The sequence below is a fragment of the Psammomys obesus genome, unplaced genomic scaffold (genome assembly GCF_907164565.1).
Source record: "Psammomys obesus unplaced genomic scaffold, mPsaObe1.curated_primary_1811, whole genome shotgun sequence".
NCBI lineage: Eukaryota > Metazoa > Chordata > Mammalia > Rodentia > Muridae > Psammomys > Psammomys obesus.
The window spans coordinates 1,715,996-1,783,035 of record NW_026596152.1 but is presented as its reverse complement, the minus strand read 5'-3'; the positions used below and the strand labels follow the sequence as shown (position 1 = coordinate 1,783,035).

Here is a 67,040-nt window from a genome sequence, read left to right as displayed (position 1 = left end):
GCCAAGGCCCCAGGAGTGACGCCAAGGCCCCAGGAGTGACGCCAAGGCCCCAGGAGTTCGCCATTACTCCTGATGCGTAATGAAGCAGAGGCTTTCCGAGGTTGCAGGAGGCCAGCCTGGTCTACATAAGGAGGCCCAGCCCGGCCGGGGCAGGCAAGAAAGACAACAGGTGAGGACGGAAACGCGAGGTTGGCGCTCCCCGCTCAGCAGTGAACCCACTTCTGCAGTCACCGCCACAGTGCAAGCATGGCGGACGGAGTGCCACTCAGAACGGCACCGACGACGGACAAAGCTCGGGAACACAGCAGCCTCCACCGACGCCAGGAAAAAGCTCGAAAGAGCAAACCGGGGGACAGGGACGGGCGGCGGATGCGCGGTGGCCGCTGACTCCCCTGACTTCCTCAGCCTCTCACTGGAATAAGTAACGCAGCCATCACAGGAGCTGGAAACTGTTTCTGTGAAAAGTCCAGATACCATCTACGGAGGCTGGAGAGGCAGCTCCGTGGTTAAAAGCACTTACCTCTCCCGCGGAGGATCCAGGCTCGGGTTCCAGCACCCACTCAATGGCTCACAGTTGTCCCTAAGGGAATATACATATATATTTAGGCTTTTCAAGTCGTCTCTATAACTACCCAATTTAGCTAGCGTAGTCTGGAAGTCATTGCAGACAGCTGTTCCAATCCCTAAAGCTTCATTCATTATAGCCTGGGGCCATACTTGTCTCCCCCCTCCCCCCATTCTGAGAGTCTCTGGCAGCTCCCCGGCAGCTCCCAGTGGGATTAGGCTCTCCTGGCTCTCTCCAGTTTGATGGCCCTTTCCTGTCTCACTTCCTTATGTCTTTCTTAAGTGTGTCATGGGTTCACCTCTCCAGAACTTCTGGGGAACCCAACTAAAGGCTGTTGAGAACTAGTTTGTTGTTTTGTTTTAAGCAGAAACAGAGACATAAAGAGTCTGGGTAATTTACCCAGGGCATGAAGCTAGCGGGTAGTGAAGCCCACATTTGAGTCCAGAAGGTTCCATTGGAAAGCTCTAGATGAATTATAAGAAATGAGGCCTGAGCCAGGTACGGGTGGCCCACGCCTGTACTCCCAACACTCGGAGAGGCAGAGGCAGGCAGATCTCTTTGAGTCCGAAGCCAGCCTGGTCTACAAAGTGAATCCAAGACAGCCAGGCCTACACAGAGAAACCATGTCTCAAAAAACCAAAAAAAAAAAAAAAAAGAAAGGAAGGAAGGAAGAAGGAAGGAATCAAAAAAGAGGCCTGTGTAATTTTTCACCTAAGTTTGTTATTTGAGGTTCATCTGCAAAATGGGTAAGAGAGATGGCTCAGTGGTTAAAGTACTTGCTACTCCTGCAGAGGACCCAGGTTCAGCTCCCAGCACCCACATGGTCTGTAACCATCCATAACTCCAGTTCCACTGGCTCCGACCCCCACTTCCGAGTTCCATGAACACCATGTTTACATGTGGTGTGAATAGAAACACGTGGGCAAAACACCTAAAAGAATACACATAATAGGAGTGAGTCCAAAGAGAAAAGTGCATCTTTAAATTCTGCAAACATAAAAAGGTTCTCATCTAGAGCACAAAGGCAGACGCAGGCTGAATTTGCCTGTCCCTACAGTTTTCCTGTGATTCCCGAAACATCCTGACCAGGTTCTGTCAAGGGTCCTCCACATGGACATTTAGTTTCTCTAAACCCCGTTTCTCCTCCTGAAAGCAGGTCTGTCCTCTGTTTCTGTTTTTTGGTTGGTCGGTTCTGTTGTTTTTTGATACAGGGTTTCTCTGTGTAGCCCTGGCTGTCCTGGACTCTCTTTGTGGACCAGGCTGGCCTTAGACTCACAGAGATCCGCCTGTCTCTGCCTCCCGAGATCTCGGATCACCCTTTGTAGCAGACCCTGACTTTCAGTTTGGCTCCTCACACATCTAAGCGGCCTAAGCTGTTAACAGATCTCTTACTTCAAGGGTCCTAATCAGGAGCGGGTATTCTGACTGCAGAAATAAGAAAAGCCAGCCTCCAGCACTGCAAACCCACCTACCTCAGGGCCTGTAGGTAAGAGGCCATAGTCCCACCGTTTCAAGGGACACTCACGATGGCCTGCCTTTGAGTCCCACCACTTCCCAACAGCACTTCCCTGCGGAGCAGGCTTCCACAAAGACCCTGGGGAGACCCTCCGCATCCAAAGGGCAGCCCCGAGCCATCATTTCTGGGTTATCCATCCCTCCCCCTCATTCTAATGATACATGCTAAGAAGGAACACGTACTCCTCACTCGCACTTCTTTGGGGTATAGAAGAAAAGCCCTACCTCAGGCCAGGCCGCCCAGAGGGCTCAGCGGACAAAGGGAGCCCGCTGCAGTTCGACCGCTCAGACTGGCGTGGTAGAAGAAAAGAGCAGATCCTAAACGTTGTCCTCTGACCTTCCCCCGAGCACTGGGCTAAGTGCTTGCACACGTGCGTGCACACACGCACACTAATGATGCTGTTAGCAGTGGGGGCTGCGGAGAGGGCTCAGTGGTTCAGGGCATGCGCTGCACTTGCAGAGGGCCGGAGCGCCACTCCCAGAGCGGGGCGCTCACCGCTGCCTGTGCCTCCAGCACCTGCACTCACTGTGTGTGCGCACACACAGAACTAAAGTAACTTCTGTGATGTTAAAAACCTCGAACTCTGCTCCCCAGTATTTACTCATTTCTTCTTGAGAAGGAGCATACTGCTTTGACTACTGACTGAAGAGGCCTCGACAAACGAGGCAGTACCGTGGTAAGAAAACGCTCTTAGAGTCTCGTTCCTCACGCTCTGCATCATTGTTGTTCTGGGGTTTTCATCCCCTCCCCTCCTGCTGTCCTGGCTCCTGAGCGTAGACCAGTGGAGCAGATGCTGACTGGAATATTACACGGTCGGGTCAAAGGGAGATTATGCGGCAAACGAGGCATTCAGAACCTAACACTGACCAAAGGAAAGCCATGTACCTGCTCCTGACTCCACCATGTCCCTAGAAGAGGGCCTGGAACTACGCCATCAGGGCCCCTCTAACTAGCCCAGCGGGTTGGGGAGAAGGTGCTTGCTCAGAGTTCAGTTTTGATGGTCTGCTCACCTGACATGAAGTGGCCGTGCCCCCGATGTCCTATGCCACACGGTAAAGTCTTTCATGACAAAAGAAATCGGGGCAAGTTGTTTTCTTTTTATTTCAGTGTTATGAGAGCTTTGCCTCATGTGTGCGTACCATGTGTGTGTCTGATGCCTGCAGAGGCCAGAAGAGGGTGTCACATCCTCTAGAACTGGAGCCAACCATGTATAGGCCCTCAGAAGCAGACCTGGGTCCTCCAGAAGAGCAGCCAGCCCAGTGGAGCCATCTCTCGCAACTGGGGGAGGAGTTATTTAAAAGCCCATTCAGGGCCAGATGGTGGTGGCAGCTGCGCTAGCCTTCAATCCCAGCACTAGGGGGAGGGGAGGAGGGAGGAGGGAGAGGCAGTGGCAGCTGATTGCTGTGGGTTCGAGGCCAGCCTGGTCTACAGAGAGAGTTCCAGGACAGCCAAGGCTACACAGAGAATCCCTGTCTCAAAGAAAAATAAAATAAAATAAAGTAAAAGCTCATTTAGAGGCTAGAGAGATGGCGTGTCACTTGAGAGGATCAGGGAACAATTCCAAGCACCTGCATGGTGAGCCACCAGACGTGTGAGATGCACAGACACACGTAGGCAATTGATGGAATTAATTAATAATTATTTTTAATAAAATAGTCCATTTGGGGCTGGAGAGATGGCTCAGACGCTAAAGGCTAGGCTCACAACCCAAAATACAAAGTAGTCCATGTGATTGGAGGAAAGGAGCCACGTCTCACAAACATCTTCAGCAATGGAGAAACAGCACATCGGCAGAGTGTTTGCCTGGTGTACATACTCCCTGAGTTCAAGCCCAGCATCTCTTAAAAACCAATAATTAAAATCTTAGTTATATTGATATGTCTGCTGTGTCCTACACAGTGACTCCTGAAAGCTGAGCGTTAGCTGCAGAGCCGTGAACAAGGGAGCCTGTCACCCAAGTCAAGATGACACCTGTGCCCGATCCCAGGGAAGGGCCCAGGTGGGGCCTCCCAAGTCATGGCCAAGCTGTCCGAAACGGAGGCGCCATCTTCGCTGTCTTGTTTTACTGAGGACAAATACAGTGTAGGCAGCGAAATCCCTGAGCTTGTCTACGGCGACAGAGCCAAGAGAAGGAAGCCACGGTACACCCGTGCACTTGTGCCCTGTTCGAAATGCTTGGTTTAGTCTTAAATAAAAAGACAAGCTCAGAGATACAAACCTCATCCCTGCTCTCAGAAGCGTGAAGCAAGAGGTTTGAAGCCAGCATTTGCTACGTAGCAAGTCAGAGGCCACATATGGTGAGACGTCTCAAAAATAAAATAGTATAAAATGCAAAGGACGATCCAGAACGACGACCAGACTGAGCCAACCTGGGCAAGGCTGCTGCAGGACGCAAGCACACTTCAGTGAATATCCCACCCCAGACTGGTATCCTCCAACGTGGAGGTTCATCGAAGGGACCACGGATTCCGTACAGGAAGGGACAAAGTGGGGGAAGAGCTCCCAGTGAGGTAAATGGCCTATCTACTAACCGAAAGAGTGTAACATTACCAGAGGGTAGGTGAGTCAGTTAGGATTCTGTGTGGCTAAACCGGACCAGGAACTAAAGACAGCAAGTTAGTAGTCTAGTACTGAGCAGAGGAGACTCAAGCTTCCAGTGAGATTTGATCCTGTAACTCAAAAGGAGATAACAGGACCAGTTTTCTTTTGCTACTTCATTCCACCTGCCTGTGGGTTTATATTACCTCTTCAGGCTCCACACAGGACTCCCCTAGAAACCCCCACACCAGCCTCCCATGTTCTGTGAGGGAGGAGCTCCCAGTATCATCAGATTTCCCCAGTGGACCTTGTAAATTTTGAATACAGTCATCCTTTGGTATCCACAATGTCCCTTTAGATACTCAAACTCCCAAAATTGTCAAGTCTTTATGTAGAATTTCACAGTATATTGTTTTCATGGAACCTACAGGCTTTCCTCTCATATACTAGACCATATACTAGACCTCAGAAAGAGAACTTGGCATTTTTAGATCTAATTCAAATATTACGTCCAGAACCTTGAACAATGGGAACACTTCATGCAGACCAGTGACAGAGCATTGCTTAGAGAGCAGTGACAGGCAGGTCTAAATATGCTTAGTACAGATGGGATTTTTCTCTCTTAATCTTTTCACCCTGCAGTTGGTGGAATCCACAAATGCAGAACTCATGGCTTGGGGCCGTGCAGATACAGAGGGGTGTTATAATTTAAAGGTGACCCAGGAAATGGGAACATCCCTCCCCCAGAGCAGGAAGAGAGCCGAGGAAATGACAACAGCTTACTCCAAAGCATTACTCCTCTGAAATCGCATCCAGCCTCCATCGGAAGACTCCAAACTCTCCACAAAGCAGCTCCCTGGGATAAAGATGCAGCTCAGGAGCAGGGTCAATGCCCAGCGTGTCAGGCTTCTTGTGTGATTCCCAGCGTGGGGTGGCGGGGAGCTAACCAGTCATCATACTCAAGATAAGATTGACTGTGGTCTGTATTTTGTCCTTCAGTTCGTATTTGCTTAAGGATTCACAGGTAGGGGAAGCAGCATTTGCAAGCTCCAGAGGGAAGATCTATGAGCCCCACTCCCTCCCTGGCCCCAGTGCCTACCCAGTGGGTTAGCTCAGCCCAGCCATGACCAAGGCCATCCTCATCATGCAAGCAGCATGCAGTCAGACAGATTTTACATTTGGTATCTAAGCAAGATGGCAATAGTTTCCCAGAAGGGGGATTTCAACGCTTGTCTCATGTTGTGTATTTGTCTTACCCCACAGAGTTAAATTTTAGTAATTGGAAGATCTGAGCACAAACCGACTTATAGACATTACGTGATGCTATGTTTTGTCTTCTGCGTGGCCTTCTCAGAAAGTGAACTTGACACTTTTAGATCTAATTCAAAAGACAAGTGTTTTGAAGATGGCAGAAAAGTGGATTTAGTATCTCATGTAGACAAGGGCAGAAATGGGGATGGGAGATGGTACTGGCGACAAACACGGATGAGACTGATGTATAAATGGAGGCATAAAACAAAGCGGGGAAATCTGAGGCTGCTGGGTGGAAGATGCAGCCCGCGCTGGTCCAACTGTGAAGAAGCTGAGTAAGAGGGCTCTTCCAGACCCCAGGAAATAGCAGCACCAATGACAGGCATAAAGGCACCAAACCTGCCCTCTGCTAAAGAAGATATTTAAAAGGCCACTCCAGGTACAATCGAGGTCATTTACTTTACCAGAAACAGAGTTTCGGAGAGACTCTTACTTTTGCTCTTGGTCTCTAATCTGAGTAGAAGCTGCGCAGAATCAACGTGGCACTTCAGTGTTGCTTTTCTTGCTCAGTGGTTTCAAGGAAATTGAGCAGTTCAAGTGTGTGTGTGTGTGTGTGTTTCTTTTCTAAAATGCATTTTTTTTAACAATTCCCCCTTATTAAACCGTATTTTTACTGTTCTTTCAAGCCCTCAAGAGCCTCAGTATGATGCCACCAACATTTATTGAGGGTTCCCCATGTGGCTGGCACTTAGCTGAGGGAAGCTGTGGACATGCCAAGTGCCCCTCTGCCTTCTGTCCCCATTGTCTATGACTACGACTCCCATAGTCATCCTGGCAGTTTGTCTGGGCAGGTTGACACAGATGATAGGACAGTATTGCACAGTTGTGAAGACTAAGCCTTTTCCCAGGCCTGGGCTGCCACCCCAGCAATTGTCTGTTCTGCTGTCTTCACCCTCAACTCTCCAGCATCATGCAGGAGACAGGTTCTCCTCAGCAGAAGCTGTGGTTGAGGCCAGGCAACCTCACCAGCTCCCTCCTGAGTTTGGCCCTCCATTTCTGAGAGGACAGAAGCCCAGGGTGGTCCTGGCTGGCCTGGGGTCAGCTTGTTCTGCAGCCTGAGGCTGAGGCTGGCTGACACCATGATGACAATTCAAGCTGGGAGATAATGCAGAGCATTATAATGTTGACCTTCATGATAAAAGAAGGTCAACCTTCGGGACAGGAGTGTGTCCACAGGTGGCACAGAAGCTTGCATCCCAGGTGCTCAGTGCCTCCCTTGCCAGGCCACTGGCTGCTTCATAACATCACCCTTCAACTGTCATGGAACCCAGAGAGAGACAAGACATCCGGAACACACAGCCTCCATTCACAGCCCTAACCTCCAGGCAAGCTACACTCTGTACTCTTGTAGAACACAGGACAAATGTCTTCTTGGGAGAAAAATATAAGATGAAAAAAGAAATTAAGTTTTCAGTCACCGACAGGAGCAGCGCTCTTTCCCTCTTGTACACGCACACACACGCACACACACGCGCACACGCATGCCACACTCAGCGCTGCTGCCTTCCTATATACACATACACATGTCCTCTGAGATACACTCTGGATTCTTCTAGAAGGAAGCGCTTTGAAAAGACATAGGAAACAGCCCAGAAACAGAAGCATCAGATTAATTTGATACTTCCTGTACTCAAAGAATAGGATCAGTGGCTTCTGTGAAACCAAGTCGGGTGAGTACTGGTCTCCTGGGCCCAAATCCCCATCTTCTTTGGCTGGATGGGTCCCTGTCCATCCCTTTGGCTACAGGACCACTTCAATGATGCCACTTCTCAATGTATTGCCCTGGCTCCATCTTCCTTGGTTGTGAACTTCAGTGATGCTTAATGGCCAGCGCCTCAGCCTTGGCTGCTCTGTACTTAGCCTCTGTCTCCTTTGGCAACACAGTCAAGCCATCCTCATTCTTTCTTTCCTGTCGTGGCTCAGATGGCCTTGTTTCATGAGCTGCTCTGTCCGGAAGCTCTATCCCTATTGGTTGCCACTAGAGGTAGTGTTTCCACTGACAGCGAGCAGGTAGGTGGATCGATGGATGGGTGGACGGATGGACAGATGGATGGGCAGACTTTGCTTTCCCTTGCTGCTGCCAGTGTCCCAATCTGTGCCCCTCCCTGCATTAGGGCTGAGGGGTATCAGCAGTGCCTGAGGAGGGTCCCACAGCCTCGAGGAGCTTCTGATGCTGGCGAAGATGCTTTCTCCTTTCATGTTCTCCTGTGACTTCACACACCAGTTGGGCAGGGAAGGCTCCAGGAAGCCCCTTAAGCCAACCTGGGGGGAAAAAGGCTTTTGTGGAGCAGGGACAGAGGATAGGAGTCAGGGCTGGGTGGTAGGGGACACGCAGGTCTCAGGAATGGACCGGGGAGAGGCAGAGAAGCCCAGAGCACTCGTGCTGTTCCTGGGAAGGGCATCAGCATCTGGGAGGGGCGTGTCAATTCTGTGTTGGCCCCTGCAATGACTGCTCAGGTTACTCGAGCAGAACTGCAGAGCTTGAGAGCTGGCTCAGTGGTTAAGAGCACTTGGCATCCTTCCAAAGGACCCAGGTTCAAGTCCCATCACCCACACGGTTACCTACAACCATCTGTAACTCCAGTCCCAAGGGATCCAGTGCCCTCTTCTGACCTCAGCAGGCACCAGGCATACACATGGTGCACAGCCACACATGCTGGCAAGATACACTCATACACACAAAATAAGAAGAATGGTAAATCTTTAAAAAGTAAAGAAGAAAACTATCTCTGAAAAGAGAATTGTTGCAGGGGCCCTAAGCTCTGTTATCTCTGTGACCTGGCTGGTCCCATCCCCTTCTCTGGATCAGTCCAGGCACACTGGCCTCCTTACCGCTCCTTCCCTGCACAACAGGCACTAGGCCTACCAAACCCTAGAACTCCCACCTGCCTTACTCTTCTCCATTTTGTTTTGTTTTGTTTTTTTCATTGCACTCGTACTCCTTCCAACATACCATGTATAAATTACACTTTTTTATCCAATGTGGACTTGTTTTGTTGGACACAGTGTCTTGCTACCTAGTTCTGGCCGGTTCGGAATTCACTATGTAACCCAATCAAACAGCAACCCTCCTGCCTCAACCGATACTGAAAGTATGAATTCGGGCCACTACTGGAATTTCAGCCAGGCAGTGCTGGCGCTCACCTTTAATCCCAGCACTTGGGAGGCAGAGGCAGGTGGATCTCTGGGTTCAAGCTTAGCTTGGTCTACAGATCAAGTTCCAGGATAGCCAGAGCTACACAAAGAAACCCTATCTTGAGAAACAAAACAAACAACCAAAAAAAGAAGAGAGAAAGGGTTTCACTATGTAGCCCTGGCTGGCTTAAAACTCATTGTGTAGACCAGACCGGCCTTGAACTCACAAAGGTCTGATTGCCTGTGCCTCCCAAGTGGTAGAATCCGAGATCAGCATCAGCCTGGCTCATTTATCCTTTATTGTCTGCTTCCTGTGTTAGAAAATAGATTCCCGGGCCAGGGTGTGGCTCCTAGGTGCAGCACTTGCCTTCATGTGTAAGGCAAGGGCTTGAGGCCAGCACTGCCAGGGAACCAACCACACTCCAGCAGAGCCTGAGACGGTAAGTGCTTGGCTCATGCTGGTCAATAAGTATCTGCTGAATGGCTACCGGAGAGGCTCGCTCACCTTCAGGGTTCTTGTGCAGATGCTTGCGGGGGCCCTTCGACTCCAGACTTTGCCCCTCGGTCTTAGAAGGTGTAGATGGCTCTGAACATAGCTCCTGGGAACACTCTGGCGAAGCATGGGTAACATCCCAGTTGGACCCTCTTTCTTTTCAGCTGCCATCCCATCTTCCCCTTGAGCCTCCCACAGATGCTTACCACAGTCCTCGTAGATGGTGTCTGGGGAACAGGGAAGAGGACCTGGGGTGGGAAAGGCCCCCAGCCAGCGCTGCATGTCTGACCTAGAGGTGAATAGAGGATTCATGGTTGGCCCAAGAGCTAGTCCCCGGGGATGAAGCAGGGCATCAGAGGAGAGAGAACAGCAATAGAAAATACAGCGTGAGAGGTCAGGTGAGCGTCCTAAGGATGGCTCCCTTGTTTGCATGCTTTGACAAGGCTGCCCAGGCTCAAATTCATGGTCCCCCTTCCTATCCCAGTGTCCCCAGTGCTCGGATAACAGAGATATGCCACTATGCCCGGCAGTGCTGGGGACTGAACTCAGGGTCTCACTTTTTCTGCGCATGCCCTCTACCACTGAGCCACATCGCCAGCTCCCAAGAGTGTTTTCTAGAGCAGCAACTTACAGCGAGGCTGCCTGGAGTAGCCTGTGGGTGGGGCGGCCCTGGTGGTTGCTGAGAAGCGAGAGGCGGAATGTAGGAGGTCCAGATGGGTCCGGAACCTGCTGGGCCTGCACCAGGGAGCGATGGGCATAGTCCAGAACCTGCAGCCGCTGCCCACTGCCCAAGGAAGAGGGCAGTCAGAAGAGAGCTGGATGCCCCTTCCCCACCCCAGGCCAGGGTCCCTCCCCTCCCACGGAGGACCCACCTCTTGGGTTGAGTGATAAGCAGCAGGTCACTGAAGAGCAGCAGGCAGAGGGGGGTGAAGCGGGGGCGGGAGGTGAAGAGCACACCGCCCCGGCGACACCCCAGCTCTGTCAGCTCCCCCTGCAATTCCAGGCGCCTTGACCAGGAGACCAGGGGTAGCGCCTGGGAGGGAAAAGAGAAGGGTCTGGCCTCACAGCACGGTGAGGAGAGGCTGGGTGGAGAGGCTGGGGAAGGCTAACCTTGACTTTGTGGAAGCGCAGCCTCTGGGTGAGCCGGATCAGCTCCTCGGTCTGCTTCATGCGCCCCACCTCAGCACTGCAGCGCTCGATGATCTGGTGAGGAAGGTGGGCTCAGCCATCCCGGCGCCACCTGCTCCCTCCCAGCGCCCGCTCGCCTCTTCCCGCCTCAGCGTCCCTCCGCCCACCTTGCTCACAGCACTCAGGGCCTTCTGGGCGTTCTCCTGCCGACTGGACCCCTCCTCTGTCTGGCTTAGGATATTCTGGAGACAAAGAGGAAGGATGACTGGGTCCTCCGTGCCCCTGAGATTCTGAGGTGCTGTGGACCCGTTTAGGGTTCACGGGGCCATCCAGATAACCCCCAGCGAGGCCGTGAGACCTACCACTTAACAGCTGCCAGAGCCCGAGCAAGTCATGTTGTTGCTCAGAGCCTGTTTCCCCGTTTATAAGGTGGAGCTGACATCTGCTTAGCATGTTATAGCATTGTGAGGGTGCTGGGAGGTGATATAAAAGAACACTTAGCATAGTCCTTGGCACGCCATAAATGCTGGGAGGGGTCTTTAAACACACACACACACACACACACACACACACACACAATTACTAGCCTAACAATACAGCAGGGCAGTTAGAAACGCCTGGATTTCTATTTATTTTCTTTTTAGCGTGTATGTTTTTCTGAGAGCGTTTTTTTTTTTTGCTAAGCAGTCCTGTTGGCCTTGAACTCTGAATTCTTCTGGCCTGCCTCCGGAATGCTGGGAGTACAGACACAGACTACCAATGTAGAGGAATTTTAATTCAGAACATGGCTGCTCTGGCAAAAGATCACATCCAAAGACCTTCTAGGTCTGTGTGATCTGGCTGAAATATAGACATGCCTTTAATCCAGAAGAGAGAGGCCAGCAGATCTGAGTTCAAGGATAGCTTGGCATAGAGCAAGTTTCAGGTAAAGAAGAGCTTAGGTCCAGGCATGGTGGTGCAGGCCTTTAATCGCAAACAATGAAGGAAAGTTGGTTTGTAGAAGGAAGCCGCTATGTTTGAAAGTGATGCCTAACTGGGTGACAGAACAGTGATGAATCAGGGAAAGACTTGACAGACTAGGAAACGCCCAACTCTCAGGAGAAGAGAGAGGGAAGGGAAGCTACTTAAGGGATAATGAGAGAGAGAACAGAGTTTTGCAGGGACAGGAATAGAGAGGCAGGTTGCCGAGAATGAACACAGATGAAGACTGAATGAGCCTGAGAATGAGAAGGAGCCAGGAGGTCAGACCAGATTGCTACGGTTAGTTTGGGGCCAAGCAGAGCAACTCGGAGGCTGAGAGAAGAGCCAGATTGAATAAGTCAGCTGGGAGAGGAGTTTGAGTCAGAAGGGCTGATTTGAACCAGCCAGCCCAGAGCTTGGTAAGAACAAGAAAGGGTGAGCTTATTCAGCAGTGAGTCTCAGAACTGGACACATTCTAGGCCTAGATTGGACTGCAGAGGCTGGATGCTCCCAGGACGAGGCCCAGGTCAGCAGACGAGGCAGGAACCCTCCCAGACAACAACTGCTACAGGCGAATAAAAGCCCTTTTGCACCACCACGCCTGGCTCCATACGTTATTTTGCATGACCTAGGCCAAGTTATTCAAACTGCGCCTCAACCTCCTCCTTTACAGAGTTGTGTACAATGCCCTTGCACACTTGTCACTGGGGTTATGCAACCCCAGAACATTTAGAACTGGGCTGCGAGGGGCACGCTCAGCAGTGACGGAGTTGGTGTAGTATTATCGTGCTGTCTGCACGGAAGCCAGACCAAGCTGAGCACAAAGGAAGCTGGGCTGGACACTTGGTGGTAGAGCGCTTGTTCAGCAGGAGTGAGGTGTCAGTTTGATACTCTGACACACCAGGAGGACTAAATTTAAAAAATAAAAATAACAGCAGAACGCCTGTAGTCCCAGCACTCAGGGAGGCAGAGGCAGGCGGATCTCTGTGAGTTCGAGGCCAGCCTGGTGAACAAAGTGAGTCCAAGACAGCCAAGGCTACACAGAGAAACCCTGTCTCAAAAAAAAAAAAAAAAAAAAAAAAAAAGATCTGTATACACTCACCATCTCAACACTCAAGAAGCTGAGGCAGAAGACTGCAAGTTTAAGGCTGGCCTGAGCTTCAAAGTGAGTTCTAAACCACCATCAAACCCAGATAAAAAAAAAAAAAGGAAAAAAAAATAAAACAATAGCAGCAGCATCTAGTTGGAGATTCTAATACTAGGGCTGGAGAGATGGCTCAGCAGTTAAGAGCACTGTCCGCTCTCCCAAAGGACGTGGGGTCAATTCCTAGCACCCACATGGTAGCTCACAACTGTCTGCAATACCAATTCCCAGGGATCTGTCACTTTCACTTTAATGCAAATATAATTAATTTATTATTTTTTTAATTAAATTTTTACTTTGTATCCTAGCTATAGCCCCCGCCCTCACCTCAATCCCTCCCAATCCCACCCTCCCTCCCTCATCTCCTCCCTGCCCCTCTCTAAGTCCACTGAGAGGGGAGATCTTCCTCCCTTCCATCTGACCTTAGCCTATCAGGTCTCTTCAGGACTGGCTGCAATGTCCTTCTCTGTGGCCTGGTAAGGCTGCTCCTCCCTCCGGAGGAGGGGAGGAGGTCAAAGAGGCAGCCATTGAGTTCATGTCAGAGACAGTCATAAATTATTTTTTAAAAAGATTCTAACACTAGAATTCTATAGGTACACTATAAATCTGTGTATTTCCCGTGGCCCTCTGGAGTTCAAAAAAACACTGGAATATCTTAGGTTTGTATTTTCATTCCTCCCCCAAACCGCTGTTTGTCCCTTCGGAGATCTCAGCTTGTTCAGGGCTGAGTGGAAGGAGGTCTAGAAGGCTCTTTCTCTAAACCAGTCTGCCTCTGAGGGGTTCAGAAGATGCTGCCCTGGGGTCGCGGTGGGATAGGAAATGACGGTAACTAGACCAGAGGCCTTGGAGAGCGTCTCCGCCTCTCCGCGGCAGGGTTGGTGGGACGCGACTGAGCGGCTTCCGGTACCTGTAGCAGCATCCGGAGCCGGGTGATGCGCTGGAAGGGCAGCAGCAGGAAGGACGGCAGCGGGAGCCGCTCACACTTGGGGAGGCTCTGCAGCCTCCGCAGCTCCGCAGAGAAGCGCACGTTCGTATCCCTGCAGAGAAAGCCCAGATGCCTGCGGACTTCTGACGTGGGGTCCTGAGCCCGCCAGCCAGCCCTGGCCTCCCTCCAACTCTGGGGTACAGAAGCCCCATATCTGTAGTTTTGCTTTCAGAATTTCAGCTATCTGACACCTCCAAATGGAACGTTCCAGAAAGAAATAACTCACACACCTCAAGTGCTTTTCTGACCAGCTACAATAAGATCTCACCATGCCCCACCCTATCTCTTCCGGGACACCAATAATCAGTCCCTGTGCTTGATATGTTCATGTGTCTTCACTACCCACTAGGAGATGGCCTGTCTATCACCCTGCCTGTGTGGTATCACGGGACCGTGCCCAGGCAATTCTTATTTTACTCACTAATGTCCAGAAGGTGCACAGCACGATGCTGACCATTAACCACATTATATTACTCTAATTTTTTCTACTTTTTTACTAGTCATTTTTAACCTATTCCTGGGCCTAATTTACAAATTATTTTCACAGATATGTACACATAAGACCCAGGACCATCCACTGGTGTTCTTGGAACACATCCCCAGTGAAAAAGGAGAAAACCACAGTGCTCACATAAGGCGGCTGTAGGTCTCTTCCTGATACTGCTGGTTCCGGACATAATCCACATACACGGAGAAAGGCCCAACCGCATGGGTGTGCACCACGTCACACAGGTCAGTGATGTGTGGGGAAGAGCGGACTCGAGACAGTAATGTTCCCAGAAACCTGAAAGTGGAGAGGTAGCAGCTAAAAGTCGGGGTTTCCAGGGGAGTGCTGGAAACTGGCTGGGTCCACGGAAGAGGGACCTAGCCGGGTGGGGAGTGCAGCAGCTAGGCCCAGGTTCCTAGGAAGATGGGTCCCACTAACCGCTCACTGACAGCCTGGACTCGCTGCACATTGGAGAAAAGCGTGTGGTGGTCTCGAGGAGTGAGTGTGTCCCGGAGAGCCTGGCTCAGGACGAAGGTGTCAGTCAGCAGCCTCAGGGAGCGCAGGTAGGAGGCTTCTGACGTCACCACCTCGAACAGGCTCTAGACAGGAGAGCAGGGTCAGGGAAGACAGGCCTCACAGCCAGCCCAGCACTCATCTGTGCCTTCCCCTCGCCCCATTGCAGCCTTCTCGTTCGCCCAGGGCACCCACCTCCTGCAGGCGCCTCTCCTGGGGGCTCAAGCTCTCTAATAGCCCACTGGCTCGCACAGCCGGGAGCTCCTGCCACAGGGTGTTTCGAGGTCCAGGGAGCCTGGAGAAGGTGGGAGCTTCTCCGGGGTTAGCTGGAGAGGGACCCCCGTCCTCACCCACACCCCACAGCTCCTCGGACAGCACGGCCGCGCGGTAGGTCTGGTATAAAGGTTCTGGAAGGCAGACAAAGAGCATCAGGCAAGGCCAGGGCCGCAGCAGCCTCCCCTCCTGCCTGTCTCGGTGGAGACCTACCATCCTGCAGCGGCAGCTCCCACTGCTGCTCCTTCAGCCCCTCCAGCCCTTCCCCGGCACTGTGGAGAGAGGAAGCCGAGTGAGAGCCACTCTGGGGCACCCGGACAGCCCCGCAGGTCAAATTGCAGATGTTCCTGTTGGAGGCGAGGCCCTTGGCAAACCAGGCCCTGAGCATTCCTGCTGGATCAGCTAGTGAGCGGTAGATTCTTTCCAGCCCTTTGTCACAGCAGCATGGGTGAAACGCCAAGTAGTCAAACCTCACACCTGTGGCTCCCTGTCTCCCCTCTCCTGGCTGCCAGACATTCACAGAAGCTAAAAGCTGCTGCAGTAAATATTGTCTAAACAAACGGACATACCTAGATGATTACTTCTGATTAAAATTAAAAACAATCTAAGATGATTAGCAAGCCTGGGAAGCATAACAGACAACAATGGTTGCCAAATGCTTTCGCCAACAATCATTTTGACAGAGGGCTTGAAAACCGGCTCAGTGCTCACGAGCGTACACGACTCTTGCAGCAGACCAGAGTTCAACTGCCTGTAACTCAACCTATGGTGTGTGTGGGGGGGGTATGCACACCCACATAATCAAAAATAAATTTTAGTTGGGCATGGTGTCATATGCCTTTAATCCCAGCACTAGGGGGCACAGTGGGGAGGATCTTTGTGAGTTTGAGGCCAGCCTGGTCCAAAAAGGACTTCCAGGATTGTCACACAGGGAAACCTTGTCTGGAAAAACCAATCAATCAATCAATGAAAAATAAAAATAAATCTTAAAAATTGTTTTAACTGAAGCTCACAATGGTTTGTTGTTTTGAAAATGAACTGGCCTGGACTCCTGATTTTCCTGGGTCAGCGTGCTGAGTGCTGGGATTAGCGCCACTACGCCTAGCTTGAGGCCAGGGTTTCTGCAGCACTTGCCTCGCTAACCTGATGGGACACGGCACGCTCTATCCCTACTTCTCAGAGAAAGGCGCTGAGACCCAGGAAGATGTATTTAAGGTTGCATAACTAATAAGGAACAGAGGTCAGGTCAGAAAGCTGGGTTCCCTGTCTGTGGAGCCCTGGCTCCCCTCCCACCCCACAGCTGAAGAAGGTGGAATTCACTGGGCCCCGAAGGTTATCTGCCTTTAGGTCAGAGCATGGTGAGCTGAGGAGAGAAGGGAGAGCAGAGATGGAGTCCGGTACCTTTTCTCCAAGGTTGCAGGAAGAGCATTCTGGGGTGCGTCTTTATGTCTGTCCCCTGGAGAGAGAACCCAGCGTGAGCAGAACTAACCCCCAGGAGCCCCAGCGCCCAGGAAGACTGGCACCAAGACTACCACTCCCCTCTCCGGGAGAAAAACGAGGCGACCAGGGCAGGGTCGGCTTGAGCTGGCCTCTCAGGCCCCACCCCGTGCCCTCAAAGCCCAGAGATACCCTCTTCCACCCCTCCATGTCCTTAGCCCCCAGGCCTTGTACCTGCTTGGATTCCATCTTCCGGAGGCAGTTCCAGGTCTGGCTGTGGAGGCTCCCCAGAGGGGCTGGTATCCTGTCTCACTCGAGCTGGCTTGGGGGGCTTTAGGGGAGGTAGGAGTTTGCGCTCCGCCGTGGAGCGGTAGGATGTGAGGACCACGGGAGGGTGGCTGATGACCGAAGGGTTGATGCGGGAGCGGGAGGCCCGAAGAGGCGATGCCCGGCACGGGACCCTGAGCATGTCATCAGGGCCCCCCACAGGCACCCATCGGAGCTCCAGCCCGGGCTTTGCTACATGGCAGACACAGGGGCAGCATGCAGGGCAGGCCAGGGCAGCATCTGCGGCGGAAGCGGTTGCCTTAGGAGGAGGTCCTCGGGGCCTGGCCCATCCCATCTTCCCCACATCTGGTATCTACAGGTCTCCTCCACCCCGACAGCCCGAAACTCTGAGGGACACAGAAAACAGACCCCACAAACACAAACTCTACTCTTGTACACACTGGAAATGCCAGCCCTTCAGCATCTGCAATCTTCACAACAAAGAGCTGTGTTGAGGCCACAGTCCCGGCCACTGTGCTTACCGGGACTGCCGTTCTCCTGCGACCCAGTCCCCGAAAGGACGGCTTGGGGAGTCTCTCTCTCTCCGTTCACATCCGTGCTCCCTTGGGAGCAGCGCTCCAGAGAGTCTGAGGACTGGGCCTTGCCTTCAGGGCCCCATTCAAACTTGCCGGCCAGTCTGCGAACCGTGCCAGGGGCTGAGGCAGAGCCATCCTGGAGAGGCATGGGGGGCGAGGGCAGAGGTGTTCCGGGAGACCCCGAGGGCTTGGGTGGGGGCGCAGGGGAGCAGGGAGCTGGTTCTGGGGACGTGGAGCGCCTGGACACTGGGCTGGGGCTGGGCGTGCTGGAAGGTGAGTCGGGGGATGTCTGAGAGTCCAGGCTGGCTCTCGAGACTGAGGGGGGCAGAAGGGCAGGGGGCTTCAGGGAGGCCGTGGGCGGCTCCCAGAAGATGGAGGCGCACATGGGCGCGGAGGCGTCGTTGGAAACGTGAGGAAGCGCTTTCGGAGAGGAGCCATTGTGGGGAGGCCCGGGAGAGTGTGGAGCCCTATGGCGAGAAGGGGGCCGGGGGCGGATGATCCGAGGGGGCTTCAGGGTAGGGGGCGTTGCTGCAGGAAGAGACTGGGCTGACATCGTCTTCCGAGTGTTTCCAAGGAGTGAGGTGTTCTGAGGAAGTCATCCCCTGAGGAGGGCAGAGGGAGAAAGTGGCCCTCGGGGTCTCCCCTGGTGGGTGGACCGAGGCCATCTGGAGTCATGTATCTGGGTGGTTGAAGGCTGGTACGCTCGCTACCTCCCTTTCTGCACCCCTCACCCCTCCTCATTCTATCCCTGGACCCTCCTGAGCAGCTTTCCTTTTTTAAAACACGGTCTCTCATTAGGCGTCCCAGACTGGCCTCAAACTTCTGATCCTCCTGCCTCAGCCTCCGGAGAGCCGGGATTACACTCTGCAATGCCCAGCTTCTCCATCCTTTGACATTGGCTGCCACAGTCAGGCCAGGGAACACAGTAGGCTAAAGACAAGCAGTTGGGGAGGATGGGGAGGCAGGGGTGACAGAATCAGCAAGAGGCCAGGGGACTCAGCTTGCATGTGTAATCACTGTGAAGGCATCTGTGTGCGCTGTTATCTAGTGCTGGACAGGTGGGGCTTGGGAGGGCGCTGAAGTGTGCTGTGGAAGAGTGGGGTGAGCAGGGGCTGGTGTGTGGTGTGAGCACAGCGTTCCGAGGTCCCGAGCTGAGGGATGCATCACAGTTTCCCTGCTCTGCCTGCCCCTCCTCCCCCCTCCCATTTCCCAGTTCCTCTCTCCGGACTCTCCCTTTCCGGATTATTTTTAGTCTCCTTTTCCTGCCGTGAAGATTCCTGGAGCCTGTGACCCCAGGAGACCAGGAGGCCCCCAGCCTGGTTTCTTCTGCTCCCCATCCTCTTATTCCTGCCACACCTGGCTCTGGTCAAAGAGAGAGGCTCCAGAGGGACCCTGGGTCCGGTCTGGGTGCCAGGGAGGTGGCCACCGGCCCAGGCCGAAGCAGAGAACCAATGGCACTGGGCCACTGGGTCCGGTGTTTCTCTTCCTCTCGAGGACAAGGGGATGGGGACCAGAGCTGGGACACTAGCGGGCCCATAAATTCCCAATAGCAGTCAGAAGTCAGAGCCTTCCAGCTCCCAGGTTAGGGTCTTCAGAAAAGAGGGGTGTCGAAGACCCCTTGGACTGCAGCTCACTCAGTGGCCCCTACACACTGCCAGGAAGGCGACCCCTCAGGGAGGTTACCCAAGCCTGGCCTCCTGTTCCCCAGAGTCTGCCCCTTCAGGGAACCCACCCTGCCCCATCCCAGCCATCTGCACTTCCTTCCTTCCCCACTCCAGACTCAGGTGTTTTATGGGGGGCCCTCGACCATCGAGGGGGCCCCAAGCACTTACCCCTCAGTTCCTCCACTCCCAGTCACCTCCTAGGGCTGAGTGAGTAGGGGCAGGAAACAGGAATCCTATCCTCCTCCCAACCGGACACCCCCCCCAACCTCACCACGCTAAACATGCGCAGGCCGGGCCTAGAGGATGTGAGGGATCCGTCGTCCAGGGTGTTGGAGGTTAGAGAAGGCTGGGGCTCAGGTATGGAAGGCAGGCCTCTCTGCGTGTGCGCCTTCACCTGTGCTGCTGTGTGGCGTGACGGGGCTGGGGTGAGGATGGCAGGCTCCCTGGCAAGCCGGGCTGGCAGCACGGTACAGCACAGCCATCCTCCTGCCTCGCTCTTAACTTAGGGATGTCTGGCCATCATCCCTACCGTTTGCGCAACTGTCACCCCAATTCCCAACTATTGCCTTGGTGTGAGCCAACCACACTTGATACAGAGGGAACCTCTCTTCTCTCCCCTCCCAACTGCACTCCCTTCCCTACCCCCGCCCCCCACCCCCGCCCAGGGAGGTACCTTTATGGTTTGGGATAGTTTCTGTTTTCAGCCTATCTTCTTGTCCCCTTGGACAACTAGATGCTGCCCGACTCCTCCAACTCCAAATAACTGTTCCTGATTCTCTGGGGCGGGAACTGAGGGCCCAGATTTCCATCTCCGCAGAGGAAGCCAGTTCCTCCGCCCCACCCAGCCATTGTGTCAGGCCAGGGGTGGGAGTGTGGAGGGAGGTGGGGAAGGGGATCTTCCTACTACCCTGCCTTCCCAGTTTCTCTGGGTCCCAGCTCTGACTGGATAACTCCCTCCCGCAGTGATTGTCCCAGAAGTCAATGCCTGGAGAGAAGGGGGCATGGGTTGTCGGGTCTGCCTGCCACCAGACACCTTTAATTTGCTCTCTGATTGGGAAACTGAGTTCCAAGGGCTGGGAGTGTGTCGTAAGAACTGAATGTGGTGGCGTGAGCCACATCCCGGCCTGAGAGGGAGATTGGTGGGAGCTTCAGGGGCAGGTCCCTGTCAGACGTCACTCTGCAGGCCAGATACTGGGAGGAAACCCCAGCATGCTAGTATGGAAAGTCATTCCCAACCCTATTTGCTCTGTGTCAAAAGCCTAAAGTCTTTCTAGGGGACTGCACAATCTATTCCCTGGCTTCTCCCTTCAGGCCTGCTCCTGCCTTTGGATCTTTGAAGTCTTGATGCCTGGAAATCTTCCCAGTAAATCTCCGTGGGGCATTTCTTCACCTTCCCAGGCAGTCTGAAGAAACCCTCTCAAAGAGCTCTATCCTGGCTGCTTTAAAATTTCAATCCACTGGGCTACCTGGTGGAGCCTTGTCTAAGAAAGAAAGAAAGAAAGAAAGAAAGAAAGAAAGAAAGAAAGAAAGAAAGGGGAATCTAGCTGGGTGCAGTGGTGCACGCCTGTGATCCCAGCACTCTGGGAGGCAGAGGCAGGCGGATCTCTGTGAGCTCGAGGCCAACCTGGTCTACAAAGTGAGCCTAGGACAGCCAGGGCTACACAGAGAAACCCTGCCTCAAAAAGGAAGAAAAAGAAAGAAGTTGCGATCCGCTACCCCAGACTTCCTTTGTGTGTGCGTGTTTGTGTGTTTGCACATGTGTGAGTCTGCACGGGTTCACATGCACGTGTGTGCACGTGTGTGCAAAAGCCAGAGGTTGACACGGGTGTCTTCCTTGATTGTTCTCCACCTTTACATATATTAAAACAAGGTCTCCCTTGAAGGCAAAGCTTGCCAATGTAGCCAGCGAGGCTAGCCGGTTAGCCTGAGAGCCACACGACAGTGGGATAACCTGGCGTTCATGCTCATCTAAGCCCGGGGCGAGCACTTTACCCCTCAGCCAGCATTCCATTCTTCCGAAGCATACCTGAACCATCCCATGCAGCCCCTAACAATATCCTATCTTATATGTGTAGTAATTTTCTCTTTATATTAGAAAGTAACCCTGAAGACGGGCCTTTATCTGTTTTATTTAATAATGTAATGTATTCCAAAAGTTCTGAAACAGGATCAGGCATGCAACAGGTGCTCAACAGAAGCTCAGCTGTTGTTTGGTTTTTCCAGACAGGGTTTCCTGTGTAGTCCTGGCTGTCCTAGAACTCACCCTGTAGATTAGGCTGTCCTCGAACTCAGAGATCCACCTGCCTCTGCCTCCTGAGTGTCAGGATTAAAGGTGTACACTTTGTTTTTTGAGAGAAGGTTCTCTTTAGGTTGTCCAGTCCAGTCCTGAACTCCTGGGCTCACACAATCTTTCTATCCCAGCCTCCCAAATGTTGCGGTACCCACTACAGACCCTCACCCCTCTGCTGGCAGCTGCTTACCATTTGATGACCTTCACCAAGACCACCTGCCTCTTCCCACTGCATACTCTCTCTCTTATCCTTGTTCTTCACAGAGTATCTATAATCTGAATTGTTTACATTAGTTTCCCACCACACCCCACCCTAGAGCCAAGCGCCCAGCCAGCCCCCATCTCTAGGTCCCATTTGAGGCATTTAAGGAGAAGAAATATTTTCCCCTAAGAGTTTTGGAGACTCCAGCAAGAAAACTAGACACTTATGTAGACTGAAATGTTAGGGTTTTTTTTTTTTTCTGTTGTTGTTATCATTTGTTTGTGTATTTATTTGGGGGTGGTTTGGTTTTGTTGCTTACAAAAGTAGCGTTTTAAAGGTCTCAGCACCAGGAAGCTGAGGCTGCAGAACTGCCACCAGGTGGAGCCCAGTGTTTCAGAAGTCCTTCTGGCAGCCAAAATGAGTCCATCCAGGCAGAACTGTGGAACCCTATGCCTCTGAGGAGCACCACGGCTCTCTCGCCAGTGTCTACCGACCCGTTATGCTCTCTCTCCAGCCTTTCTCAATCCTGTAGAGAAACTTCAGAAACTTTACAATAATCAAGACAGCTCGACCGGGCTGGAGAGATGGCTCAGTGGGGAAGAGCACTTGCTGCTGCTGCAAGAGGATCCAGGTTCAGTTCCCGAATGCGGCATCCATACGGTGTCTCACAAACTCCCTGTAACTCCAGGTCTAGGAAATCCAACGCCTCTTTGGTCCCCCAGAGCCACTAGCCATGAATGTGGCGCAAATACATACGTGAAGCACTCATACACGTGAAGTATATAAAAATAAATAACAACAAAGATGAGGCTGGGCATGGTGGTGCATACCTTTAACCCAGGACTTAGGAGGCGGCAGTTTGATCTCTGTGAGTTTGAAGCCAAGCCAGCCTGGTCTGCACAGCAAGGGTTACACAGTGAGACCCTGTTGGGTTTTTGTTTTGTTTTGTTGTTGTTGAGGCATGGTTTCTCTGTGTAGCCCTAGATGTCCTGGAACTCACTCTGTAGACCAGGCTGGCCTCAAATTCAGAGATCTGCCTGCCACTGTCTCCCAAGTGCTGGAATTAAAGGCGTGCTCCACCACCATGCAGCTTGAGACCCTATCTTAAAAAGAAAAAAAAAAGGGGGGGGGAGCTACAGCTGGCATACAAAGTGAATAAACTGTAATTAATATAAAAATAAAAATTTAATAAAGAAAGACAAATTGATCTGAAAATCACAGAGTAGACGTTTTATGTCTGCAAATCAGCACGTGTAATTATATTATGTGAGGGAATGAAACACACATGCATTCTATTGGGCTAATTAGAGCCATGCATCTGATCTTATCTTTCCACCAGGACGGACTCTATCCCTGAGCCATGGGCCAAAATAATCTTTTTTCTCCCTTACACTATTGTTGTTCTTCCAGCAGATAAAAGCATCTGGCACACAGGCCTGGTGACCTTGGTTGGATCCCTGGAACTCACATGAAGAAACAACCGTACAAAGCTGCCCTCTGACCTCCGCATGCTTGATGTGGCATGTGTCTGCACTGCGCACACACACACACACACGCACACGCACACGCTCACACACGCATGCACACGCTCACTCACACACACACACACACGCTCACACACGTGCACACACGCATGCACACGCTCACTCACACACGCACACACACGCTCACTCACACACGCACACACGGAAATAATATTAATAATAACAGTATTAAAGTGTTTAAAAGATCAACATGATGCCTAGAGACCAGAGGTGGAATGTTATGCTTTAAAAGTGATGTATCTGGCCAGCCATGGTGGCACACGCCTTTAGTCCCAGCACTCAGGAGCCAGAGGCAGGCTGATCTCTGTGAGGCCAGAGATCATCTACATTGTAAGTTCCAGTGTGTGGAAGTTCTGGTGTCTTTAAAAACTCAGTTATGTCATGCAAACATGTTTTTGTTTTAATCCCAGGTGTGGGATGTGGGACTGATTCAGATGGTCCACAGCAGCAGACTGTGCCTCATGTGGGCTCTGAGAGGAGCTCTTTGCCAGCTGAGGACTCTGGAGAGGGGCCTCTGAGAAAGAAGGCAGGTGTGTCCCCCATCCCCGACCCCCTGCTGCTCCTGGTTGCTGCTGATACAAGAAGTTGGAAATCTCCTGAAACAAAGATTGGACTTGCCCGAAGGAACCCAACAACTCTAAACAGCAGGAAGTAACCAAAGAGAACTCTGGCCCCTCTCCCCACTAACCTTCCCTCTCTCCTACCTGGTATTGGGGTGTTGGAAGGGACTGGGTAGGAAAAAAGAGGTACAGATATAAGAAACCTGAATTAAAGTAGATGAAAAAGTATGCTAACATTCCAAGGCTCTGTAGAGACCCTGTCCAAAAAAAAAAAAAGGCATGTGTTCGGGTGTCAGGTTGAAGAGTGTGAACTTGTGGTCGTTGATCTTCACTGTCAACTTGAGTAGATTTGCAGTCACCCAGGAAACACACGTGAGGTTGTAGTGTGAGGGTGTTGCCCAGGGAGGTTAGATTTTTTGGGGGACCCGTGAGAGCTGGCGTCACCCTGCCGCTGGATTCTAGCCTAAAGTCTTTCAACGAAGAAAGCAGTTGATCATCACCCTCCCGTGCCTCTGCCTCCTGACTGGAAACAGGGGCCACCTTTGCCGGTCACCATGGAGCTTGTCTCTCGAGCCACAAGGCTGAAAGCACCTTTTCTCATTTGCTCCTTGCATTCGGTCGCAGAAAGGAGAAAAGTAACCAGCGCACCGACCGGCGCTGGAAGCACGCCTCTGGCGATGGCTTTCTATTACTTGTGGTGCTAGTGGCAGGGTCCGGTGCCTTGCACACTCTTGGCAGGTGTACCGCCTCGGATCTACACACCTGAGAGAGTCTCACTGTGTGGCCCCGGCCGTCCTTGAACAGCAGATAGTCCTGCCTCGGCTTCTGTAGTGCTAAGATTAAAGCTGGTACCGCCATGCCAGCTAGCAGCTTCTTCCAAGGCTAAGCATGGTGTGACCTGGCCAGATTACCTACCGTACAAGTGATGGGAATGCTGTCAGCTACTTTTCCCCTCCCTTCTGCAATGGGCTAGAAGGTATCTGTCATCAGGAGCTGCTGCAGTGGGTTCCTGCCTTCCACTCCCTGCCGTTCTCTACTTTATCTTCCAGGAGAAAGGAGGAAGCAGGGGTTGTCCCCGAGGAATCACTGCGTCCCTCTCCAAAGAAGAAAATTCCTACTGACACTGGGATTGGTATTTTTTCTAAGTCCCCATGGTAAGGCTACTGCTCTGTGACCATTATGGAGCCTCAACAGACATTCTAGAACTACAGCTTGAAGGTGTAGCTCACCAGATGAGCGCTTGCCGGAAGTGTGCAAGGCCATGCATTCCATCTCCAGTACTTACACAAAACGAAGGTTCCCCTCAAAATTAGGCTGGCACGAGCACACTGGGAACACTGCGCTGCACGTGTGGAGAGCAAGCCTTTCAGCCCAAGCACTCAGGTGGATCTCTGCGAGCCTGGAGCCAGCCTAGTCTACATGGTGAGTTCAAGACCAGCTAGCCCAACCAATATGAAAAGCAGTGTCTAGGGCCTGGGGTTGGTCTAGGGATGGTGCATGTGTGAGGCCCTGGGTTCTACCATAGCACGAAAACCACATCTCATGTCTCAGCAGTTTTATTCATAATCATGGAAAACTGGAAGCAACCGAGATATCTTTCCATTTTTAAACGGATAATAGACAAATTGTGCCACATCAATATATGGGGTAACTGATACAAAGACTTTTCAGATAAGGGTGGTAGTGCAGAAGCTGAGGCAGGAGGATCTCCAGCTCAAGGATAGCCTTGGCTACATAGGGATACTATCTCAAAACAGACAAACAAAAAGAAATGGTCTGTCTAACCAAAGAAGTTATGAAGTTGGGCATGATGGTACACACTTTTAATCCCAGCAATCAGGAGGCAAGAGAAGTGGATCTCTGTGAGTTCAATGCCAGCCTGCTCCACATAGCAGGTTCCAGAACAGCCAGAGGGATTCAGATTCTGTATCAATAATAATGATGATGATAACAATAATAATAAATGAAAATTAGGCACATATTTCTAAATCAAAGGTGCCTGTGTAGGCCAAGCATGGTAGTCTATACTTGTAATCCCAGCACCCAGATGGCAAAAGAATTGCAAGTTCTGGACCGGCTCTGGCTACATGAGGCTCTGTTTCAAAACAACACACAATAAAAATAATAAATAATAAGTGAGACACTGACACACACACAAGCTCCAAAAAACAATAATAGTAAATTAAGCAATAACATAAATATATAACTATATTAAAAAAATAAATATAAATTAATCAATAATAAATAGATTAAGCAATAAAATAAAATATGTTGAGCCTTAACTCAAAATGTAAAACAAGAATTATGAGTCCATAGGGATATCAGTAATATAAATTAATGCATAAGTAAGTAAATAAATTTATTGGTGGGGATAAATATTCCATACAGAAAATTTTCATGTACGTGTTCTATTTTCATGGCGGGGAGAAGCAGCTCTCTCTACCTTTTTGTTTTATTTTTATTTTACTCTATGTATTTATTTTGTTTTTTTTAAAAGGATTTGTCTTTAGCTGTGTGCCATGGTGCTCGCCTATAATCCCAACACTGAGGGAGGCAGAGGCAGGCAAATCTCTGTGCGTTCAAGGCCAGCCTGGTGAGTGAGTGCCAGGACAGCCAAGGCTACACAGAGAAACCCTGTCTCAAAAAACCAAACCAAACCAAACCAAAATAAGACAAAAGTGGCTCCTCTTGAAGAAGAGCCAGTGTTTTTACCTGCTGCCTTTAATTCCAGCAATTGGAAGGCAGAAGAAGGAAGAACTCTGAGTTTGAGGCCAGTCTGGTCTACAGGCCAGCCAGGGCTACACTGAGAGACCCTATCTATAAACAAACAAACAAGTAAATAACAATAAATTAAATCTTTTTTTTTTTTAAGGAGAGAAAAACAAGGAGAGTTTGAGAAGGTGTGACAGTTAAATGTAATTCAGTATTCTGTATGTGATCCTGGAACAGAAAAGGAGTCAAAGTAAAAACAGAAGAAACCTGAATAAAGTTTGGACTTCAGTCAAAAATAATGTTTCTATGTTGTTTCATGACTCATAGCATTATATGATAATAGTGAAAGATGGTGTAACAGGGAAAACTGCGTGTACCTGTGGCGTTACCCTGCCACCCAGCATGGCAGCTGTCCTGAAATCTCCACTACTCCACATGCTGAGGCAGGAGGATTTGAGTTTGCGGCCCCTGTATCCACAGCAAGATGGTCTCACACAAAGTATATGACCCAGATCTGACCACCAGGGCTTCCAGCTCACAGACTAGTGCGGTAGAATGAAAACAATAGGAACGTTTTTGAGGTAGTCCTAAGATGGGTATGTTTGAACAAAGGAGGATGAGGCTGCATACGTACGACTTGGAAAAGCCATCAGAAGATGCTCAAGGTACATCCTGACCGGGACATCACCAAAAAAAGGGGCAGGGACCTCCAGGAAGTGGGAAGAGTTCGGTCAACTCCCGACTTTCCAGTAAATTACTGAGATGTAACACCCGCCCATCCTCTCCTCTGCAGTTTGTCCCATTCTGTCTTTCCCATTTCACAAGGGGCTTCTGAAAAGACAAGTAACTTGCCCATGGCCATCAGATGGTAGGAAGGAAGATGCAAATGGCAACTCGGCGCTAAGCAAAGTCCCTGCCTTCTTCCTTCACGCTTTCTCTCTCCGCTCTTTTCCGGTTTCCTTTCCCAGGGGTTCCTTCAAACTAGTTTGCTCTCTGTAGCCTAAGCCTCGCCGGAGAGGAGATGGAGATCCTTGTCCCGGCCTCCCTAGGCCATTGTGAGGATCGGGAGCGTAATAAGATCAAGCTTCGCTCCCTGGCTGGCCTTCAGGACCCCCGCCCTCGGCGCCCACAGCCGCCACAGCCCGGTGCTAGACCGACACTTTGTTGGGCCTCAGGGGACCGGCGCCTTCCAGCAGGTGTGTCCCGCGCCCGCAGTTTCTGGGCGGTCCTGGCATCTCCACCGCGCTGGGCGTGGCTGCGGCCAGCCCCAGGCAGAGATGACCCGGCCGGAGGGCGACCGCGGGGAGCCCGCCGCCCACGGGGGGAGCTGTCCGCCCCTCCGCGCCCTGCATCCGGGTGCACCGGCTCCCGGGCGGCGATAAAAGCTGGGCGCCCCGGGCCCCCATGCCGAGCCGCTTCCAGGCCTAACCGCCGGGGCGAGCAGAGTTAACGCCGCCCGCTGCAGCCCAGGCCGAGGGCCGGGCCGCGGGGAGCGCCTCCCATTGGCCGCCGAGCCGGCTCCGCGCTGGTTGGCTGGGGCGCCCTGCTGCGGCTCCGGCGGAGTCCCCCATTGGCGCTGCGTTCCAGGGACCCGAGCGTGGCGGCCCGGCCTCGGCTGCCTACCTCGGGAAAGGTGCTCCAGCTCCCGCAGCTTGCCACGCTCATTCTTAGCCGGAACCCTAACTTCCTTCTCGTCCCTCCCCTTGCCGGCGCCGAGCTACCTCCCGGTCTCCCCTCTGATTCTTTTCCTCCTGTTGCTCTTCTTTTTCTTGCTTCTCCACCTACCATTTCCCAGCTCCGCGTTTTCCTACTCCCTGGTCCCCCTAGCCTGTCATCGCGGGCATCCCCACCTGCCAGCCTCCAACTTCTGCTCCTTCTGACTTAGATCCCTCGGTCGACAGGGCCTTCTCACCACACTACCACACACTCCTTACCTCTCTGCCACCATCTGACCCCCAGATTCCCTCTAACTTTAGCTTCACTTCTTGGCATTTGACCTTGGCACATTAGCTCTCTGAATTTCTACCTGTTGCAGCGTGGGCTTCAAGAAGGAGGGTGTTGCCCTGAGATCCATCCCTGTTTCTGAGGCTGTTGCTGCCCCTACCATGGACTTCTTGATGAGTGGTCTGGCAGCCTGCGGGGCCTGTGTGTTCACCAATCCCCTTGAGGTTGTGAAGACCAGAATGCAATTGCAGGGCGAACTGCAGGCCCCAGGCACCTACCAGCGTCACTACCGAAACGTCTTCCACGCCTTCTTCACCATTGGCAAGGTGGACGGCCTGGCTGCCCTGCAGAAGGGCCTGGCCCCTGCACTCCTGTACCAGTTCCTGATGAATGGCATCCGACTGGGCACCTACGGGCTGGTGGAGTCTAGGGGCTACCTGTGTACCGCTGATGGCTTCCACAGTCCCTACCGCAGCGCCGCAGCCGGGGCCATGGCTGGGGTCATGGGAGCCTATTTGGGAAGCCCCATCTACATGGTAAGAAGAGGGGTCTTGTCCGGGCCTTCAGGAAAGTCCCTTTGTGTAGGGTGGGAGCCCGGCCTTCACAAGGGCATTGGTGCCTGGGTGCCGCCCCCTGCAAGCAGGAAAGGGCTTGGGAAAGTTTCTGGCAAGGGTCAAGGCCTTTTCATCTGCCTCCTACATACCCATCCAACTGACTCGGTGTGTTGATGGGGGTTACCGACTGTGTCTGGAGACTTTGAGTGCGGGTGTCGTTTGTTTGTTGAGGCAGGGTCCTCTTGTGCTGTAGTGTCAAAACGTCCTCTGTAGCACAACCTGGCTTCAAACCCAAACTCTGCCTTCTTAGCGCTTTAGCTAACAGGTGTGGACGGTGTCTGCCTACCCCTGAGCTTTGGAATCAGACTTTCTGAAACTCAAATCCTGGCTTTGAAAATTATGAATTGTTGCCACATCTATAAAACAGGAACAATTACAGGCCTTTGTGTGATAGTTTGAGGATTGAAGGAGACAAATAAAATGTACATACGAAGTATTAGCAGGTCCTGGCAGGGGTAAGCACTTGACTTTCTTCAGCTTCCTTCCTTCCATTCCTTCTTTTTGGATGCAGGGTCTGGCTGTATAGCCCAGGCTAATCTGAAACTCACTGTGAACCCAAGATGGCTTCAAACTCTTGCTCCTCCTTGCCTCTGCCAGGGAGTGCTTTGGTTACACACATATGCCACCATGCCCAGTGAACGCCTAACTTTTATTGTCTTATTATTAACTTTGTGTAGCAGGATGGGTAACCTGAGTATAGGATCAGCAGAGTCCTGGGCAGCACAGAATTGCCATCTCTCAGTTAAGTCCTCCGAGTTATCAGATAAAGGTGAAGGGTTGGGAGCCTGAGACCCAGAGGTGGTAGGTGCCCTGCCCAAGGTCATACAGCTGTTCGTTGTGGGGACTGGGCCAGGCTTGGTGCAGCTGAGTGAGATGATCACAGGAGAGCCAGTGTGCTCTCTCCCCTAGTGTATGAGATTTGAGGACAAAGGCGTCTTCAAAAATCAGCTGAGCTGACACCCACATTGGGTCCGGGGAGCCAAAGGACACATTTTGGGTAGTCTGACAGGGAGACCGGTGCAGCTTTCGGCTGGAGATCAGATCCAGAATGGGAGCTGGCAGAAGAGGCCAGCCTGCATCCAGGTCTTGCCTAACATGGAGTCTTAGGAAACACTGAGATTCTTCAACCTCCACTCCCCACCCCCAACCCAAGGGAAGTAGGATGGGAGGGGGCAGGGTACAGTGCTGGGAGGTGTCCCCTGGGACTACAGCCAAGGGACACAGAGTCTCATGACTAATTTGTTAAGTGGGAACAACAGTAATTGCCAGATTAAAGGGATATATTTGTTGCTTAATACCCTAGAAGAAGTGTGAGGGGTTTGGGGGTTTGGGTCTTCATGGTGGGAGGATGGTCACTGGGGCTCAGGCTGTGACACTCTCTTGTCCCCAGGTGAAGACACACCTGCAGGCACAGGCAACCTCTGAAATTGCTGTAGGGCACCAGTATAAGCATCAGGTGAGGGTTCCCCAAACCCAACCATCTCCCCCATTTTCTCCCAACTTTCTGGCTGTACCTGGCAGCTCCAGCTCTAGCCACTGCTTTGCCCAACTCCACCAAGTTTCACCCGTCAAACCCCACACCCACCCGACCCTCACGTGTCCTTGCTCCTCAAATCGCCTACACCTGTTTCTCCTGCCTGATTCTCTTCACCTGGTGATGTCCTCGAGCCATAGCTCCAGCCTGAGCTCTGGTGTCAGGAGTCACTTGTGGTGGTCCAACTCTGGCTCTAAGCCGACACTGAATTTGCTGTCTGGACAACAGGTGCATGGTCCCTGACAGTGTTAGCAGGAGGCCATCCCTGAAGCATGGGTGACTGAACCCCAACCGCATGCTCTCCCCTCCCCCAGGGCATGTTTCAGGCACTAACCGAGATTGGCCAGAAACATGGTCTAGTGGGGTTGTGGCGTGGGGCCTTGGGTGGCCTGCCCAGAGTTGTCATCGGCTCCTCCACCCAGCTGTGCACCTTCTCATCCACCAAGGACCTCATGAGCCAGTGGGAGGTACTGCCGGGGAAGGTGTGGGACCATCCCTGAAATGGGAACAAGGGTGGGGAAAGGGAGGTCGGCCCTGAAAGGGATGGTGCCGAGGTTTAAAGTGAGGGAGTGGCAGGAGGACTTGGGGACCACTGACTCCAAAGGGTACTGCGCCCTCTGGACACTCCTCTAGAGTCATCACTGTTATCTCTGGTGGTCTGGAAGCCCCAGAATTGCCATTTGTGTTCCCAGGGCAGGCCTCTCTGCTTTAAGCTTGAGTGACTGTGTGGTTGATCCATTCTCTCTTTTTCTCACAGATCTTCCCTCCCCAGAGCTGGAAGGTGGCTCTGGCGGCCGCCATGGTGAGCGGTGTCGCAATAGTCCTGGCCATGACGCCCTTTGATGTGGCCAGCACAAGGCTTTATAACCAACCTACTGACACTCAAGGCAAGGTAAGGGGGCTCCTAGGGTTCTAGCCAGGGGTGAAGAGGCAGATCCTCACATCTGCCTGCAAAGGCGTCTGCTCCGGCCAGCTCTGACATGCTCATCCTGTGCTCTCCCTCCCTCCCTGACATGCTCCAGGGCCTCATGTACCGGGGGATCTTCGACGCTCTGCTGCAGACAGCTCGGACAGAGGGCTTTTTTGGCATGTACAAGGGTATAGGTGCCTCCTACTTTCGCCTCGGCCCGCACACTATCCTGTCCCTGTTCTTCTGGGACCAGCTGCGTTTCCTTTACAACACATATGCTAAGTAGCCGTTAGCCGTCGCTCTCCTGCACTCAGGTCTCTCTCTGGGCACCTCTGCCCCTACTACTCACCACCTTGGTGACTGGTGACCAGCTGACTTCCCAGCACCTTAGGGGCGCAGCCATGCCCACCTCTTTTCTGATCTTTCAGGGTCAGCAGTCATCCTGAGCAGCATTTACGTCCCCCTCCGTACTTCGCCCGTGTCAGGGTTCAGTCACTCCAAAGTATATTTCTACTGTCAATCTTGGGTCCCTTCTGTTCCTGTGCACAGCTTTAAACTCCCCTTCCCAGACCACAGGGAACTGGGAAGACCCAGGTGTCCGCTGAGATTCAAAGCCACAGAGATCATGTTGTCTATAAAGCGAGTTTATTTCTGCAGAGGAGGTGTCTTATGTTTACATCCAGGGAAGCAGCAGAAAGAAACTCCACCTCTCAGAACTAGGTCCCTGAGTCTTCAGCAGCAGGATGCTGTGTTTCAACCATCTTTACTGGGGGCCAAAGATGTTGGGATCATGAAGAGTCAAGCTAGTCACCAGCTGTTCAAAGTTATCCAGGCTCCAAGGTGGACATGACAGATTCTCGGGGCCAAGGGACCTGCTGTTAGTCCTTAGGGAAGGGGAAGAGAGGGAGAGAGAAAATGGTCCGAAGTCTGCAGGATTACACATCCCAAGTCCCCAGAAGACCAGGAGTCCCCGACCCCTAACGGAGACCCAGTGGCGAGCGTCCAGCCCTTCCCTTGTCCTTACGGGGGCTGATTGAAGGTTAGCAAGAGGTCAGTCTGGTACTGGGGCAGCCGAAGCAAGGCCTGATGCAGCCTGACATCCTTTGCCACCTGAAGGGGTCAGAACCAGTGTGCGTACCAGGAACTGGCCTTCCCCCACCCAGAGCCTCCCACTCGCCACGGCCCTCACCTGCTGGTTTTCTTTAGCTATCTGCTGCTTGCCAGAAAGGAACCAGGCATCTTGACAGCACCCCCTCAGGGATAAAGTCTCCAAACAGAGAGGCCCCACAGATAGCACGTGCAAGGCCCTAGCCCCCTGAACCCCGCCAACGTCCTCAAAATGGTACCTGGAGTTGGGGGGACAGGGGTAGGGAGGGGCATCGCTGAACGACCCATGCCCACCCTCGAGCCTGGCTCTCCCCCGGCCAGTTTGCTTTTGCCCTTGGAGTTTCCGTCCCGAATAACCGTCCAGCCGCAGGCCCCGCCCACTTCCTCGGCTCCCGGCCTCCCGTTGGCTCGCTGTCTCACCGCGCGGCCGCTTCGCCCCGCACGTGGGCTTGCAGCTCCAGAAGTTCCACGATCACACTCTGGTCGGTCACGGGATGGCAGAAAACTTCTTGGTTATCCGGGACCGGTCGGAGGTCGCTGGAGAGGGGCGGGGGCAACTCTAGTTGTCTCCGGTTTCTTCCCGCAACCCCACCCGAGCGGCCTCCGGGGCTTTCTCACCTCACATCAATGGCCCCAGGGGGGAGGATGGCGGAGAAGGCGCCTCCGAACAGTGGACAGTTTCTGGTGGGCTCCATAGATCTAGGACTTGAGCCTGGACATTAGCAGGGTTTTCAGGACACCTACATGGGTCTTCGAGCCATCTCTTGCCCTGGGATTCCGGAACGGCCGCCAGCTCCTCCCGGCCTAGTAAACTCACTAAGCTCTGGGACCTTTAAGATCTGGCCACGCCCCGCGGCGCGCTGGCCAATCGGCGCCCGCGCCTCGGGGGCGGGGCTGTTCCTAGCGCCCTGCTGTTTGGAGGGAGCCGGGTTGGGGAAAGGTTTGCAGTTCAACCCGGGCTTAAGATTTGTGGCGCTCGCGGTGGGTTAATCGCTCTTGCCCACTTCCTCCTTCGTTTTAAAGGAGTCGTGCCTTCTAAGAAGGTCTCTTGAGATGGGGGTCTCCTGAGTAAGGGGAGAATCCTCTGAGGCTATTCTGGGGCCCCTGGACCCCACTGGGCTGACAGCCAGAGCACTAATTTGCGGATCTCATGCTGGGAATTAGGAAAACAACCGGCCCAGGTGTGCGTCTGGGTTAGGCTTCCTGCCTCAAACCTTGACACCTAACCTGAGGATTATGGTTCTAGTCCCTTTCAAATCTTCCTCGTGGGGGTGGGGGGACGACAAGGGGAAGCTCTCTCCCAGTACACCTGGACCAAAGCACGGATTAAACTGTTTGTTTTTCCTTTACAGATTTTTAGAGTGTTCTTTAAGTATTTGTTCAACTTTATCCTCTCAGTTAGTTTGCCCATTCATCCTTGATCCCCAGCACCTGGCGTAATGTTAGAACATAATAGTCCTGGTGGTGTTCTGTTGCATTACTGAATAAATCTGCTAGTGCCAATGCCTGGAGCCACGAGGCCACCCATGACCTCATGGGACCTACTTCCCCGCTGAGAATTAGGCAAAGGGGTTCTCATCCTGGCCAGATGAGCCTTCATAGTTTACTGAAATGGAGCCAAGGCTTGCCTCTCTTGATGCCGGTGGTTGAATTCCATTTCCTCCGTGGGCCTGGCAATACAAAGGCACACGTTACCGAGGTGTCCGTGGAGCTTGTTTTGAGACCTACAGTTTGATTTACAGAGCTCCTGAGGGCATCCACGAGGCATTCCAGCCAGAACATACGTGTGGTAACTTGGAGGCGAGAGTGTGTACTCTAGGAAATGCAAACGATCGTGTGGGGAGGGCCAGTAGGTGGGTGTCAGGGAGTTGTGAAGATGGCCAAGTATGGAAGATCTTGTTTATTTGCCATCCTGGGAATTGCCCAGCGTTCTCTACCACTAGATTCATCTTCTCTGGCTCTCCCTCTCTGCCTCTCTCTCTTCCCTCTCTCCCTTTCTCCTCTCTGTAACTGTAATCTTCCCATCTTAGCCTCCTAAATTGCCCTGAGCATGTGCCAGCACACCCAGTTTGGATTCCTTATTTATTACCATAGGCATCTGGCTTTTCTCCGAGTTTTTCCTCATCTCTAAAGCACGGTTAGGAGTGAATTGTGTCCAGGTGTGGTGGCGCGTGCCTTCAAGGCCAGCCCTGATGAGGCAGAAGTAGTAATGTCTCTGTAGTTGGAGCCCAGCCTGTTCTGCATCGTTCCAGGCTAGCCGGGGTTATACAGTGAGACCCTTCATCACAAGAGCTGCCGAGGTGGCTCCGTGTTAAGAGACTGCTCTTCCAAAGGATCCGGGTTCAATTCCCAGCACCCATGTGGCAGCCCACACTTGTCTGTAACTTCAGGATGTAACATCCTCACACAGACATAAATGCAGCCTAATTACACCTGTAATCCCAGCAGGCAAAATCTCTGTGAATTCAAGGCCAGCTTTGGTCTACAAAGCAAGGTCCAGGACAGCCAAGGCTACACAGAGAAACATTGTCTCTGGGGGGTAGCAGGGGGAGAAAGGAAGAACTGGGATGTAGTTTCTGGGTAAGGTAAGTAGGTTTACTCTGTAAGAGAAGGGGTGCTGTAGGCCCCACACAACAAAAGAAACCTGGCCACAGAGGTCTCTCTGTGTGGACCTTTCTGTCCCTCCTCCCACTGGGATCAACAACAGTACCAGGAATGGAGACCTAGCCATGAACCTATGAACCTGACAAAGGAGGAGGAAGTTTCTTCAGCTTTCCCCTTTGGGATTCCTGGCATTGCCTCATGTCTGCTGACAGCTACAGGTAGCTGGAGACCTCTGCCTTTCCCTAGGCATCCTATCTTCCCATAGGACGTGAAGGAGAGAGATGTGCCAAAGCCTAGGGCCAGATCTCCCCTGGCCACCTTGTCTTGGCGGATCACTGTGTCCCCTGGGATGCCTAGCCATCCCTCCCTCATTATCTGCCATCTCTTTTGGTCTTTTCAAAGCTGACACCCTATGGTGTTCACACTCAAACTCCCGAAGAAACTGGAGCTATCTGGGTCAGTCTGTTGCCATTTGATCTGAAAGTACCTATCTGGCAAGCTCTCCTGCTTGCATTTTCCCAGGCTCCAGCCAGAGTCCAGTGAAACCCTTGGCACAGCTATAGCTAGGATGGGACAGATCTCAGGTGACTCACAGCTGCTCTTCTCATGGTGTGAGTGTCTCCACTCTGTTGGTGAGACAGGTGTGTTCTGGGATGGCCCCTTCCCTTTGAAAGAACCAAAAGATAGGCTTCGAGAGGCCAGAGAGACCAGGGTCAGCAGTTAAGAGCACTTGACCTTGTAGAGGACCTGGGTTCTGTTTCTAGCACCCACACAGGCTCACAGCCTATGGAACTCCAGTCCCAGGGGTACCCTCGCCTCATGCACACAGGCAACAGATAACAGACGTGCTCACAGGTGCAGGTTCATAAATAAATCTAAAGAAGAAAAAAGAAAAGGCTTTGCCACCCACCCCCGTAATGCGGCAGCCAGTGCTAGCCCTCCCCCCCAGTAATGCAGCAGCCAGTGCACCCTCCCCCCAGTGATGCAGCAGCCAGTGCACCCCTCCCCCCCAGTAATGCAGCAGCCAGTGCCACCCCACCCCACCCCCAGTAATGCAGCAGCCAGTGCACCCCTCCCCCACCAGTAATGCGGCAGCCAGCGCTGCTGTCTCTCTATGGCAGAGTTAGGGCAACATATTTCATGTACGAAGCAGTTTTAAGCCTTCAGTCCTACCATGGGTCTCTTTGAAGTTTTGGTGAAATTCATGAATACTTACTCAGAAAAAAATGTTTGAAACTATAAAGTAAAATGTATAAAAACAGAAGGGAAATTAGTTGGTTTGTTTTTCACTATGTAGTCTTAGCTGGCCTGGAACTTAACATGTAGACCAGGCTACCATTGTATGTAAGGGCACTGTGTGTGTGTGTGTGTGTGTGTGTGTGTGTGTGTGTCGGCCAGCCAGGTATGTGCAGGTGTCCTTGGAGGCCGGAAGAAGTGACAGATCCCCTGGGAGCCAGAGCATGCCCGTGCTGGGGATTGAGCTTCTGGCAGAGCAGCCAGTACTCTTCCTTTCTTTATTTTCTTGTTGATTTAAAAAAAAAAATTATTTCTTTATTTTATGTATATGAGTGCTCTCTCTGCATGTATACCTGAATGCCAGAAGAGGGCATCGGATCCCGATATAGATGATTGGGAGTCATCATGTGGCTGCTGGAAGAACAGGCAGTGCTCTTAATCATTGAGTCATCTCCCCAGCACTTTCTTTTTGTTTTGTTTTTTGAGACAGGGTTTCTCTGTGTAGCCTTGGCTGTTTTAGAACTAGTGCTGTAACCTTGAACTCATAGAGATGTGCCTGTCTCTGCCTCCCAAGTGCTGGAATTAAAGGCCTGTGCCACCACCATCCGGTGCAGCCAGTGCTCAGCTATCTCTCCTGCCCTCAAATATATATTATCCATTTACTTATTTCTTTGGTTTTTTGAGACAAGATCTTACTCGGGCTAGCTAGCCCAGGATGGCCTTCCTCCAGGCTCCTGAGAGTGCTAGAATAAAAAAAAAGTCATCTCATCCTCTAAAGCACAATAAAGAACTCATCAAAGTCCAGAGCTTAATCAGGCTTGGGAGCTCACTTCTCTTATCCCAGCACTCAGGAAGCTGAAGCAGGAGGATCTTCAGCTCAAGGCCAGTTTGGACTACAGAGAAAATAGAACCATCACAGAAGAAACCAGTCATGGTGGCTCTTGGGAAACAGTAAGGAAGATAGGAAGTTGAAGGCCATGGCTGGAGAGATGGCTCAGTGGTTTTGACTGCATGCTGCTCTTGTAGAGGACCTCAGGAACTAAACTAAACTCAGTTTAGTTCCTGGTGTCCATCTCGGGCAGCAGTGTCATCTGTAACTCCAGTTCCGGGAGCCAACCCCTCTTCTGGACGCTGACACCTGTGCTCACCTATGAATCACACAGACACACATCTGAAAAATAAACTAAATAGCCGGGTGTGGTGGCACATGTCTTCCAATTCTAGCACTCAGGAGGCAGAGGCAGGTGGGTCTCTGTGAGTTTGTGGTCTCCACAGTGAGTTCTAGGACAGCCACGGCTCTGTAGCAAGACTGTCTCACAACAGAGCACTACTGTGTTAGTGACTTCTCTATGGCTGAGATAAGACGGATGAGCGAGGAAACTTACAGAAGAGTTTGGGGCTTATGGCTTCAGAGGGGTAGAGTCCATCATGGTGGAGCAGAGGTAGTCGGCAGCAGGTGACTGGGGCCACAGCTGAGACACCTTAAGCCAAAAGCAGGGGCCACGGAGAGCTAATATAGAAGTAGCCAGAATGACTTGTGGTGGTGGGGGGGCACGCCTTTGATTTCAGCACTGGAGAGGCAGAGGCAGGCAGATCTCTGGGTTCTAGACCTGCCTTGTCTGCAAAGCAAGTTCTAAGACAGCCAGGGAAATCCTGTCCAGAGAAATCCTGTCTTGAAAAACAAAGAAGAAAGAAAGTGGAAATAGTTAGTCTTTTGAGACTTCAGAGTCCTCCCTTCAGGGACATACTTCCTCTGGCAAAACCACGCCTAACCCTTCCCAGGCACCAGCTAGGGCACAGGTATTCAAATATATGACCCCCCAGGGGCCATTTTTATCAAACCACCACAAAAACAAAAACAAAGCCAAAAAAGGACGAAAGAAAGATAAATCTTTTTTTTTTTTTTTTACTGTTTTAATGTGCACTCAAGTGTGTCTATCTGTGTGCTTGCCGTCTGTGCGCTGGTGCCCGAGGAGGCCAGATGGGGACATCACATCCCTTAGACGTGGAGTTACAGCTGGCCATGAGCTGCCGTGTGAGTGCTGGAAACCACGCCGTGGTCCTCTGCAAGAGCGCTTAGTGTCTGAGCCATCTCTCCAGCCCCGTGAAAACACATCTTTTAGGAAGTTCAAGGTCATCCTTGGCTTTATAGTATGAAGCTGTGGGACTGTGGCTTAGTGGAAGAGGGCTCCTGTTCAGCCCTTCGCACTAAGGATAAGGAGAAAGAAGGCAGATGGAACAGACCTTTTCTTTCCCATTGTTTACATTGCCTTCAAAGCCAGACAAAAAGGAAGGAAGCAAGGCCAACTTTTCCTGGCGGAGCCCCATCCAGATAATTTTATTTTCATTTCCACTGAGCACTAGGTAAACATCATAGTTCATGTTTTTTGTGCAGGTGTGGTTAACTAGGGCCTGTAGTTCCAGTACTTCAGAGGCTGAAGTAGGATCGACTCGAGTTTGGCCATCCTGGGCTACGTAGTAAGTTTCAAGCTAGCTGGGGCTACAGTGTGAACCCCCCACATATACACACAAAAACCTTTTTTAATTTTCCTCTGCTCTGTTACACTGCCAGGGAAAGGCTGAAAACACTTCACTTATTATTGTGTGGGCCTTGTCTCAGTGACCCAAAGGCCTGCCACCAGCCTGACCTCCTAGCCAAGGTGGAACAAGTAAAGGCAGAACAAGCCTATTCAGACCACGGGACCAAGGATCAGGGACAGCCATTCCACAGCCGGCTAATGGCTCATATCCCCACCACCCCAAAGCAAGCAATATACCCCCAAGCCAGTTCTCACCAGGTTCATAGCCCCTGCGTGTCCTACCTGTCTCAACACGTGTTCCAGAGGAGGACAAGATTTGGACAAGCTAAGGAATGATAGGGTGTGTGGCATCAGATTCCAACCTGGTGACCTGCTGGAGTCCAACAAAGGGCGAGCATGCGTGTGTGCGTGCATGCATGCGTGTGTATGTGTGTGTGTATAGAGTGGATTCCCAGCACAGCTCTTCAGAATCCCATGGACCTCCATGAGGGAGAGAGACCCACAAGTGACAGAGTGGGTAGGAGATTCCTCGGCCTACACCCCAGGCCACGATCTTTGTTCTCTGGCCCAGTGAGGCAGCAGCTGACCTTTCCTTAAGAACCCCTTTCCTTAGGAGAACCCACAGGTGCCAGTCTGAAGCTACAGCCGAGGCTCCCCACCTGCTGTTTGGCCAGACCTTTGTAAATCCCCACAGGTGAGGTATTACGTGAGGAGGAAGGGCCTACCCACTGCAGAAGCAAAAGAGAGGACTTTGCCTCTAGGCAAAGATTGGGTCAGCCGAGCCAGGACTCCTCGGGCGAACAGAGCACTCTCTTCTTGCCTTCTGAGCGGAAAGCCACTTAACCGGTTAGACCCGAACTTGGTATCCAATTGTTTCTACTGACTCTTACTTTAGTGCTGAACTCTCAGACCTGCACACTCCTGCTAAAATAAACTTCCTCATCCTCCCACATCCCAGGGCCTCTGTCCCCTCTGACCGCCGCTAACATACCTCCACCAGTGTGTTCCACTACTCCTCAGACTCAGTAATTCCAAAGCAAAGTGCAAGATGCCCCCCCAATGCGCTCCTCCTGCCTTTGGAGAAGTGTTTGCATACCCAGTGGTCCAGGGGGCAGGCCAGGGCTCCAGGCTTCCTCTCCACCACCTCCTTCCTTATCCCCTCTTCATCTTATCCCCTCTCAGCCTTCCACGCCCGCTTTCTGGTCAATTCACCTTCCACCTCTTCTCAAATCCTCTCATTTCTCTCCATCTTTAAGTCCCGCTGCTGTTCCAGACCAACACTGTGTGGCCACTGAATGCTTCCACACAGCACTCCACCTTCCACCATCTCTCTGTCTCTGCAGCTGTTATAATCTCTAGGTCGCCAGTCTGGGGCAGAGGATAGAGCTCAGTACAGTGGTCTGCCTAGCAGTCCTGAGGACCTAGGTTCAGCTCTGAGCGCCACAGGAAGCCAGCTGTGGTGTGCACCTCTATGATCTTAGCCCTCCGAAAATGAAGGAGGGAGTTCAAGGTCGCTGTCAGCCACACAGTGAGTCTGAGGCCAGTGTAGGTTACCTGAGCTCCCATCTCAAGACCGTCAAATCACAAATCTGTTCACCGCTGCACCCCCTCCACCTCTTCAAGGGCTTTCCCACGGAACTTGGGTCATCCTGGTTCCTTAACATGTTCTGCTAGGTCTTTGCGTGGTCTGTTTTGGGTTTGCTCTCCACATCCCAGACAGACGCGTTTTCATTCATTCAGCTCCTAGCGCACCCTGTCCAGCCCCTGAGGCTCTGCAAATATTGCTTTCCACGCCCCCGCTGCCCTTTACACGAACAGTGTTGCTGCGTGTTCTTGCCGCCAGAAGCCTGTGCTGTTGGGGGCTCTCAAAGTAAAAGACATCACTTACTGCACTTCCTTCCACTGTGCCTCGACGCCAAGGTTCTTCAAGGTTCTTCACCGGAGGGCAGGCCCCGGTGAAGCCAGACCAGGTGGATGGCGCTGCCCGTTTCCGTTTTCGCTGGGTGACCCCGTGCCAAAGGCAATCCCAGTGACCAGCTTACCTGGACTAATTTCTTGAAGCTCGAGAAATGCCCATCCAGCAGTCCCCTAGTCTCCACCCCTGGCTCTTTACTGTCCCCAAGTGTCCAACGATAGACCACAGAGTTCTTGCTTATTTAATACCAGATAGACAGACTCTGGCTGCGCTCCTGGAGGCTTGCTCTGTCCACGGACTCACTGCTGGCTAGTACCCACCTCCTTCTCTGGTCACATCCCCTTGCTTGTACCACAGTGTGTGTGTGTGTGTGTGTGTGTGTGTGTGTGTGTGTGTGTGTGTGTATGTGTATGCACATGAGAGAGAGAGATGCCAGTGGCAATTTGGGGGGAAGCATACACTGGGGCTAGTGCAGTAGAGAGCAGAGCAGTCCTGTCCCGTCAAGCCTCCTGCTGCCTGCCTGCCGTCCCTGCAATGGCGCCCCCTTCTGGCCCCCCGGGCACAGACTGAAAGCAACAGTCATGTTCTGTGATACACACTCCTGCCAAATTGGAGAGAAAGGGGGAGAGAGTGGGAAAGGAAGGAGGAAAGAGAAAGAAACTAATGATGTCAAGCTAGTGTCCTTCATTGGCCTGACGACAAGAACTTTGTAACTCTGAGTGGCTGGACAAGCCAGTCCAGTCCTTGAGCTGCATGAAGGAGCAGCCAACCTATCTACAAGCCCAGTCCTCTGAAAACTGTCTACTAAGGAAACATCTTTTGTTTTTAAAATGAAAAAGCTGCATGGTTTATTTTAATTACCACTTTTGATTTATTTGTATTTTATGTACATTGGTGTTCTGTTGGCATGTATCCCTGTCTGTGTGAGGGTGTCAGATCCCCTGGAACTGGAGTAACAGACAGTTGTGAGCTGCCATGTGGGTGCTGGGAACTGCTGGGAATCGAACCTGGATCCTCTGCAAAAGCAGCCAGTGCTCTTAACTACTGAGCCATCTCTCCAGCTCCCAAGGGGAAAAAAAAAATGAATCCCAGTAGTCAGGAGGCAGGCAGATCTCGAGTCTGAGGCCATCTATAGAGTGAGTTCTAGGACAGCCAGGCCTACTACACAGAGAAACCTTGTCTCAAAAAACCAAGAAGATCTATGCCAGGGGCTGGAGAGATGGCTCAGTGGTTAAGAGCACTGGCTGCTCTCCAAAGGACCCAGGGCTCAGTTTCCAGCACACATATGGTGCCTTAAAACAGCCCGGCAACTCGTTGTAGGGAGTCCACCACCTTCTGGCCTCCAAGGGCACCGCACTCGTGGGGCACAGACACACACGCAGGTAAAAACACCTACATATGGGCTGGGCGATGGCAGCACACACCTTTAATCCTAGCGCTCTGGAGGAAGATGCAGGAGGATCTCTGTGAGTCCAAGGCCAGTCTGGTCTACAGAGTTCCAGGATAGTCAGGAATACACAGAGAAACCGTCAGGGAGGGAAACAAACAAACCAAACTGGGATTGAATTGCTTACTGGGCAAAGGCTCTTGCCTCTAAGCCAACCTCTGCAACTTGTCCTCTGACATTCACTTGAATGCTATGGCATTTGTGCCTCCCCACCCACCCCGAGAGAGACTGTAAATAAAATTAAGATATTTAAAATTGATGCCAGTTTTCAGCTCTCATAGTCACTCATAGTTCAACACAGACTTACTGGTCACTTTGTCGGTATCAGGCACTGGTAGAACACACAGAACAGTTCCCGGGATCAAGGGGTTTGCCCCATGCTGGGGAGGCGATCTTTGACTGAAGCAGCATTGTTCCAGGCAGGACTGCAATGGTGACTTGGGCTGAGGGGTCTGTGCTGTTGTGACAGCACAGGGTTTGGCTAGAAATCTGTAAAGGAGATAGGACAGGACTTGCTTATGAGGTTTCGGTGCTTTAAGATTCCGGTGTGAGTCGGGCATGGTGGCACACACCTGTAATCCCTGCACTCTGGGAGGCAGAGGCAGCTGGATCGCCTTGAGTTTGGCTTCAGTTGAGAGGTGGATATGATAAAGATGCTGCGTCAAGCTGACGGCATAGGGTGGGAAGGCTGGACAGAGGGAAATGAGACGGCTGGGGAGCGCTTCTTCATCTTGATGTCTGGCAGTCAACAGCAAGATGTGGGGGAGGGCATGATCAGGTGCAGGCTCTTGAATGTGTGGAGGGGCAAATTTTGAAGACAAAACCCAAGATAAGATGTAATGGGTAAATCCAGGGTGGCCAGACACAACCCAGGAGAATGCAAAATACTTTGGTGGAAAGCAAAGCAGGGACATTTGAATAAGTGAAGCGTGGTGATGCAAACCAGAAATAAGGCCAAGTCTCAAAATGCAGGCTGGCACCACAGCCAAGCTGGCTGCATGAGCTCTCCTTTATTTCTGCATCAAGTATACAGTAAGGCTGGCCTCGAACCCAGAGGACTGCCTGCCTCTTCCTCCGCCACACCTGACTTTTAACTGGCTTATGTTTTTTAAAAGCCCCTGACCTCTACAGATACATGCCAGCCCCTAGGCATGATGGCACACGCTGTAATCTCGGCACTCCAAAAGGCAGGAGGAGGTGGATCTCTGTGAATGCAAGGCCAGCCTGGTCTACAAAGAGTCCAGGACAGAAACCCTGTCTCAGAAAAGCAAAACAAAAGATATATGCTGAAACATTTATGGCCAAAGAACTAGCATTTGCTGCAAAATGGTGGAGGCGGGAAGGTGTGGGCCATACACGTGGCCTTTCCTGGAGCTCCGTGATGAGCTATGGGTGCTCACTGGAATGCTCACATCTACTTTGCTTACTTGAAATTTTCCATTAACAAAAAGCTCCTTAAATATCACAGATTCACTGACTGGATTGATGGCACATGACTGGCTGCACATGGTAACAGGTGTGTGTGTGTGTATGCGGGCGCATGCATGCACACACACAAACACATACACACGCCCTGGCACTTATGTTTAAGTCATCAGACAACTTTGGACAGTTGGTTTTCCCCTTTCAGTATGTGGGTTCCAGGGATTGAACTCAAAGCCATTAGGCTTGGCGGTAAATACCTTTACCCACTAAGCCAGCAGTTCTCAACCTGTGGGTCGTGACCTTCTTGAGGGTCAAATGATCCCTTCACAGGGGTCGTTCACAGGGATCATCACAAAACACAGGTATCTAAATTATGCTTTCTAACAGCAAAAAAATTACAGTCATAAAGCAGCACCGAGGGCAGGCTTACAGTTGGTGGTCAACACGGGAAACTGGTCAAGGGCTGCAGCCTGGGACTAGAGCCAGTGCGCTGAGCCACCTTGCCAGCTCAGGTCTAACTATATTTTTACATTTATAATATAAACATTTACACTACACATACATATATATTCATTTATGAGACAGTATGTCCTGGTTAGCCTGGAACTCGCTATGCAGATCAGGCTGCCCCTGAATTTCCAATGATCCACCTGCCTCTGCCTCCTAAGTGCTGGGGTTAAAGGTATGTGCTAGCACCACTGGCAAAATATATATACGCTTGTACATCATCAAAGGGAATGTTCACATGTCCAAAACAGCACATAGGGGCTGGAGGGGTGGCTCAGAGCTTAAGAGCACTGTCTGCTCTTCCAGAGGTCCTGAGTTCAATTTCCAGCAACCACATGGTGGCTCCCGACCATCTATCCTGGGATCTGATGGCCTCTTCTCACATGCATGTGCACTTGCAGATAGGAAACTCACACACATAATATAAATAAATAAATCTCTTAAAAAAAAAATGATACTTAGAAGATCAGACCCCAGGTAGAAGACTGGATTTAAAGATTACTCTCAGCTACATGAGTTCAAGGCCAGCCAGGATAACAGAAGAGTCTCAGAAACACAAACAAAAATTTTAAAACTATTCTGCTTAGGAAACCTTGTTTGCAAAGCTAAAAGGAAAAAGACCTGACCTATGCCCACATCTGTTCCTTTTGGGGTACTGGAGGGAGATCAAATTCAGGGAACCTGCACATAGCAAACAAGTCTCTACCACTCAGATGTACACACAACTGTGACTGAACACCATTTCAGCTCTTTTGGGGATGCCACTTCTGCAGAAGCACAAGTATTCCACCTCCCCCCAAACCCTGACATTTCAGAAATCCCAAACGCCCATCTGTTTTTATAGAAACTCATTCCATCATGATGTAGAGCTTCCCAGGAATATGTGAGTAGAAAGCAAGGGATGATGGGAGATGGCTGTCAACAAAACCAGCCACTTTCCAGGAAACGTGACCTGGGGCCAAAGGATGATCAAAAGCAGGTGTGGCTGGGTGGGTAAAGCGCCTTGCTGTCCCCCTTTCAAGTTGCAACAAATCATAGGCAGCTTATCCTTAAACTTTGCTTTATTCACTGGAAAACGCTTCTCAAGTACCTTTCTTCATTTTTATGAAAAATTACCCAGCTCCTGTTAAGCTTGGTAGTATACGCCAAGTAGCTATTATCCCAATGCAGTTAAGTGTACAATCTCCACTGGGGCACTGCCAGTAGTTGGCACCATCACTGATCAAGGAACAAGAATGAATGAGTGGCTGGGCAGTGGTGGCACACACCTTTAATCCCAGCACTTGGAAGGCAGAGGCAAGCAGATTGCTGAGTACGAGGCCAGCCGGGTCTACAAAGTGAGTTCTAGGACAATCAGGGCTACAAAGAGAAACCCTGCCTTGAGAAAAAAGAATGAATGACAAGAGGTAGTATTCCAATAAGCTAAGGGTCTGCTGTAGGAAGGAAGGTGCCAATGGCTGCTGAATTAGGAGAGAATCAGAAACGTATCTGAGGTAGGCATAGCTCAGCCCCTCAGCATGGCCAGAAGCAAGTCTGTAACAAGTAGCAGAGCACGCCCGAAAAGGAATCCAGAAAGCTGCTCTTTTTAATGAGAGCACTGAGGTTGGGAGGGGCTGGTGTACGCCAGACCAGTGCCAACCACAGTTGCACTCACCGGCAGCTGAAGCTTAGAGAATCTTGAGTTCAGGGCCAGCCTGGGCTACAGATTGAAAGCCTGTCTCAAAAAGCCAAAGAAAGAAAAGGGGACATAAAACCTCATTCAGAGCTCAAAATGAGAGAGGGGAGAAGGTGGTGATGACCACTGGGAAGGGGCACTACAGAACGCCGCCCACCCCTGCTGTGTCAGCTGTCCTTGGAGCCTGAGGCTGCCTGTGGAGATTCGTGTTAAACTCAGGAACCGAGAGCAGCTGCTGCAAAGGCAAGGCTGAAGTGAGCAGATCTTCCCAGCATCTTGGTTCTTGTCTAAGATGCTTTTGGAAATCACATGGCGACACTCCTGAAGGCAGCGGAGAAAGCTGTGGGCCAGGGTGCTCATGCAGCCTCCTCCTGGGTCCAGCTCCAAGCATTGATGAACAGCTGCAGCCAGGGGGAGGTGGCAAGAACATCGAAGGGAGAGGGTCGCCATGCCCACTGCCAGAGCCTCACAGCCCGCTCAGGGTGTGGCATGAGTGCCAGATGGCGGCCATCTTGGGAGCAGACGCCAGCTATGCCCCCTGGAGACCCATTGGGGTTCAAGGGGTACTGCTCTGTGGGATTGCCATCATCGTCTGCCCAGTGCAGAGGAACCAAACCCCTGGCCTTGACCTTTGCTTGGAGTTCAGGAGAGGAAAACGCCATGTAACCTGGGGGTAAAGGAGATAGGATGTGAAAGCCAAGCTTCTTCAGGCCAGACCCAGCCCTCAAACCCTGTCCTGCCCCAGCCTGACCTTCTCCATGGGCACTCCACACAGGCAGCACCGAGCCCTCCATCCCTCGAAGCATCACAGCGGGCCCGGGCTCCACCCGCACGGTGGCCCACCGGGACTCGTATCGCCCAGACAGATTGTGGCGGAGCAGGAGGCCTGGCTGTACTGGTTGGCAGTCGTGGCCTGACTCATCTTGCTCTTCACTGGGGTCACCTCCCACCCAGCCCAGAAGAGCCAGCAGCTGACAGCCATTGCACACGCCGAGGCTGAAGGTGTCTGGCCGCCTACGGAATCGGCCCAGCTCTTGCCTGGCCTGTGGATTGAAGGTCACGGCAGCTGCCCAGCCTAGGAAGAGCAGGCAGGTCAGAGAAAGGTGTAGAAGGCCAGAGAAAAGCAGAAGCAGGAGATGAAGGAAGGCAACAGCCTTCTACTCTAGCGATCAGGTCCTCTCCACAGGCCCTGGGACAAATTTGAGGGAAGAAAGAACTCTATCTGCTTCAGTCAGATAGCCTGACAGGAGATCCATGAATTTCTTTATGTTAAGCCACAATATTTTTTAAAAGATTTATGTAGTTATCTGAGATTCAATAGTGAGATTTCAGTTGAGTGTGGGTAGCTTACACCTGTAAATCTCAATACTTGAAAGGCCAAACGAGGGAGATGGTTTCTAGGGCCACTTTGTGAGTTTGAACAGCCTAGGCTTTGTGAAAGCCTAACTCATCATCATCATGAAAAAAAAAAAAAAAAAAAAGATTTCACACACAGAAGCCTGAACTTTTGGCTTCTTGTAATTAGAAGATATGGTTGTGCTAAAACCATCTTCTCACAGAACAGGACCATGTGAACAAGCTGAAGAGCAGCCAACTGTCAGGATGAGACAGGCCCTCTAGGCCTGCACAGCTCTGGGAAGCCAGCCACCTCATTTCAGATATCCTTGGCGCTTCTGCTGGCCTCTGGTCCTAAACCAAGCTCTCTGCTTGGCTTTGTGGGGGTGGCAAGCCGGCCCCAGCCTGGGCAGAAGGAGCCCAGGAGTGTGGAAGTGAGCACACAGTGGCCTGCACACTGACCTTTGGCAGAGCCCAGGACGTCTGCATAGCTGAAGCCGCCGACAAAGGCCACACCTCGGAATGTGTCCAGCGTGATGGCCCCAGAGCAGAGATCCTGCATGGTCACATCCCACACCTAACAGGACAGGGAGCAAACTGTCAGGTGACACACAGCCAAGGTGAGAATAAGATCGCCAGCTCTGCGAGCCATCAGTATTTACCTCAAACCCAGCCAAGTGAAAGGCATCCGCCATTTCCCGGTCTCCATTACTGCCCTCTTCTCGCAAGATAGCCACTCGGGGGATGGGGCCAGCTGGAAGACAGGCCTCGGTAGAAGACTACCCATCCGCCCCAAAACCCCAAATACCTTCCCCAGGGAAGGGCCAAGCATACCACCTCTGCACACGCACTTACGATGGTTACGGGGCACAGTGGCCACCGGAAAGGTGGGTGGCAGGCAGTAGCTGGGTCCTGTCCGCTCCTTCAGGCCCTGCTTCTCCTGTGTCACACAGCGTGGCTCTGCCTGCAGCAGGTCCAGCTGGAAACTCGTTTCCTCCCAGAGGTCTCTTAACTGTCCAACGGGCTCCTCCAGAACTACAGCCCCATTCACAGACACTCGGACCTGGAGAGGGGAAAGGGATGAAGGGGAAAGGGAGAGAAGGCGCCCATGAAAGTTGTAGAGCGGTATTTGCTGACAGGCTCACATAACACTATATTCTCCTTGGCTTCCTCACCGTGGCCTGAGGCCCAGCCGTGCCTGTGTGGCCCAGTTCCAGACAGTGTAGGCCAGCACCGCGGTACCGCTGCAGCACCCCGGCTACATCTGCCTCCTGTACCTCCAACACCAGGCCTGGCTCCTCGGCAAACAGCACCGGCAGCGCTGGAAGGAGAGTGGGGCTGAGTGAGGACGGCTGGATGCCACCAGGACTCAGGTGGACGGAGTCTGCAGGAGGCCACGGAAGTTGCAGAAACTGTGAGTGCTCTTAGAAGAACATAATTCAGAACATGACAGCAATGGAGGATTCAGCTAAGACTCAGGAGGAAGGGTCAGAGACACAGCATTCTTTATACCAGAAGGTCCACAAGTAAAGAAGGCAGCCCAGGCCTTACACCCCAAGCTCCTCACCCTGGATCCCGGGGGCAGGCACATCCACCTCTATCCCACAATTCCCAGCAAAGGCCATCTCTAGCAGGCAGGTGACAAGCCCTCCATCGCTGACATCATGGCCTGAGCAAATACGGCGGTCTGGAGGAACAGAGATTTCATCCATCTTAGGCTAAGCTTCATAGCTCCACAGCATCTGGTGAGCCAGTGAGTGAGAAGGCAGGCTCTCCCAGAAGAGCCTGACCTGACCCTTAGGTACCCCAGACTCACTGTTGAGGTAGGTGCCTGCCATATGTCTGCTACCACGTACCAGGGGACCACTCACCTTTCAGCAGCCCTTGGGTGATGTGAAAGGCACGCACGAGGTTCTCTGGAAGATCTAGGTCAGGAGGGTGCTCCCCAAGCTGGGAGAAACACTGGGCCAGAGCTGTGCCTCCCAGCCGGTGCTGCCCAGGGCTCAGAGGCACATAGAGCAGATGACCTAAGGAAACAAGGGAGGGGAGAGCAGCTCAAGACCCTGTCTCAAAGCGTTCCCAGCACTGCCAACCGCAGCACACAGTAAGACACCCCCAACTGTCCTAGAAAGCAACACAGCTCAGGGCTGTGATAAGGGGGACCAAGACTCATAACGTAGACCTCAGACTAAGGAGCAAGCTCAGAAGATACACACAAGGAGCAGGAGATGAAGCCATACCTCTCCCTCCGGGGCGCTTGAGGTCTGGGGTCACAGTGGCTGTGATGTCTGGACAGACAGCATACGCTGAAATGACCAGTGACCCTACCAAGCAAGGAGAAATAAGCGAATGAGGTGCCAGCCAGCCCCACAGTGCTTCTCCCTCACAAGGGCCTCATCCTTACCAGGAGCCTGCACGGTCTCAGTGCCAACCCGGGCAGCCATGCTGAGGGAATCCTTGCCACCGTCTACGGCCACGCCGAGTGCTGCCATCACTGTCACCATAGCCTCACAGGCATCGGCCAGTGCTGCACCCTCACCTGGGAGCTTGGCTGCCCACATCCAGTTCCCACTACACTTTACATCCTGGCAACAGTGGGGACATGGACTTGGCATTAGAGAGAGAAGGCGAGGCAGAGCCTGGGAGTTTATGTGCAGAAAATAATGGGAAAGAAGGAGAATGACTGATGGGTGCAGAGGCCTACAACTGCAGGACAGGAGCTACGAAGGACTCACTCGGAGGTCAGTGACCAGAGCGAACACCAGGTTGGTGAGGGCTTCAGACACAGCTAGCCTGGCAGCAACCTTGGGGTCCAGCAGGCTCTTGACTGGCTGTTCTCCCAGGGCTGTGGCGGCCCCTACGAGCTCCTGATGGCTCAGTGCCACAACAGCCACATCAGCCAGAGGGGTCTGCAGCGGCCCGACACACTGCTGTTGGGCCACGAGGCCACCCACAGAGCGATCCACCTATGGAAGCAGATGCAAATGGAAAGAAGGCAAGGGTCAAAGGGGGCTGGCTATGCTCTGAACGGCGAGCAAGAACACACAGAAAGGGGGGGGGGGCAGGGGCAACAGGCCATCAAGAACGGCCTGTTCTCCACCCCACCCCCCATTCTCAGAGCCCAGGGAACCCCAACGGGGAAGAGGACCAGAATGCATGACAGAGAACAATGCAGAAGGCTGAGAAGCCAAGCAGGCTGCAAGGAGGACCTTGTTGGTGAGGTAGCGCTTGCTGGCCACAGCCGGCAGCCTCAGAACCCGGTCCAGAGCCTGGCGCACGCTCAGCTCTGGGGGCAAGGCCAAAGGCTGCAGCACAGGGGGTTTCCTCTGGAGGAAGAACTCCTGAAAGAGAAGAGTGGTCAAATGTAAGCACCTGGGAAGGCTTGACAAACAAGCCAGGAAAAACTAATATGACAGAAAGGCCACTGGCAAACACTCCCCAGCCCTGGCTCACGTACCTTTTGAGGCATCTTTCCCAGAACCCAGTCAAGGTCCAGGTCCACAGGGGTTGGAGGAGGTGTCAGGGGGGCATCTCCCTGGCCACTTTTTCCCACCGGGCACTCACGATCATCCACTAGCATAATCTGTGGACCCCAGGGACAGCCCCCAAAGAAAATGAGACCTTGACCACCAGCAGGATGTGCCTGGAGGGCAGGAAATGCTTCCATCCTGGATGTGGAGCTTCTCTGAGGAGCTCCTCCCTCCCTAACTGTTCCCCATTCCTGTGCCCACTTCCCATTTGAGCTCATTTGCTCCCTCAGCATTTCTCCCCCAAGCCCATGTACTATGAGCACATAGCACCTGCTCTGCATTGCTGGGGCCAACTTACTCTCTTATCTCCAGTGATTGTGCCTACAAAACAAACTGGGCAGCGTTCGCGGGCACTGACACGGCTCAGGAATTCCCGGTCAGAGGGTCTCAGCAGAAGTGCATTTGACTCCTGGTACTCAGCCCCCCAGATTTCCAGCGCATTCAAGGTTGGGTCCCCCAGCTGCAGACAGGCAGTTAAGAAAAAGGGTCAGTGGGCCCTGCCTCACCACACAGTGATGCTAGGAATGGGGGAGGGAGGGTGGCTTCAGGGAGACCTATGGACCTGGAAGCGGCTGGTATAAATGATGGCTCCTGCTGGCTCACTCAGCTCCTTTAGGACATTGCCTGGTGAGAGAATGAGGAAGAGGTGTCAACCTGGTCATGGTCAGCCCCAGGAGAGCAAAGGGAATTTCTGGTCTGCAGAGTAGCACCTAACCCTGGGTGACGCTGCCAGAGCTGCCGCTTCACACTTAATGCCTAGCCACCCCCCCGAGGGTGGAGCCGAGGACGTGGAGAAGACGGCAGAGCTGGTGGGGGGATGCAAATCCTCAATGCTTCTCCCTAAACTGAGTCTGGCCAAAGACGACTAGACCCGGGCCAGTGTCCTGACCCCCCTCACCATTGCCACCAGCACCCTGGTCGTGGAGGCTGCAGATGGGGTTTCCTCCTGGGGCTTCCACACAAGCTCGGATCACACGGTTCATCTTCTGCTCCATTTCTGGGTCTCCACGTTGCACGGCTCCAAAGTCCAGGTCGCTGGTGTTGTCTCCCTGAACCTGAGGAAACATGGGGCACAGCTCACCTCAGGCAGTCTGGGAAGCTCCATCAACACTGACAGCACAGAGGCCTGTGGTGTCCAAGCTGCCTCCTTAACTACCCTCACTTACCTGCACAGACGAAGCAGCTCCACCCCCAACTCCAATCCTGTAGACAGGACCCCCAACCTTTACAACCTCCATGCCTGCAAGGAAGGAAGGATGAACCAGAACCCAGGGAAGCAGCACAAAAGGCCATTAAAGCTAGGCACCATGAACACAGGAGAAGTTGATGTGAGGGAACAGGACCCCAGCGATCCACTAGGTGGGACCATACAACCTACGGAAAACAACGTGACAATAACCCGTATACAGACGGGGCTGGAGACATGGCTCAGTGCTCATGAGCACGGGCTGCTCTTCCTGAAGACCTCGATTCAGTTCTAAGCACCCACAGGGCAACACACAACTGCTTCTAACTCCAGTTCTGGGGGTCTGATGCCCTCCTCTGGCCGTGGTGGGCACTGGTGCACTTACACACAGGGAGGCAAAAACCAGTCATACACATAAAGTAAAGACAAACAACTTGCTTTTTAAAATTAGCAACCCCTATTCTCTAATGGGGAAGATACGTCAGGAAATTCACCTATAGTTTTATCCATGGGCACAGAATCATCTATGTACAACAGTAAAGACTGAGTTAGTTGTCTTAGCTAATACAAGGCCTGTGCACAGACTGCCAGGCAATACTGTTAGGACGGCAATATTCCCCACAACTTATCTGTAGGCTCAACAGTGCCCATCAAAGTCTTTGCTGACCGATGGGTGTGGTGGCGCACGCCTATGATTAAACCCAGCACTCATGGAGGCAGAGGCAGGAGGACCTCTGTGAGTTCAAGGCCCACCTGGTCTATAAATGTGAGTCCAGGACAGCCAAAGCTACACAGAAAAACCCTGTCTTGAAAAGCCAAACAAAACAAAGCAAACAAAAAAGCAAAAGCAAAAAAACCCACAAAAACAAAGGCTTGGAAAGATGGCTCAGTGGTTGAGAGCACTGTCTACTCTTCCAGAGGTCCTGAGTTCAATTTCAGGCAACCACAAGGTGGCTCCCAACCATCTACACTGGGATCCGATGCCCTGTTCTGGCATTCAGGTGTATATGCAGATAGAGTGCTCATATACATTAAAAAAAAAAAAAAAAAAAAGTCTTTGTGTCTTTACTTCCTTTCTCAAAAATTGGGATAACTTGATCCTAAAATTCCTAATATAAAGCTTAAACCACTCATAACAACCTCTTTTTTAATTATTAAAAAAAGAATTCATCAGGCTGAAGAGATGGCTTAGCAGTCAAGATCACTGTCTGCTCTTCAAAAGGACCCAGGGTTCAATTCCCAGCACCCACCCTCACAACTGTCTATAATGTCAGTTCCAAGGGATCTGACACCTCCACACTAATGCACATAAATAAAATTAATAACTTAAAAAAAAAAAGAATGTATCACCAGGCAGTGGTGGTGCACGCCTGCCTTTAGTCCCAGCTCTCAAAAAAATACAAAAGAAAGAAAAAGAGAAAAGGAAGGGAGGGAGAGAGGGAGGGAGGGAGGAAGGAAGGAAGGAAGAAAAGGTGTGTGTGTGTGTGTGTGTCTGTGCGCGCGCGCGCATGTGAATACAAGTGCCCACAGAAGGCAAAGATGTCAGAAGCCTGGAGCTGGATTTGCAGGCCGTCATGAGCCTCCCGACATAGGCGCAAGGGAACCAAACCCAGGTCCTTTGCAAAAATAATACACTCTCTCCAGCCTACACAACAATCTTGGTAAGAACAAAACTGAAAAGCTACCCTCTGCGTTTATTTGTGGTTCTGGGGACACACCCAGAGCTTTGTGTACCATTAGCCAAGTCCCCCCCCACTGAGCCACGTGCTCCTCGCCTTCCACTCCTAGAACTTACGACACAGCTTCAGTAATAACTGCAATGCAGCACTAGCATTAGGAGCAGATACGAACAACTGAACAGATACAACTGTCCAACTCAGAAGTGAACACATGTCTAGTCATATGACCTGGTGGGTGTAGCTAGACACTGAGCCCAAGGCCTTGCACATGCCAGGAAGGGGCTCTACTGCTCAGACACGTGCCCACCACTGCCAAACGAGCTTTCTTTCCTCCCTCCCACTTTGCTCTTTTGAAAAAATGGTCTTGTTTTGTAGCATATGCTAACCTCAAATCAAAGAACCATTCTACTTCAGGTTCCCAACTGCTATAATTATACATGTCACAATAATAGCTGCCAGTTGGCTGCCCAACCCTGAGTGAACCCAGGCCCTAGGCATGCCAGGCAAGTGCCATGCCATTGAGCTATATCCCTAGTCTCCGCCAACTGAATTCTGAATAGACTATGAAGACAATTCAACTAGAAAGAATTTTCTAAAGCAGACCGGTCAACCACGAGTGAAAGAATGAAGTTGGATGCCAACCTCATACAACATACAAAAACAAGCTCAAAATGTGTCTGAAGGCTTATCGCACAATATTCTTCCAAGGAATCTGAATCTGGTACTTGGCAGGCACATTAGGCAGCTCACAACCACCTGCAACTGGAGCTCCACGACATTCAGTGGCCTCTTCTGGCTTCCACAAGCACCCGTGTGCATACGGCACATACACAAACACACACATATTTTTAAATTAAGAACCATATTTATAAAGTCAGATGTGGGGTGTACACCTTTAACCCCAACACCACGGAGACAGAGGCAGGTATGATCTCATTGGGAGTTCTAAGCCAGCCTGGTCTGCATAGGGAATTCTAGCCAACGCTACATAGTGAGACCCTATCTCAAAAACAAAAAAAACAAAAAACAAAGAAAGTACTTGCTTTGGTAGCACATAGTGTAAAACTAGAAAAATCCATAGATTAGCATGGTCCTTGCACAAGGGTGACACGCGAATCTGTGGAGTGCTCTACGTTTTGCCATATACATATATGTGCACGGACGGATGCAACAATTGATAAAGAGGCCATGAATTTGAAAGAAAGCAAAGAGGGGTTTGGAAGGAGGAAAGGAAGGGAGAAATAATACAATTCTAGTAAAACCTCAAGAAATAAAAGTAATAAAAATATTAAGAATAAAGATGTTCTGGGCATGGTGGCGGGGGAGGGGAGGCAGGTGGATCTCTGAGTTCAGCACAGCCAGGACTACAGAGAAAACACCTGTCTCTAACCAAACCAACCCGTGGACCTGTGCACCTAAGCAGGAACAGCACAGGCAGCACCGAGGTGACTGGGTAACTGAGCACACTGTGTGCTGGAAGCATGGGCTCGGGAGCCAGAGGAAGGCGGGTCCCGTCCTAAGCTCACTTTGGGGGTCTGTGTGCATATCTGACAGGGCCCAGCCAGCACAGGCTGGCCTCAAGCCCATACAAAGCAAAGAACGACCTTGAACTTCTAATCCTCCAACTCCTGAGTGCTAGGATTACAGCCAAGTACCACATGGCCTAGTTTAGGCGGCTCTAAAGACCACACCCAAGGCTTTGGTGCATGGTAGCCAGGCTTAGCTCCAGCCCATCCTTTTGAGGCCTGAGCCACACGCCACTAAGCCACCTAGTCGGTCAACAGGACCTAGACCTTTCCCTTTTAAAGACTTAGTTATCATATTTTATGTGTATGAGTATTTATCTGCCTGAGAGTATGAATGTGCATGTGTGTACCTGTGTGACCACAGAGGTCAGATCCCTGGGATTGGAGTGACAGATGGCTGTGAGCCACCATGGTGTGCTGGGAATTAAGTATCGGTCTCTGGGAGAGCCTCAAATGCCCTTAAACTCGGAGCCATCTCTCCAACCCCTTCTTTTTTCTTAATTCTTTTTTTTTTTTTTCCTTAATGGTCTTTCAGAGACTGGGTCTCCCCATGTAGCCCTGGCTGTCCTAGAACTTGCTCTGTAGACCAGGCTGACCTTACAGAAATCACTATCTGTGCCTCCCAAGTGCTGGGATTAAAGGTGTACGCCACCACCTGGCTGTCATTAATTCTTAAATCCTGTGTGTGCTGAAGCATGCAGATACCTGGGTGGCAGTCAGGACAACCTCAGTTGTCAGTGTTCTCCTCCCATCATGAGTTCCAGACACTGAACTCGGGTCATCAGGCTTGCTTGCCAAGTGTCTTTACCCACTGGTCTGGGACTCTGACTTTAACCAAGGCCCTGAACACAGTACCCAGCACACAACTCTGTTGGGTGCGAAGGGTGGCGGCGCTTACCCGGCTCTGGGCGCCCTTTGCCCACATGCCTGTCTTCCATGGACCCAATGCCCCCACTGAACATGATGGGCTTGATCCACTCGCGCCGCTGGCCGCCTGGAAGCTGCAGACCCAGAGATCGGGCAAAGCCTGGGTGGAAGTGAAGAGCTTAGTCCCGCAGGATCTGCAGCACCACAGCCCCTGGGTCTCGCCACGCCCATGAGACCCTCCGCAGTGCCTGTTACGCCTTACACCCCGGCTCACCGGCCAGTACTGGCTCTCCAAACTTGTTGCCATAGTCAGATGCTCCATTACTGGCCTCAATAGCGACTTCCAAAGGCCTTGCAAAGTTTGCAGGGTACTGGAAGCTTGGATCCTCCCAGGGCAGAGAATAACCTGAGGTGGGAAGATACTCAATACAGTATAAAAATGGGAGGTAGCGCAGTAACCTAGCTATACACAGGCACTGGGTTTGATCCCCAGCAGTGAAAGAAAACAGTGGGAGACAGAGGACACACCTTCAGAGAAGGCTCTAGGCCACTGAAGCTGCCCACCCACGCGGCTGTGATTGAGGGGTGTAAAGCATGCAGTCGGCCACTGGCTTGCTGCCCATCTCCAATACCAGCCTTTCCTTGTCTCATCAGAGAACTTCTGTTACTTTTTTGAGGCAGACTCTATGTACCCTTGGTGGCCTGGAACTCACAGAGATAGCCCTGCTTTCTAGAGCGCTGGGATTAAAACCTTGTGTCACAGCAGAGCGCACTGATGCTACTTTTATCCTCTAGTAGTGCTAGTTATCCCCTGGAGCCTTTCGTATGCTAAGACCCGCACCACGCAGCCACACACACCGCAGCCCTTGAATCAGACTGCTTGAGAGCTCCCCATGATGTGTGTGCACTCGCATGTGCACGTTCCTATAGGGGACCATGGACACAAGAGGGGGATACTGCATCCTATGGAGCCAGAGCTGCAAGCCATTTTGAACCAGCAGATGCAGGTCTTAGGAACTTAACTCAGGTTCCCTCCAAGAAAAGCATAAATGGCTAGGCATGCATTCCCTTAATCCCAGCACTTCAGAGGTAGAAGCAAGTTGACCTTGTTCAATTCTAGGCTGTGCAGCGCAACTGTCTCAAAAAATAAAAATAAAAATAAAGGGTAGTCTGGCGCATGCCTGTCATCTCCGCACTTTGGAAGGCAGAACTCTGCTGAGTTCCAGGACAGCCAAGGCTACAAAGAGACACCCTGCCTCAAAATAAATTAAAGAAGGAAAAAGAGTAGTCTTTTCATCTCCCTTTTCAAAAATTTATTTTTATATACGTGTGTGTGTATGTATATGTGCACATGTGAGAGCAGGAAACCAGAGTTCAGGGGAGGGCATCAAGTCAGCCTCAAACTCTTCCAGACAGGGTTTCTCTGTGTAGCCTTTGCTGTCCTGAAACTCACTCTGTAGACCAGGCTGGCCTTGAACTTAAGACATCCACCTGCCTCTGCCTCCTGAGTGTTGGGATTAAATGTGTTACCACACCCAATATCTTCTTTTTAAAAAAGATCATCATTTTCTAAAATGATGTGGATATGTGGGTGCCTGCAGAGGCCAGGTGTATTGGATCCCCACCTGCGGCTGGAGTTACACAGGCAGCTGTGAACCAACCACCCAAAAAGGGTACTGGGAACCAAACTCAAGTCCCCTGCAAGCGCAGCACACTGAATTACTGACCCACTTCTCCAGCCCCTGTTGTGTAAGTTTCCTCCTCCACCCCAGAGAAGTCCTTTAAGTAGAAATGTAAACAACCCAAAGTAGCTTCAGAAAGTCCGGGAAACTGACTGGATCCACTAGGCCCCTCCCACACAGGGTAAGCAATAACAGATGAGAGTCCTTCCAAGACTAAATGGGCCAAGCTCAAAGAAGATTCTGAGGCCAGACCAGCTGCCTAGAAGAATCAGAAACCAGATGAGCTGTCTGGAAGAGGTTTAGACCAGAGCCACTTGGAAAGGACACTCTCCACCTGCTGAGCTGCCTGTGGGCTCCAGGCTTCCCAGCTTTTCCACTCATGTCATCCATGCTGGGCGGGCTTTGGTGATGTCGCTGTCTGAGTCATTTCTGCTCCTGTGAGTGACCCCTCATTTACACTCTTGGTTCACCAAGTTGGACTACGGTGGTGTCCGTACTTGGGTCTGCTGAGAGGTGAGTAGGCATGTGTGCTTTGTGTCCCCAAGAAGATTTGTCACATACAGCCCCTCAGTCTCTTATGGTTGTCTAAGATTTGGTGGGCAAGTATTGATCATAAGGTCACCTGGTCTCACATTTCCTTACTGAGTGGACGCTGGTGTCTGAAGAAAATTGTAGGTCTTCAGAGCCACTGTGGTGGCCTCCCCAACACACTGCTCACACTTGTGGTCGGCAAAGAGGACTAGTCTGAGGCTCTCCCTCCCAAAACATCCCCAGGAGACCCAGAGCCGAGAGCCGTGCTTGCCAGGATGAAGAGTCTGGAGGGGGGAGGGAGAGGGCAAGATCGAACCTGGGATGTGCAGGCTGCCAAAGCAATAGCCAGCAGTGCCGGCCACCACATGGGCTCCGCGGCCCGTGCACTGGACATCTCGGATGCGGCCGCCTGTGCCTGTGGTTGCCCCGCTGAAGGGGGCCACTCCTGCAAAGAGGAAGCAAAGGAGATACAGGTGACAGAGATAAACCCGTCCATAATGCCCTCCATGAAAGCAAGAACAACTCGGGCTCAGCCACAAGGCCTAGGACCCCTGTGCCCTCTTACTCTCTAAACTCACTTATCTATACTGGAACCCAACTCACCCGTGGGGAAGTTATGTGTCTCCGCCGTGAAGACAACGTGTCTAAGTCCCTGCTGTTGCCGGAAGCAGCTTGGTCGGGTAGGGTCCTCTGGCTGGAGGAACCGGACTTCCTTCCCCTGGATTGCACTATGGACACAGTCATTCTATACTGTTTCCCCCAAGAGCCATGCCAATCCAACAGGTCCAAAGCCTCCCTTTTCTCCCAAGACCCCATTAGCCTAGGGCATAGCCAACCTGCTGTTGTCACAGAACTTGAGGACATTGTTAGGGTTTGAGGATGCCTGAGTGCTCATGATGGATTCAAACAAGGAATGTGCAAGCTTCTTTCCATCCACATGGAGCTGGCCCTTGAAGAACCAGTGTCGGCTGTGCTCACTGCAGGAGTGACAGAGAGAAGGTACAGAGTGGGTCACTCTTCAGGGCTGCATCTCCTCAGCAGCACTCAGCCAATTCATACTGAGGTCAGGCGTCAAAGCACATTCCAGAAAATCACGACGTGTTCTGCCACTGTGGCTTGTTTAGAACCAAAGGTAAAAGCAAGATTTAACAGTACATTCCAAGAAGGGTAAGGAGGCCAGAGCCTCGAGAAACATGGGGAGAGTGCAGAAGGTGAGTTTCTGTGGTATTCCCCTCCAGCCTCTGGGGCCAACCCAGCAGACAACGGCACTCCCCCTCACCTATTGGACTGAGCCAGGTCAAAGGCCTCCACTGTACTGGGGTTCCGCTGTAGTTGTTGGAAGCGCTTGGTGTAGAAATCCAGGTCCCAGGAGTCAAGAGCCAAACCTGGGAGACAAACCCTGGAGAGCTGACAACATGCCTCAGGCCACCATGGTCTGTGTCTCCCGAGGATCCACGCCAGGCCCTTCCCCTTGTGTCCCGCGGACTCCTGCTCACCTAGCTCCTGGTTGGCCTTCTCCAGGGCAGATCGACCCTCTGCTAGGATGTTGATGGAGCCATTGAGCGGGGCTGGGACGCTTTGAGGGGAGAAGCTCTGGATGGGCTCGGGGTAGTGCTGCTCTGTCATCCGGTCATGCAAGGCAGCCAGAGAAATGGCTTCCATTTCAGCTGTGGGGTGGTTGGCAAACTAGCGGGAAGACACATACACATGAAGACAACAGACAAACTAGCGGGAAGACACATACATATAAAGACAATAGATGGAGTTGAAGAACAGAGAGAAAGCACTCACTTCTGGACCTCCAACTTATTGACCCCACTACCACCAAAGAGCACCATTTTCCCATTCTAGTGCAGACATCAAGGCCAGGGTTTGTATATACTAGGGAAATAACCTCCTGCTGAGCTATTCCTACTCAGACCCACAGAGCATCTTTGTTCATACTAAGGGGGAAAAAAAACACAAAAATTCCTCTTCTGGACATGAACGTGTGCCAGATGCACAGAGCAGTCTGAAGTCTAGCTGGTTCATTACCCTTCAGCCAGGCACCATCAAGCAGCAAACAGCCTCCCAAGCACACAGGGCAGGCCTGCAGCCAAGAGCGTTCCCCTGCTTCTCCCGTGACTTTGCTAGAACTTAGGACCTAACCTCTGGGCCGCCTGCTCCTCGACTTCCCAGCACAATGCCCACACCTCACCGAAAGCCGGTAGCGCCGGGTGCTCTCTACCCGATCCACGGCTCTCAGCCCAGCAGCCTGGCACACAGAAACAATGTTGGTGGAGACTGGAGTGGAGAAGTTCAGCCTGAGGAAAGAGTCACAGAGTCATGAGACCTTGGAAAGCATCAGCTGGGAGGATGGACCTTGCCCACTGCTGTCTACCCAACACACACTACTAGCCCTTCACCACTGGCCTCCTGCCTCAGCCTGGGTGCCACGGAAACCCGCTTTTAAAAACTGATCAGAGGCTGGAAAGATGGCTCAGTGGTTAAGAGAGGACACTGCTCCTCAAGAGGACCCAAGTTTGGTTCCTTGCACCCATGTTAGGAGGCTCACAACTGCCTGAAACGCTAGCTCTAGTGGGGCCCACGCCTCCAGCCTCTGCAGGCCCCTGCCCTCGGGTGCATGGTGCACGTGCCCTACAGAAACCCGGTATGGGAAACTTAGCAAGATCAAGACTCAAAAGAAAAGCTCTTCCACGGTACAGTGCTTTCTCAGGTGCAGTAAGTCCTACGGCCAACCCTAAGGAACAAAGAGAAACCACCACAGTTTCATCTTCTCATGTGCCTTGGAACACGGGAGCAAGTTGCCCAGAATGCCACATACCTGGGTCCCACCTCCAGCAACAAGTCATTGGAGCCAGGAACGAGCCAGGACTCCTGAGCCACATCATTCACCAACAGAGGGCAGCCAAACAGCCACATCAACTTCTTCATGTCCTCAGCCCCTGGCGGGGTCTTGGCTGCAGAAAGGACAAGAGCACCTCAAGACACCGCCTCATGTACCGATCCCCTCCTTTAAGAAGCAACACCCAGCGAAGGGCATGGTGGCCCGCGCCTTTAGTCTCAGACTCAGGAGACAGGTACAGGAGGATCTCTGTGAGTTCTAGGCCAGCCTGGTCTACAGGCAGCCAGGACTAGACAGATCTACAACAAATTAATTAACTAAAAGCAAGACAACAACAACAAACAGAATCCAACAGCTAGGGGATGAGATGGACTCAGCAGTGAAAAGAACCGGCTGCTCTTGCCGAGGACCTGGGCTGGATTCCCAGCACTCACATGGCGGCTCACAACCATCTGTATCTCCAGCTCCAGGGAATCCACACACTCTTGGGGCCTCTACAACACCAGGCACACAGGGTACACAGACAAGCAGGTAAAATACAAACACAACCAAAGTATCTGCAGCCATTTCTGACAACCCGAGTACGATCCAAGGGAGCCAAATGGTGGAAGAGTCATCTTACTTCCACACCTGAGGGCCTGTACAGACACACACAGACACGCACACAAGTGCATGCACACAAAAGAAAATCAAACAGGAAGTTAGAGAGACGGCTTAGGTTAGTATCCCAGCCTGCTCTTAGAGAAGACCCAGAGTCCCAGCACCCACATCAGAAGGTCGCTTCTATCCCTAGCTCCTGGGGATCCAAAGCTGCTTCTGCATTCTTACACTTGTGTGCACATGCACACACAGATACATACATACATGCGCAATCACAAATAATGTATTAAAAACAAAACAAAAAAAATCTAACATCAGACAGCAGGGGAGAGGAGCCAAGCCAATGGGGCGGCACTCGGAGGCGAGGGCAGCAGAGTCAGGAGTTTAAGGTTGTCCCCGCCACAGACATAGTTCGGGACCAGTCCTGGCTATGTGACACTCGGACTCAAGCAACCAAGAAAACAAGACACAACTCAAAGCCGACACTGGCCCAACCTGCCCAGTGCACGTTGTAGCACAGCTCCGTCTCCACACCCAGAAGCTGTGGCAGTTTCTCTCGCAGCTTCCGAAGAACACGCTCAGAGGCTGCACCCTTGTGGCCAAAGGGGCGGACGTAGAAGTGAAGGACGGGGGCCATTTCTGCAGGTGACCTTCCAGGGACCAATTAAGTTCCTAAAAAAAAAGTTTTCAAGTTCCACCAACAGCCTGGACACTGGAGATAGAGAAGGGCATCAGAAAAAGGTAACCCCGGTGATCTTTTTTTTTTTTTTCCAAATCCTGCAAAATGTAGGCTTTTTAGGCTGGGAGAGCATGATTCAGCAGTACAACCATTTCTTAGCCCTGGGCACAACCTCCAGACATGAAAACACACCCATCATTGGGTATTCAAAATGTGGGGAAGGGGCATGTAGGCGCTTCCTTAGAACCCAGGCAAGGTCTCAAAGAATGCTACTCTGAACAGATAGATCAGACAATTTCAAGTCAGTGGGCTGACACTAAGGGAGAGGGACAGCAACCTGACAGTTTGGCATTAGGAAAATTGAACTGAACTGCCTACATTCATATGCGGAAGCCCTAATTCCCAATATGACAATATTCGCACAGGGGTCCTTAGGAGTATGAGGGTGATACCCTAATGAATGGGATTAGTGTCCTTTAAGCTAGATGTTGGTTCTAGACCCAAGACAAGGGGCTGAGATGCATATTTAACATACCAAAGCAGACCAGCCTCCAGGTTCTCCAAGTATACCCTTGGTCCCTCCCTCCCTGTCACAGGGCATGGCTGGCAGGCTCTGCCCTCTGCCCAGGAGCTGGGCTTCCCTCCCTCTTCCTGCATTTTCTCTCTCCCTGCCTGCACACTCCTCTTGCTCCTCCTCTCTGTCCCTCCCCATGGCGACTTCCTTGGCCTCCTTCTTTGGGATCAGTGAATCCATCCAAGAGCTGCACCCAATAAACTCGACTTTATGCTTCAATCTGACTTGAACTAGCTCACTTTGTCACTGGAGAAAGCCTATTTCTAGAGAGTTAGGTCTCTTCTACCATACACAAATGCAAGGTCAGGGTGAAATCTGAAGTGTTTCTACAAGAAAATGACTGTAAGAAGGAACCAAACTGAAGCCATTTTGAATAAAACTTCCATTTTGAATAGGGGTCAAAAAAAGATTTAAGTTCCCAAGACCTTCCTGGGTGACCGACATCCTGAATAACCAACCAATGGGACCAGGATAAGTGAACCACAAAGACATGTTCCTAAGGAAGTCCCCTGTCTCTAAATCCTGATTGGTGGGAAAATGTAACTGTAACTTGGCATAGATGCTTGTGGATTTGAGGCTTAAAAACTGTTATTTTGGCTTGGGTTGCAGTTCAGCTCCCGAGTCTGATCTATGGCCCTCAGCAGTCAGTAATGGCCTGAATATAATAAATTTTTGTGATCTACTTAAATACTTACTAAGATAAATGTTTGCCAGTTGGTGGTAGCACATGCCTTTAATACCAGCACTAGGGAGGTTGACGTAGGCGGATCTCTGTAAGTTTAAGGCCAGCCTGGTCTACAGATGAGTTCCAGGATAGCCAAGGCTAAAACAGGGAAACCCTTTCCCGAAAAACCAAACCAAAACCAAAAGATGAACATTATAATCCAGTCAGCTCCCGAGTCTATGCTGTTGACCCTGACGCCTAATTCAAATAGAGATCTTGCTTTGCTGGACTTTGTGACCACTTGGGTTTTGGATTTTCGGACATCAATGTGCCCATGCTGGCACTCTGATCTCCGATATCCGACCCCTGGAACTATGAGGAGTTCTGTGGTTCATGAGCCACACAGTGTACAGCACTTTGTTACAGCAGTATCTAAGGCACACTTCTGGAGGATGAAGATGGACTAAACCTGGTGCTGGCATCAAGTAGCAGACCCCCTGACTCACTGTTTTCAAAATATCCAAAGCCTGATAGAGTCCTTTCTAACCTCTGACACCGTGTCTCAGCAGGAACACGCCTTTCCTCACCAACTTTATGTCTCTCTCTTCAAGATCAGCACATCACCCCAACCCTGGGATATTCTCACTGTCCAGTGCTCACAACATCTGCCTTCAAGAAAGCTCACTCAGAGCTCTAACCTGCACTATTCATTTCAGCCCACACACTGGCTCACAGGGAAGCAGGAAGGAAAGTTTTACTATTGCTTATCTCTACTTGTATGACTTAACTCATTCAAAACTGAATTTTGCACACACCTTTAATTTCAGCAACCTGGAGGCAAACACAAGTGGATCACTGAGTTCAAGGCCAGCCTGGTCTACAGAGTTCCAGAGAAACCCTAAAAAAGCCAAAAAACAAACAAAAGCAAAACGGGGTCTCTTTTAGCCCAGGGTGACCTCTCACTCACTGTGTAACTGAAGATGACCTTGAATTTCTAATCCTCCTACTCCCGCAAGCCTCTCGAGAGCTTTAATTTCAGATGCTCTTCACAACACCTGGCTGATAAGGTCGTAGGACTCGAACCCAGGGCCCCAGGCCGGGCAAACATTCTAGAGCTACACCTCCAGCCCTCTGGACTTTTAAATTAAGATTTTCGCCTTCCATTCCCAGCAAAAGCTAAGGTCCAGGAATAACGGGACCGGGTTTTACTTCGGGGCTGTATTCCCAACGGCTGGTATGGTGCCTGATACAAGGCAGGCGGCCGACACGTCTCCTGACGGACGGACGGACGGACGGGACTGTGAAAGGAGGCTATTTCAACCCGGCCGGCCACCTCCACCGAGGGTCCGCGGGACACGTGCTCCGGCGGACGGATGCTCTACCTCCGGCCCGCGGGCCCACGTGGACCCGCCCCGGCCCCACGGGGACACCGACGCAGCCCGGCCCCGGTTCGAGTGCGTGATCATCGGAACCGCACCGGGGAGCGAACTCAGGGAGGGACGCGCAAGCTCTACTCACGGGAAGCCGTCCGGGCGGCGCCACAGCTCCACGAAGCTTGGCGCGCTTTGCGTCATCCGCGAGCGCCGGAGTCCTGCTTCTGCGACCCCGGGCGACCACGCCCCTTGCGGGCGGGGCCTCCGCGCACTCCCCCGCGTGATTTGGGTCCTCCCGAGTCTGTCTTCTTCTTTTTCTTTCTGTCTTCTTTCCTTCTTCTTTAATGAATGAGTTCAGGGAAACACAGCAAGGATTTTTTTCCCTCTTAAATGTTTGCCGTGCTGGGACCTGAACCTAGAGCGTTAGCGGTTCTCAACCTTCCTCATGCCGCACCCCTTTAATACAGTTCCTCCTGTTGACCTCCAAGGATAGAATATTTTTGCTGCTACTTCGTAACTACAAAGTAAATAAACATCTGCGTTTTCCCATGGCCTTAGGTGACCCCTGTGAAAGGGTTCTTTGACTCCAAAGAGGTCGCGACCCACAAGTTGAGAGCCTCTGACTTGGAGCCTTGCGAGTGCTAAGCACGGAATTCTCTCATTGGCTGTATTAGCTGTGCCACCGCGGAGGGACAGTGTCGTGGACAGAAAGCTCAGGTGTGAAAGCATCTGTTCACACCTTGCAGCCGCAGCCAGGAAGCAGAGATGCATGCTGCTGTCCTCCCGGCTCCGTTTTATTAAGTCCGGGCTTCGGGCCTCGTGAAATTGCGTAGCAATTGCGCTTCCCACCTCTTCATGTATCTGGAAACGTCCTAATGTAGAGGATCAGAAATTTGTCTCCAGTGATTCAAAATCTTCTCAAGTTCATAGTCAAGATTAACCTGTACACCCCTCTTAAAAAAGAAAGAAAGAAAGAAAGAAAGAACGAAAGAAAGAACGAGGGGGTGAGGTGGAGCTGGAGAGATGGCCAGCAGTTAAGAGCAGCGGCTGTTTTCCCAGAGGGCCCAGGTTCCATTCTCTTAAGCCAATACAATAATTTATTTTAATTTTATGTTTATTGGTGGTTTGCCTGCATGTCTGTTTGAAGGTGTCAGAAGCTCTAGAGCTGGAGTTGCAGATGTGAGCTGCCATGTGGGTGCTGGGAATTGAACCCTGGTTCTCTGGAAGAGCATCCAGTTCTCTTAACCACTGAGCCATCCCTCCAGCCCCCCCCCCCCCCCCCCAGGTTCCATTTCCACAATTTATTGGCTCACAACTGTCTGCAACTCTAGTTTCAGGGGATTAGACACTCTCTTCTGGCTTCTCTGGGCACCAGGCACAGTGCACAGAAATATATCCTGGCAAAACACTTAAAATAATAAAATAAATAAATCTTTAAAAAACAACAAACCAGCCGGGGCTCCATGAGAAACCCTGTCTGAAAAAATGAACGGTTTGGAAACATTTATTAAGCATCCCAGTAGGTGGCACTCTTTGATGCTTAATATTTTTAGCATATATGGCAAGTTTGCTGTTGTATAGCTGTTTCCTTCAGAATTCAACAGTCTAAACTGAAGGGAGGCTCATGAAACTAACAAGAAGCTCATTAGAGTCACAAGGCATCTCTGAGTTTATGTAAGTCGTAAGCAATCGCTGGGGGAACGGAAAATGCACAGGGGCTTCAGTAACACATTCCTCACACACGTCAGCCATGCTGGGTGGACCTCTTGCTAATTTAACACAACTGCTTCTACAATAGCTCTAATAACTTCACTGGCTCACCAGCCGGACCTGCCTTCTCTCTCTGTGATGACGAGAAATAGACTCCAGCAAAAATCCTGCGAGGCTTGTTATCCCAACAGGGACTGACAGAATCAAAGATGAGTCTTCCAACAGCCTTGCTTCCTGTTCACCCTAACGGTTGATGTACCTTGGTAGGACCCAAAAAGTCTTGGCTGTTCAATTCCCTCTGGTTCACACCTGGGAAAATCCTCAAAAGTTGGTCTAGCCAGATGGTCTCCTGCCCTCCCCTCCCCCTTCTTCAGCCATCTTGGAGAACATAACCATTCATCATCAGGCCCCTCGCTTCTGAGAACATCTGTCTTCCGTAGCTGTCCTAGTCTGAGTTTCTATTTCTGTGACGAAAATATCA

The 67,040-nt window shown here is 51.7% G+C and overlaps 4 protein-coding genes, 1 non-coding gene and 1 pseudogene across 8 annotated transcripts; 3 read left to right on the top strand and 3 right to left on the bottom strand.

Moving 5' to 3' along the window:
- Positions 1-421, top strand: part of LOC129666753 (40S ribosomal protein S2-like) — a 9,093-nt pseudogene extending 8,672 nt beyond the window's left edge.
- Positions 422-6,316: 5,895 nt separating this feature from the next.
- On the bottom strand, positions 6,317-19,764 carry Arhgef15 (Rho guanine nucleotide exchange factor 15). 3 transcript variants are annotated; one of them, XM_055593947.1, is made up of 17 exons: positions 19,686-19,764; positions 19,181-19,414; positions 17,295-17,950; positions 16,720-17,052; positions 16,450-16,504; positions 15,262-15,320; positions 14,971-15,182; positions 14,701-14,861; positions 14,407-14,559; positions 13,698-13,827; positions 10,854-10,928; positions 10,669-10,761; positions 10,431-10,591; positions 10,190-10,342; positions 9,765-9,847; positions 9,571-9,675; positions 6,317-8,192 (listed from the first exon to the last, which is right to left on the bottom strand). In XM_055593947.1, exons 3-17 carry the CDS (start codon positions 17,899-17,901, stop codon positions 8,041-8,043), a joined length of 2,532 nt encoding a protein of 843 aa, XP_055449922.1. In that variant the 5' UTR covers positions 17,902-17,950; positions 19,181-19,414; positions 19,686-19,764; the 3' UTR covers positions 6,317-8,040. The 3 variants fall into 3 exon arrangements, with proteins under 3 accessions (XP_055449922.1, XP_055449923.1, XP_055449921.1); XM_055593948.1 differs by having other exon boundaries at positions 19,284-19,414; XM_055593946.1 differs by lacking the exons at positions 19,181-19,414; positions 19,686-19,764 and having other exon boundaries at positions 17,295-17,982.
- An 8,160-nt stretch (positions 19,765-27,924) lies between these two features.
- On the top strand, positions 27,925-31,967 carry Slc25a35 (solute carrier family 25 member 35). The gene is made up of 6 exons (XM_055594438.1): positions 27,925-27,953; positions 28,356-28,800; positions 30,269-30,334; positions 30,727-30,879; positions 31,170-31,304; positions 31,435-31,967. The coding sequence occupies exons 2-6, from the start codon at positions 28,426-28,428 to the stop codon at positions 31,606-31,608; spliced, it is 903 nt and encodes a 300-aa protein (XP_055450413.1). The 5' UTR covers positions 27,925-27,953; positions 28,356-28,425; the 3' UTR covers positions 31,609-31,967.
- Rangrf (RAN guanine nucleotide release factor) lies at positions 31,951-33,395 on the bottom strand. Of its 2 annotated transcripts, XM_055594435.1 has the most exons (5): positions 33,048-33,389; positions 32,850-32,966; positions 32,512-32,668; positions 32,347-32,432; positions 31,951-32,206 (listed from the first exon to the last, which is right to left on the bottom strand). In XM_055594435.1, exons 1-5 carry the CDS (start codon positions 33,122-33,124, stop codon positions 32,086-32,088), a joined length of 558 nt encoding a protein of 185 aa, XP_055450410.1. In that variant the 5' UTR covers positions 33,125-33,389; the 3' UTR covers positions 31,951-32,085. The 2 variants fall into 2 exon arrangements, with proteins under 2 accessions (XP_055450410.1, XP_055450411.1); XM_055594436.1 differs by lacking the exon at positions 32,347-32,432 and having other exon boundaries at positions 32,129-32,206; positions 33,048-33,395.
- Positions 33,396-45,146: 11,751 nt separating this feature from the next.
- Positions 45,147-65,062, bottom strand: Pfas (phosphoribosylformylglycinamidine synthase). The gene is made up of 28 exons (XM_055594301.1): positions 64,995-65,062; positions 62,055-62,231; positions 60,939-61,074; positions 60,312-60,417; positions 59,611-59,800; positions 59,394-59,499; positions 58,951-59,091; positions 58,718-58,842; positions 58,431-58,559; positions 56,176-56,307; positions 55,933-56,061; positions 51,810-51,883; positions 51,542-51,698; positions 51,206-51,267; positions 50,942-51,103; positions 50,571-50,696; positions 50,323-50,454; positions 49,849-50,079; positions 49,518-49,698; positions 49,354-49,437; positions 48,985-49,140; positions 48,681-48,800; positions 48,289-48,434; positions 47,969-48,176; positions 47,776-47,867; positions 47,576-47,690; positions 46,530-46,853; positions 45,147-46,445 (listed from the first exon to the last, which is right to left on the bottom strand). The coding sequence occupies exons 2-28, from the start codon at positions 62,194-62,196 to the stop codon at positions 46,135-46,137; spliced, it is 4,017 nt and encodes a 1,338-aa protein (XP_055450276.1). The 5' UTR covers positions 62,197-62,231; positions 64,995-65,062; the 3' UTR covers positions 45,147-46,134.
- Positions 54,544-54,647, top strand: LOC129667043 (U6 spliceosomal RNA). The gene has a single exon (XR_008718685.1). It is a non-coding gene; the product is annotated as a U6 spliceosomal RNA (small nuclear RNA).
- Positions 65,063-67,040: the final 1,978 nt, after the last annotated feature.

Excerpts from the sequence above, each read along its gene's own strand:
- Rangrf (XM_055594435.1), bottom strand. The coding sequence starts at position 33,124 with ATGGAGCCCACCAGAAACTGTCCACTGTTCGGAGGCGCCTTCTCCGCC. Across the intron at positions 32,669-32,849 it reads CGGGGCGAAGCGGCCGCGCG|GTACCATTTTGAGGACGTTG; the intron begins GTGAGACAGCGA and ends CCCCAACTCCAG. Across the intron at positions 32,207-32,346 it reads CTAACCTTCAATCAGCCCCC|GACTAACAGCAGGTCCCTTG; the intron begins GTAAGGACAAGG and ends CCCTTCCCTAAG.
- Arhgef15 (XM_055593947.1), bottom strand. The coding sequence starts at position 17,901 with ATGTCAGCCCAGTCTCTTCCTGCAGCAACGCCCCCTACCCTGAAGCCC. Across the intron at positions 13,828-14,406 it reads GAGACCTACAGCCGCCTTAT|GGATACGAACGTGCGCTTCT; the intron begins GTGAGCACTGTG and ends CTTTCTCTGCAG. Across the intron at positions 9,676-9,764 it reads CACCATCTACGAGGACTGTG|AGTGTTCCCAGGAGCTATGT; the intron begins GTAAGCATCTGT and ends ATGCTTCGCCAG.
- Pfas (XM_055594301.1), bottom strand. The coding sequence starts at position 62,196 with ATGGCCCCCGTCCTTCACTTCTACGTCCGCCCCTTTGGCCACAAGGGT. Across the intron at positions 56,062-56,175 it reads TGGAGAGCCAGTACTGGCCG|GCTTTGCCCGATCTCTGGGT; the intron begins GTGAGCCGGGGT and ends ACTTCCACCCAG. Across the intron at positions 48,801-48,984 it reads CACCCAAGGGCTGCTGAAAG|ACCGCCGTATTTGCTCAGGC; the intron begins GTGAGTGGTCCC and ends CTGTTCCTCCAG.
- Slc25a35 (XM_055594438.1), top strand. The coding sequence starts at position 28,426 with ATGGACTTCTTGATGAGTGGTCTGGCAGCCTGCGGGGCCTGTGTGTTC. Across the intron at positions 30,335-30,726 it reads GGCACCAGTATAAGCATCAG|GGCATGTTTCAGGCACTAAC; the intron begins GTGAGGGTTCCC and ends CCCCTCCCCCAG. Across the intron at positions 31,305-31,434 it reads CTACTGACACTCAAGGCAAG|GGCCTCATGTACCGGGGGAT; the intron begins GTAAGGGGGCTC and ends GACATGCTCCAG.